Source organism: Diorhabda carinulata, chromosome 12 (assembly GCF_026250575.1).
Source record: "Diorhabda carinulata isolate Delta chromosome 12, icDioCari1.1, whole genome shotgun sequence".
Taxonomy (NCBI): Eukaryota; Metazoa; Arthropoda; class Insecta; order Coleoptera; family Chrysomelidae; genus Diorhabda; species Diorhabda carinulata.
Genome location: NC_079471.1, coordinates 13140835 through 13212923, shown reverse-complemented (window position 1 = coordinate 13212923; position 72089 = coordinate 13140835). Strand labels below are relative to the sequence as shown.

Sequence of the window (72089 nt, the reverse complement as noted above, 5' to 3'; positions counted from 1 at the left end):
AACCCAATTTTTATATTTCTATTTTCCAGCAATTTGTTCGCGTCTGCTTTGTTTATAGTAAACGTGATGGCTTGAGTATTATTTGCCATCGGCCTAAGCTCGCTCAGCTTATACATCTTATTTTCCATATCTTCAACATAATCTTTTAGGCTTTTTATTACATCTTCTTTTTTTATTAAGGAATCCAAGCCTTTTATGTGTAGAGTTTCTGTATTTGAGCTTTCGGTCAATTTCCACGATTTATTAAATGCCGGATTTGTTGGGTCTCTAAGAGCTTTTTGGATTTCGTTTACTGTTTTTTCATTTTTCTCTGTTGTAATTAAGAGCTTTCCATCTTTTGTGCTCCTGATTTCCCTTATGCCTTTCCCTGCTTCGTTGTTTCTTAGTCGTTCCTTAACATCTTTCAGCAGCTCGTTGTATCCCTTTTCTCCGTGTTCCACGATGATAGCATAAGTCCTTTTTTCACGGTCTTTTTTGGCTTTATTATAATTTGTGTTGTATATAGTTACTTGGGTTCTTTCTTCATGGAATACTCCTTCGATTAATTTCCTAAGTTTCTCGGTCCCCAGTTCATCAATATTATGTATTGCCACCAATTTGTCATTTGAAGTTTCATTTTTCAATTCTTTCATATTTTCAAATATGTCTTCTTCACTTCCGTTGCGCAATTTTAATTACCTTTCTTGTTATGTCTTGTCTTCCTTTAGCTGTTTTGATTGTGTATGTATTTTCCAACACTCCGAAGGCTTCTTGAATTTCAGATAGTTGTGGATACTTTTCTCTGTATTGGTTTTGGATACCTTTTGTCATGGCAGTATCTTCTGTACTGACAAGTACCACTTTTGTTACATGGTCATTTGTTGTGAGTGGTGTGCCTGTCTTAACCTCTGTGCTAATGTATGTCTCCTCTGCCCATTTGAGATTAGCTTGCTCCTTCCAATCCTGATAGTTATCTGTTTTTTTCAGATTCACTATAACTTCGTTGATTTTTCATGTTTATTGGTTGAGTCTGTTTGTGTTTCCTTTTCGATTAACATTTTGTCTATGTGTTCAAATCTACGAGTTTTTAACCAACCTCTTATTGAGCGCCTATTCAGAACTTCGATCTGTTTCCTTAATTTAATTGATCTTTTCCTAACTTGGATATTACATCCAGTGCCTCCATCAGTACAAAAACTTCGGGGCTTTCCCTCTTTTTATAAGGATCCTCTGCTTTTGCCATGGAAGTATCCGCAGCTTTACTTTTTAGGTTAGGAGTCTCCGAGGTAGATTTGCTTCTTTGCTGTTTAAAAATATTTTTAATTTGGTTTGATGCACTGGGACGTGCTACTTTCTCCTCTTTCCGGGTCTCCTGGGTGTTCATTTCAGTATCTTTGCTTTTGCTCTCTCTTATTTCTTCATCCCATATCAAATCAATTATAGCTGGTGTAGAGCATCTTCTTTCTCTCATTCTTTCTTGGAATTTGGTAGAACATGTAATCGGATTTGTGTCCCCCCCCAGTATCCATGGGACAGCCTGCTGTAGCAGGGAGGGATTCTCCACATAGAGTGGTACTTCTTGGAGTAGTTCGTTTTCAAGGACCGACCTATCCATGATTGTTTTTTTGTGTTTTTGGTTTGTTCGAGTGTCCTTCTCTAGGTAGATTACTTTCACTATAGTTATGTGCTCTATCTACACTTTGGAATGCCGCCTTTAACATAAGGAACCGTCGCGTCCATGCTGGTTTTGGCTTGCCCCGGCTATTTCATTTCGCCGATGCCACCCATATCTGGGAGGCGTTCCCCTATCCACTCCTGGGGAGGCGCCCGGTATGGGACCAGCAACCCACTCGGGTAGCATTTTTACCTAGATGCCCAGTAATGACCCAACCGAAATATGTTTCCTGTAAGAAAAGAGCATTAGGACCTAAAGAAATTTTATAATTACACAGAATACTCCAAAACAAGTCGACACTTATTGACATATCTACTTCCTGCGGCTTAAAAAAAAGGGATCCGCCAGTCTGCACTTCTCTGGAATTTTTCATTGATTAACGTTTATTTGTGACGCAGGTAATGCACCTGTAATCAGAGCGTAATTTTGGCCAGTAATAAGTTTCTAATATGCGATAAAAAGTCTTAGATATACCAAAATGGCTACTGGTGACGTCATCATGACACTGTTTTAGAATTTCTGGACGATTTTTTGCAGGAACAACAATTTTCCAGTTAGATAAGTTAGTTTCTAAAGGTATGTTCGAAAAAATATGTTTATATAAGACGTTGTTTTCGACTTTAAAATTAGGAAATTTTTCGGGAGTTCTAGAAACTTTTTCTAACATTGAACGATACCATTTATCTGGTTTGAAGGTAGAAACATCAATAGTCGAAATCTCATTAACAGAACGAGAAAGAGCGTCACTAACCAACATTGTGGAGCCTTTCCGGTGTTTGATGACAAAATCAAATTGAGCTAGTCTGAGAGCTAGGCGGGCAAGTTTTCCACTAGGGTTGGATAACTTATGAAGATATTGTAAGGATGAATGATCCGTTTCCAAAGTAAAGACTGTTCCTTCCACATAGCATCTAAATTTTTCAATTCCGAAGATAACCCCAAGAAGTTCTTTTTCCGTTGTAGAAATTTTCCTTTCGGTTTTAGTGAGAGCACGACTGGCATAAGCAATGGGATGATCTAGTCCGTCACATTCTTGATATAATATTGCACCCAGTCCTGTGTCGCTAGCGTCTGTTTGAATGATAAACGGTTTAGAATAATCGGGACTAGCCAAAATTGGAGTGGAAGTTAAAAGAGATTTAATTTCGGAGAAAGCCTTATCTGCTTCAGCTGTCCAGACGATCGGATGACCTTTCTTTCTTCCTTGCAACAGATCTGTAATAGGGGAGCAAATAGACGAGGCATTTTTAAGGAATCTTCTATACCATCCAATCAAACCTATGAGTCTCTTAATTTCTGTGGTATTTTTAGGGGCGGGATAGTTAAGGATAGCTTCAATTTTATCTGGTGAGGTACGCAATCCATTTTTATCCAAAGTGAAACCAAGGTAATTGAGTGATTCTCTGCAAAACTCGCATTTTTTCATGTTGATCGTTAATCCAGCTTCTTTCAACCTGTGATACAATTTTTCTAAGATTTCTAGATGGAGCTCGAACGTTGGGGTAGCAACAACTATGTCGTCCAGATAACAAAAGCAATACGGTAGTATAGAGGGGTCGATAATTCTATCCATTAATCTTGCCATTGTTCTGGGAGCATTTTTTAAACCAAAACACATTCGTGTATATTCGAAGGAACCTAGTCCAAAAATTGAAAAGGCAGTTTTAGGTTTAGAGGAGTCTGTTAAGGGAACTTGGAGAAACGCTTTGCGCAGGTCAATGGAGGTGAGATATTTTGCATCCCGAAGCTTATTTAAAATAGAGTCAACCAAATGACAAGGGTAAGAATCGCTCTTGGTGACAGAGTTCAGTTTCCTGCCATCAAAACATACTCTGTATTGTCCATCCTTTTTTGGAACTAACCACAGGGGTGAACACCAGGGTGAATTCGAGGGTTGAACAATCTTCAACTTCAACAGTTCATCAATTTCTTTTTTAAGGTGGGACTGCATTGTTGGACTCAATGGATATTGTCTCTGACAGATCGGCTTTGCATCTCCAGTATCTATATCATGAGAAATCAAATGGGTTAATCCTAGTGAATCGTTAGGTGCTATGTCTGAAAATAATTCGATAACTCTGTCCAAGTCCGATGCTTGGTGTGAAGTTAATGATTTTTTTTTTCTGAAAGTGTATTTATCGTACAAAGTGACGATAACATAGAGTAAGAAAAATTATGAAAACTTACATCAACTTTAAAAAGTTTCAAAAAATCCATACCCACAATCAGTGCATGTTTTATTCTAGGTATAATTAAAATTTTTAAGTCATGTGAAATATTATTCAAAGATACTGATACATTTATATACCCTAGAACTTGTTGACTTGTGCCATCAGCGGTAGTTACATTCAGTGATTCGTCATATTCCATGGGTAGATTGAGAGAATGCAGAAAGTTTAAACCTTGACTACCCAAAATAGAAGCTGTACTACCACTATCCACCATGGCTAAAATATCTTTGTTATTAATTTTAATGTTAAGATACGGTCTATTGTCATTAAATTTTTTTACAAATACTGGACATACTTTGGCATTAGATTTTAAGTTATTTTCCGTTAAAGTATTAAAAGAAAAAGGAGACATTTCTAGTATTGACTGATCTCTAGATACAGAATTTATTACAACCGGTTTCTCGGCAGATATAGAAAGTTTTTGAGAGATATTTTTATTTTTAAAGGAACTGAAAAAATCGTGTACAAAAGTAAGATAATGTTGCCATTCGTCGAATGAAGTTTTATAATTTAATGTTTCTCTTTCTTTAGGTTTTGCTTTGTATTCGCATGTTTTGTACTTGTCTCTGACGATACAGAGGTTTTGATTGGTAAGCAGTCGAATAGGCGTTTTTTTGTGCGCAAAAATTACATTTAGTTTTCACTACATTTTTCATACCGCAACCATAACAAAATATTCTTTTAATATCACGGCATTGACTATACTTATGCCCGTTTCTATCACAATTATAACAAACTACTTGAGCTAGAGTTGAGACATTTTGAGAAATTTTGTTTTCCTTGAACTGTACTTTATTGGATGTTTTTGCATTGTGTTCTCTGAATGATTGACTACATGATCCGCGAGGGTTGTCGCTTTGGAGCATTCTATATCTTTCTGACCAGGTTTGTGAATCTTCAATTTGCTTGCATAAATTCGAAAGTTCATCAATAGTGTTTGTGTCGTGTAAAGCTAATTGGGAAACAAATAAAGGTAATAAATTTCTACGTATCTTTAAAACACGAGTGGTTTCTTCAGGAATTATCTCTAACCGTTTAAATAAACTCTCCATTTCAGCAATATATAATGTAGCACTTTCCTGAGGGCCTTGTGTCCTGTTCGCAATTTGTATTTCTAAATCAAATTGATAGTTACTCGGTAAAAAATCTTTTTTTAATTTAGCAACTAAACTAGCCCATGAGGTAATCTTAGATTTGTTTGTAAGGAACCATGTTAAGGCAGCGTCTTTGAATAATTCACAACTTTTAATAAATAATTCTTCTTCAGAAAGTCCACGAGATGCACGTAACATTTCGATTTGTTCTAAAAATTCCATTAATGAACCTTTTCCGTTGAAAAAAAACGTTCCATTTGTGTACATAAGCATTTTTGTAAACCACATTAGATAAGCCTAAATTCTGTGTTTGAGTGAAATTTTGTGATTGTGAAATACTGTGTGATTGTAAACTCGAATTTTTTGCATCAAAATCAGCTTCCAAAATCAAAATTTTAATCTTTAGTTCATCACTACATTTCATTTCATCTTCGTCAGTAACTAATAAGTTGAGATTCTATTTGATATATGATGTAATCGCGCAACGATTTTATTTTGCTCATTGCTATTCCCCGTAAATGAAGAAATTAATTTTGTCAAGTCTTCAACAGTAGCGTTTATTCCAACCATATCATCGGCAAAAGGAATTTTATTTACTTTATTTGAAAAATTACGACCAGCTTTTTCTTGTGCTAATAAACCAGCTAATGTTTTCTTTTTAATTTCTGCTGAACCCGACGGAGAAATACCTCTTAAAAGTAATTCATAATTAACCTGTTCAATAATTAAAAATGACGGATTCATTTTGCAATAAATAAGCACTGTCACACGTGGAACCTTTTTTGAAAATTTACGTAATCACCCGGTATAAATAAAATGTCAATTTCCCATATTATGTCCGACACTCAAAGCAAAAACCAGAAAACTCAAAATCCATTATTTATCAAAACGTTTTAAGCCTAAGATACTGTACTATAAAATTTCCAACCTTTAGTTTTTGTGTATCAGAAAAAATGTAACCATAAAATATAAAAACAACTCTACTAACCTTCGCAATAAATCAATATATATAATATAACTGTAAACCGAAAAGTAAGAAAAACAACACCACTAAGCCATGTTGAAAAGGCGCCAATTTGTACCTACCTTTATGTCGCGAATTTATGCAGAGTTAATTCTAATAATCGATAATGAGACAATCTCAGGGAAGTGAGTAATCGCCTTAATAGTGTGTGCGTTGTTGTTCCTTCCTTTTGGGTTTTAGTTATGATAGGGCGCCAGTAAAGATTATTGTACGATAATATACGTTGATCGCTCACGTACTAAAAAATGTTCTGGGTTTCATTAACATAAAAAAAATATACATTAAATATTTTACGAATTTACTGATTAAAATTTGTGAAAGCATAAATGTATATAGTCCTGTTTTATCCAAAATAAAAGTAATATTCATGGAGTTAGTTATTTAGTTTTCTATGAAATACAACTACTATATTGACGAAGCAAAAACCATTAGTTCAGTGTTCCAAAGGTATAATTAAAACATATAGGCACATCACTTAGATCTTGTGTCAGATATTGAGGAGATATTTAAAAAAATTACAAACTATCGTGAGTTGTCGACATATATGTATGTGGTTGGCTTGAATGCTAACCACGTGCTTTTCACATGTCTAGCTTAAGATATTCTCTTCGAGCATGCCAATCCGAATTCATATTCGCTAAACGTTGGTCTGTCAGTGTGACAAATAAGCGAATTCAGGAATTAGCTAGCCATTAGTAAATTAGCAGGCTATGGTGTTTAATTACCAGACCATATTCCTTCAATTAAGAAAAAACTATTTGTGAAAAACGTTGAAACTGAATAATTACATTGGGAGAAATTTTAGCTTTAAATTATACAATATTTAATCTAAATAAATCGATTATTATGAGAAAAACTAGATCTGAATTAGTTATAAACTGTATTTCGAAAATATTCCTACCTTGCGTTTGCCGGTAATCGATGCACATTCGCTCAGCACGGCGACACACAAGAAAATGAATCTTTTGTGTTAGCAACATATGCTTATGGATATTTGGCGCTCGCCGGAAGGCGCAATGCCATAACTGGCGGCAATATTTGAACTTTATATAAATGAGATTCTTTTCGGAATAACACACTATTGGTCTTAATATTTCTAATTATTATTTCTGCTAGCATAACGGTATTATATACCGTTACAAAATAAAGAGTCACTCAAGGATACATTCCTGGATCTACATCTACATCCGTGTGATTCATGGAGAAAAAGTAAGGTAACATTTGTCTAGTAGTTAGCAAATGTAATTCATAATTACTATTTCTATCAGCCATAACTGAATTTAACAAAATTTCTACCATTCCGCAATAGTTGTTTGAATATTTGATTTTCAGTGCTTATGGTGTGCAAAAAATTTGAAAAATTCATTAGAAAATCTGTAATTATTCGTTTGTATTGATCATATTTTTCGACTAGGCCAGAATGGTTTTTGTCTACTGTACTTTCTCTTATCTCTTGATGTGCTCTAATGCCTATGTTATAAGGAGTACTTTTCAAAATTGATGCCAAAGTATTCACACCATAAATATCAGCTTCAATAAGAATACCGTCTAGTCCACTCCCTTCTATATATTGGCCCAAGCATCGCAAAATTTTTTTTTGTGAATGAAACGATCCAATTCTCAATATCAAATTGTCAAATTCTTAACTTGTTAGTTGAATGTTTTTAGCGATAAGATATATGGCCATGTCACACGAGAGTACAGCTATTTTTTTACTGAGTGCAAGACTTACGTTGACATAATTTTTCATAGCGGTATACACAACGTTTTTGAAGTCGGTGGCTGAGGTATTATCGGACTAAATCCAACAGTAGAAACAGGTGAGGTTTCAGACGATAGTATTTTTTGAAATGGAGTCCATCCTGGTTTCGAGTTTGTAGATGATCGGCAGAAATTATTTCCTGTTAGACTGTATTGCAGTCTGCACAAGACCCAGAGCAAATTATCAAATTGTAAATTGTTTTGACTATTATTTAATAAGCAGCTACTGTCCTTATAATCCGGTATTGAAGGCTGCATATTTTCTTGGAAATGAAGAATTTCTTGACAGTTTAAAAATGTTAAATCCAACTCGTTCAACTCTACTGTAGGCTTCATTTTAATAAAATTGAATTCATTGTCAGTGGGTTTTGTTCTCGATATATCACCATAGCTGTAACATGGGTCGAGTCTTTCCCATTTAATGTTTCTTCGTTGAAATCATTGTTATCTATAGCTCCATGAAGAAATAACGATGAATCTCGAACTATATTTTTAGAAATAAGCAATTTTTTGTCTATATCTTCACACACAATTGACGTTGTGGCTTCGTTATCGAGGTTTTTTAATGCTTTGTAATTGATGCAGTGCCCACATTTATTCGATATAACGATTAATTGTTTCGATCGAGTCAAATGATGTACAGATAGAGCTAAAGCTATATGCTTTGGAGTCTGTTTTTCAGTAATCGTGTAATACACATCATAAAACACTGATAACGCTCGTCGATTATAATTCTCACTCAATTTATTATTCTTTGCACTGAACAATGCTTGCATAAACATTTGCCAAGTATTCGGTAATTGACCTTTTTGTAAAAATTGTTCAATTAAAATTTCATCACATAAATATCCATCTGGTATTAATTTAGTATTATTTTTTATTTCGGTTTAACGTGCCTCGACAGCGCTGGTCATTGGCACACAAAAACAATCATAAGTTAAATACATTCGAATTAAATAAAAATAAAATTAAAGTTAAATACAAATTATATTTTCTTGTACAGCTTGGTGGCTTTAAGGAACTGCACGATTTTCCTTATTTCCTTCGGGCAGTTAAGTGTCTCCTGGAGGTTGGTTTTCATATCAAACTGTTGATATGCGATGGAATATTCTCTGCAGTCGGTGAGGATGTGCTTAACAGTCACAGGAACCAAGATTTTTTAGTGAGGTGTTTGAAAGTAATCTTCAGATCATTGTCCAGCTGTACTGGGATTTCAAGATGATTTTGGCATGGCGATCGGCACATTCGTTTCCAGCAATTTCAGTGTGCGATGGAAGCCAGATGAGAGCGACTGTTATATCAAGAGCAATGAGAGTTTGGTAGATGTCATGAATGTTTTGGACTATTGGGTGGTCGGTATAGTACTGTACTGTATAGTTCACCAGTGTAAATACTACACGTCGAGAGTAAACGGAAAGAACTTATGAGTTCGTGGTTTGTAGTGACTGCGCAACCCACACCGGATGCAGCTTTGGAGGCATCCGTATAGAGAATTAGGTCGAAGGAATTTTTATGCATAATTTCCAAGAATGCTTTCTCTACAAGAACGCTAGGGGATTCGTGTTTATTGTAGATCGTTAGTGATGTATCTACTATGGGAATATTTTTTATCCACGGGGGAGAAGAAGGCAAAGAAAGCGGAAAGGTCAACGAGAGGTTGGTATTTTGGAGTAGAGGTGTGAGCAATTGAGGGATTGAATTTACAGTTATTCGTGAGTTGTTGGGTACGGAAGTGGTGGTAAATAGCGAATGGACAGAATTAGAAGGATTGGAAGATACTTTAGCAGCATATGACAGGAGAAGAGATTGTCGTCTTAGGAATAGTGGTGGCTCATTAGCTTCAACATTGACACTAGCGGCGGGGCTTGAGCGAAAGGCACCAAGACAAAGGCGAAGATCGGTATTGTGTACAGAGTTCAACAAGTCAGTTTTAGACTTGGAAGCGGACATATAGATAACACAACCATAGTCAAGCTTTGAGCGTATGAGAGCTCTGTAAACTCTTAGCAGTATAGTTTCATTGGAGCCCCATTGAAGGTGGCTAAGGGTTTTAATTATGTTCAGCCTCTTTAGGCAAATACCTTTTACATCATGAATATGGTGGTTCCAGTTGAGTCGAGAATCAAAAGTCATACCAAGGATTTTGCATTGATTCACAATAGGTAGAGGGGAGTTATCAAGGAAAATTTGGGATGAGTGAATAGATGTTCTTCGAGAGAATTTTATCAGCATGGATTTGTTTCCGGAAAATGATAATCCTAGGTAGGGGGATCTCTCTTGAAGTAGATTTATTGCGTTTTGGAGCAGTTGGCATATAGAGGGGACGTATTTACCGTGGCAATAAATGATTAGGTCATCAGCGTATTGGACATATTTTACGGGAGATGGGAAGTTGTCACATAGCTCATTTATTGTGAGGATAAATAAAGTAGAACCTAATACTGAACCTTGAGGGATGCCAGTATTTTGTGGATGAGGAAGGGAGAGCTTACCGTTTGCCGAAACTCTGAAAATTCTAACAGTTTGGAAATTATGAATGAATGATAATATGTTACCATGTAGATTGTATTGAGTGAGTTTATTCATTATTGCACTTCTGGATATAGAGTCAAAAGCGCCTTCAATGTCGAGAATAGTTGCAATGACGTCCTGAAGGCTATTTAATGCAGAGGAGATATCTGTTTGCAAGAGAACAAGGTTGTCGTATGTCGATCGATTACGATCGATTGTGCGTCGGGAATAAGTTTGTATTTTTCAAGGAACCATAGGAGTCTTCTATTGATTATTTTTTCAAGGAGTTTACAAGTAGTGCAAGTAAGTGAGATTGGACGGAAAGACTTAGGGGATGATGTGGATTTACCTGCTTTTTTAATTGGAATGATTATAGAGTTGCGCCATGTATCAGGGAATTGGTGAGTATTCCAAATAATGTTATAGATGTCAAGGACCTTGGAGAGGGACGAGTCGGATAGTTTTTTGAGAAATATATACAGGACATCATCAGGACCGGCAGCAGAATTTTTTCAGGACGATAGCGCGAATTTTAGTTCATTTAAACTAATAGGGGCATTGACAGACGCAATATCGAGAGGATTTAACTGTAATGTGGAGGAGGACTGAATATATGAGTTATAAAAATCGGATGCCGGATTATGGATGCTGAAATTTTCTTTAAAATGTTGCGCGAGTGTGTCAGATTTTTTGGCTCTCGGTGATAAGCAGATCGTTAGATATTAAAGAAAGAATTTTGATATTAGTTTTTTTGCCTTGAATTTGTACAATTTTTTTTCCAAACTTGACTGGGGTCTGTATTGTGGGTAAGGGATGAAGTATAACTTTGCCAAGCAGATTTTTTACATTGCTTGACAATAAATTTAGCTTTTGCTTTAAGCCTTTTACGTGCATTAAGGTTTTCTTGTGTTTTGTTCTATCTAAACCTATTAAGAGCATGTTTTGATTCACTCAGACCAGTTTGCTTTTTTTATATGCCAGAAGCTTTTGGCAACAGTTTCTTTATTATAGGGATTGGATGTAATAATAGGAAAGTGGTTGTGAAGGTTAGACATATTGCTGTGATCTTGGTTGCCAAAATCACAGTCAATAGTTGAAAAAAAAATAAGAAAAACGGATCGAATATATAAATAAATCTCAACTCGAGAAAAACCAAAAAGTCTGTGTCTCAGTGATTGGCCTACGGATATCCGGATACGTAAATAATTTAGTATATTTACCAAATTCTATGATAAAAACGCTGTTTCGACAATTTGTGGTATCACATTATAATTATAACAAAAAGCGAAGAATTTATTATTGTTAGGAGTTAACTTAACGATCTGAACCTAACGAGGTATACAGAAAGAATGACTTTAGTATTTAATATTTCTTTGTTCGTTGACATACTGACAGTTTTTAATAAATTTACCTTTTCAGGGCACATTTCTTCGGCTACTGTAATTATGCATTCTTTGATCATTTCTCTATCGGTGAATGGTTTTGCACGTTTTGAAATTTAAAGAACCACACCAAAGCTGGCACGAGTTGCAGCCTCTTGTTCAGTTTTGAGTTTTGTAAATGAAGATTGCTGCGATTTCAATCTGCGCTTCATAGCTTCGAATTTTTCTGTCCGCAAACTTTCTGTATATTTTGAGTAATTTTGAAAATGTTTTGTTTCATAATGACGTTTAATGTTATATTCTTTGAGAACAGCTATGCTTTCATTGCAAATCAAACATAGCGCTTTGTTACTGGACTCAATTACGAAATACTGAATGTTCCACTGATCTTTGAATTTTCTGTATCAATTTATCGCTTCTTTTCCATACTACTAAATCACACACAAAAGCAACAATTCAAATCAAAATACTGTTACAAAGATATCTTAAACTTAAACACGCACAAACACGTTTTAACCCATTAAATTTTTATTCTTTTTTTTTCCAAAAAATATCAAATTTCATAATTTTGGGACTAAAAAAATATCAACATTAACATTGCCTCTCTAGAAGTAATTGTACAAAAGGCCGTACCCATATGGGACCGCTAGGCGCTTTCCGTGAATTTTTATGTTAAATTCAAAATTCTTTAGGAAAAGTTCAACTCTTATTTATTCATTTATTTACATGAAAATTTCTAAAACACTCTAATATAGCCCCGCATCACGTTTCCTGCACATTGTTCTTCCTTTGCTCGAACAACCAGTACTGGCACACCTTCTTTTGCCTCCAGAAACATGTTGGATATAATGGTGTTAGCCATCATATCTCATGTCGCTTCTTTTGCCTCCAGGAACATGTTGGATATAATGGTGTGAGCCATCATATCTCACGTCGCTACCAACTCTCGAGTCGCTTGCAACTGCCGTGGCTACATTTCGAATGGATTTAAGTGGTTTCTTATATTTTGTAAGATATGTCTATAAAAATCAAATTTTATTATATTTTCTAAAAGACTAAGACAGATCTACCTGCACTATACTTCTTCTAAACTCGAGTTGGCTGATGTTTCTCCCAGTTTTTCTGTACAGCGTCCATACGTTCTGTATTGTAACATCCACCATATAAGTAAGGATGGGCCAGTACCACTTCTTTCCACGGACGCCGATGCGCTAACTGAAATTAGTATGAAGTCGATTCTAAGTGTTTAGACAGTTTATATGTATCGTACCAAGATACGTTGTTATCCATCTAATCGGTTCCACCCATATTTTTGTTATATTGTAGAACAAGGTCTGGTCTAGACACAGATATGTTTTTTTGATCTTTCCTAGAAAATCTTTCGACAGGTTTTATTGGTGCCACACCGAAATTAGTGCTCACCAATGTCACAACGCTGTTGTTCATCCACCTTATGTAGGAAATCCCGCATGTTCTTCCTAAAGCCGAGCTAATAGTGCCTCTAGCTCTTTTTGCAAATGTCTTCTTATCTTCAATTAGACAATCTCGCGGAATTCTATTGTCCCTAATTGTTCCCGTTCCACTATAGCCGTTGTTATTCAAAGTATTCAAAATATTGGTACCAGAAAAGAGATTGTCGAAAAAAACGACGAAATTTTTTCTCGCCTAATTCGTCAATAATTTGAAAAAGTGGTGCTGCAGCTTTGCCAAAGAGTTCTTCGTATTTTTTAATCGCTTTTGGATTTTTTCCTTGATAAATTTCGAAATTTATCAGGTAACCATTAGGTGTGTTGACGCTCCATGCTCCACTATAACCAAATCGCACAGGTTTTCTTCTTATAAATTGTTTGCACCCGTGCCGGCCGTAGTAATTTATCATTGACTCGTCGGCGTCGTAACAAAGATTTTTTTCTGGTACAAAATGTTGAATAAATTTGTCTGTCAATAAACGTGACTTATAAATTTTGTCGGATATGTCTATAGTGTTATTATTTGTGAAATGTATAAAACGGCAAATTTGCAAAAATCTGTCCCTACACATAGCGTCGCAAACAAGCTCGTTCCTCATATCTTTGGCTGTTTCACCTGGTAAAAATTCTTCTGAAGAAGGTGTCAAATCTCCAATAGTAAATTCAAAATTTGTTGGGGGCTGGGTCAGAGCAATATTATCAGGAAAATCGGGACTTGAGCTAGTGCTGGGCTGTTGAAAATCGGTTGCTTCTGCTGCAAGAAAGTTCTCCTTAGTATTATCCAATTATTCTCTTATTCTTATTCTCTTCTCTTATTCTCCAACTCTCGTATTATCGGCAAGAACAATTTCTGCACCAGCATTTAGTTGTATCCTACAAGATTGTCAACAACAACACCTTCATCTTCATCTTCTGAATCTTCATCAGATAATACATTGGATTCGGGAGGTACTTTGTGAACTGCCGAAACTACTTCGCTATCAGACTCATCATAAGCAATGTCTAATGCCTCTTTCAATGTAATTCCACTAAAAGAGGAAGAAAATATTTTTTGAATCATTTTGTCTTGCGAAACGCCTCGTGGTCCTACATGGGACCACTCATATTAACAACTAATTTAAAAAAAAATGGAAAATAAATTTACTAAATAACGATATCAGATACATAGAGTCACACTTTTACTTATTACATAAATCTCAGTAACATTTATCACTTGAAAAATATGACTGAAATAATACTTTCACGAATGGGATGTCCTTTTTTTTCACTAAACAGAAAATCACTCGAGCTTAACACAACTGTACAGAACTACTACTAATTCCAAGTAAAATGCATTCAGGTATACGAAGGGTTACGAGTGCCAGCTATGAATAGCTCACAATCCCCTTTTCAAAAAATTGTTCTCAAGGCCATATAAGGGTGATGAAAAGCTAAGTGGTTGCTGGGACAGTATGGTGGCGCTAGGCGACACATTGTCATAGGAACTGACTTGTGGTTGCGCCACTAGCCTTCTGATATATTCCAATTACTGCCATCTAGAAGTGAGTGGAAGACACCAGAACTTTCTCAAACCATCGAGATTATTCTGTACGTGCTATTAGCGCCATCTGTTAGCGTTAGAAGGTACTACCTATTTCCGCTTGTGTCCACCAGGTGTCGTGTCACATTACTCGTCATGGCTCGTACTCTACGACTAATCCAGAAATTACAGATAATGACAGGAAAATTAATAATATGCAGTGTTAACGTTTTGCGGACTTTAGTCCGATTTGCAACCTTTTTTAAACGTTGCGTACTTGTTCGAACTTTCTTTTTCATCAGTGAACTATTTCACTTTTTACCACCGGCAACAATGATAATATGGTTTTAGTCCTCGGAACTTACTGGAGTAATCAGTATGGCCCTAAGGCTGAAAAGTTTGGAGATCCCTGATATAAAGGATTGTCTGTGAATAATTGCCTGATCACAGGTACTTTTAGATGTGCTTGAAGAAGACATAAACCAAAAAAAAATTCTAAACTATCTTTCTGAAATCGGTTTGAACTTACAAAACCTACTATGACGAGTTTTGGGACGATTTCTGTGGTACAGACATTTTCCATAATTATTAGTGCTTGTCAGCATAAAATTCATAATATTATGGTCCCATATCTGTTCAAAAACATTGATTGACGACATATGTTCTATATCATCAATTTTTACACCAGATTGAGTTACATTAAATTGAAAATTGGAGATATTAGAAGTTACCTCTTCCCAATTATCATTCTCGTTCATGTCTTGTTCTGATATTTGATTTTCCTCTAAAGCTAATTCCTCATCGTTTTCGGACCGTTCTGCTTCGATGGTTTCATCTGGCAATAAATTATATCTTTCGTCACTATCGTTGCTAGATGACGCAGAAGGTACATAGCATCATCGCCAAACTCTATTACACTAAGGTTATATAAATCAGTTTTCTTATTGAATCTTCCCCATTAGCATTGCAAATGGGAACCCTGATTTGCAAAGCAATTAATGCAGCATATTAGAAATCCAAAGAGATATCAAGTCGCCTATTTTAAAAATCTTAGACGTGATGACAACAATCAAAATGAAGGATATCTACTAGTCACCTCTGGAATCATTTTGAAATTCGTTATTTTGAAAATGTATTCTGCCGTTCTTCAAAGGAGAAAACATCTACTAACCTGGTTAATGCCTCCACAAATATTGAATCACAACTCCTCTGAGGAGGAGGAGCAATGGCTGGCAATTGCAATGAGAGGTTGTAATTACTGACTAATTTGGACATCATGGTTTTACTAAAAAATTTTAGTCGTGTTACATGTATTCCTGGTAATTTTTGTTAGGAGAATGGTACAAATTTAGAAAATTCCCTTCTTGATAAGTGTAGAAGTGTTCGAATAGATTCTTATATTTTCAACTTTACTTTGGAAATAATTAGTTATAAGAAGCGACCGTGATATGAAAGAGACTTTTTTGTTAATTGTGCAATTTAATATTTCATAATACCGTTCAGAAATATTGAATAAAGCGCTGATTAACAAAACTTCCAATGAATCTATCTCTTTGAATCTACAACTTTAGCGACTGGGTTGATAATGACATAACTTAAAAATTACCAACCAAGTTGACTATGAACTGTATTACTAACAATAATTTCCAGCATCATCATTAATTCTTCGGTTAATTGATTTTTTATTCTGGCGTACAAAGAATTTTTTCAAGTTATGAAAAGAAGATACTTATTGAAGGATACATCTCCATTGTCGTTTTGTACTTATTGTCATATTAAGACAATTGTATATTAAATAGTTTAAAATAAAAGAAAAAGTTATACAACAAACGTATCCAAACTATAAGATAATTTTCAGATTAAATTATCTATATAACTTTTTTAAAAACCAAAATATTCGTCTCTGAAAAGACGTTCCAAATATTTGAATCATGTTATAATAATGTTATCCATTTGTTGCTAATTCTCTCCAATAAGATCATAAAATTTATGTTTGACCTTATAAAACCATATTTTATATTATTTTCCGTTCAAGAAGACCTGCCATAAATCCATAATTTTATCGAATTATTTTTTATAGGTTTCCCTACCTTTTGAAATTTACGGGAAAACTTGAAATTTTTTTCACGTTTCAACCACACAGGGTTATTAGCGAGTAAAATTGATGTTTGATACATTTGATCGTTAAAAATACATTTTACTACTTAGTTTGCAGTCTTCCAAGTAGTTGGTAAGTTTCTTTGGGTCTTCTTGAAATAGCTTTTCCGGTGAATATATCTGTACCTTGAAACAAAAAGGGCCAATGTCTATTTTCGTCAAATGACAGGAAACCCAATTTAAATTTGAGGAATTTTAAGAATCCTACTACAATTTTTGTACTATTATTTTTCAAAGTTGTAGCTTTTAATTCAGTAATGTTTTTCTCACTACAATCTAATGTTAGATTGATTTTTTCACTTTTTTATATTTTTCCCACATTTTCATGGACATTGGCCTTTTTAGCCATACAAATCTGAAGAAAAGTAACGGTTTTAATGAAAAAATCGAATCGAATTTCAGCTCCTTGATATTAGCCCAGTGCACTGTCTCTAAATCCTTATTGGTGGTTTTTCTATTGACCAGCCTAGAACGAATCAAAGAACGGAAATCCAGAAATTCACATTGAGTCACTTCAATTACATTCAATGTTGGTGTTCGCGGTATTAATTTAATAAAGTTGCACCAGTCGTGGGGTACTTCAATATCAGCATTGGTCCTTTTCTTGGCTGTCAATATGGAAGCATGAATTGTGTCAGCTTCCATGTGAGTGTGCCCTGGTTCCATGAAATGATGAAAAATGAACTTTAATCGACTTTTATTTTCGTTTTTGATTTGTATCATTAAATGGCACAGCATCACGACCATATATATATTTTTATTTTGGCCAAAACACGAATCGCTGTACAAGTGGAGTTCTATCTCTGGAGAAATGGATTTTATAAATTTTCGAATGCAAGAGGCATTTCTTGGCCTCCACGATTTGCGATACTTTCATTCCATAGGTAACAAGATCCTTGACTTCCCAATACAGTCGTGTGATAGACTGTGAGGTTATACGTCCACAGTTGTCTCTTGTAGAAGGAGACACCATTTCTCAAATAAGGCGTAGGCAAACACTTCTCAAGGTCAAAAGAAGCAGTAGCATAATTTGTACTGGATTTACTCTTTTCTTTATCCTCCTTTTTCCTTTTATAAGCATATTCTGCTAACTTAAGATGAGTTTGCTTCTTTTTTTCTAGAGCCAACTTTTCTTCATCGTCATCATTTGATTGACATTACATAATTGTCACATTTAGCACATGTGTCGTTCTTCGGTGGATGGAATGCAAAGTTGTACTCCTCGTTAAATATTTTACGATAATAGCTCAATTCTGCTGCCTTTTTGTTGTCTTGTTTGCACCTATTCTCATATAACCTGAACATTCTTGAAACCGATAAGTCGGGGCTCAAATAATTTTTTAAAGACCTTTCTCTAGAATAGTGACTCCTGTATGTTGGAAAACTTGATATATGTATTCTTATACCTTGAATTATTTCTTTGTCTAATTTCACGTGATTATTATGCCTACCTCTAAAGTCCGGAGGGCAGATTTTGCCTGGCGTCAGTCTTTTTTTTTCCACAATAACCCTAACCTTTTTTAGAGTCAGAGCGAATGTATTGATGTACATTTTTTGGCACACCTCAAACCTTCCACATGCCAAGTCAAAGAAATATTTCCTTTAAAATTTTCTTCTGCTAACAGTATTTTCAGAGATGTGAGTGCATTCTCTGATTTTTCTTGTCTCCTCGACCGTGTTAGCAATAAATTGATTTTGACCATCAGATGTAAGTCTATAAAATCCCTCGTGTAATGCTTGCCTTTGATCGTTCGTAATTTTCTGGAAGCATCTCCTTCTACATGTGCAAGGTTCACTCATTATCTTTGCTTTCTTTAACACTCCTTTTGTTGGAACATACGCTTGGCCTTTGGTCTTTTTATCCTTACGTATATTTCGCTCCCACTTTTTTTCATTTCTAATACGTTTTCGTGTTTCTGGTGCATCAGATTTTTTTCTACCTCCTCTTTTTCTCTTTAAAAGTGGTTCATCATTTTGTAAAGAGTCATCTGATGTTGAGTGAAGATCGTCAATAATATAATCGGAGTCTTTATCAGAATCATCTTGATCATTTAGTAGAAAATTCATATCCTCGGTATTAATTGATGGCACAGGGCTTTTGCCTAAAAGTAAGAATATGCAGTAATAATAATGAACTTTCCTAATGAAATAAAAAATAAAAATAATAAAACGAAATGAAACTATACATACCTTCTGAATTGAGATCATCAATAACAGAATTGTTTGCAGCAATGCCAGATCCAGAGGCAACATTATCTAGACACAACAGAAATTTAGCTGAGAAAAGATAACACAAAATCTTACTACAATTGCTAAGCAGTAACAATGATTATTTACTATTTAAATTACTATTTTTATTAGTATTTTTGGGTGAAAAAAATTTTTTTGAGAGAATGATTGAACGAAAAAAGCCACTTTTTCAATTCAATCCAAGTAAATAGATTTAATCAGGAAATAATTTCCAACTAGATAGAATAGAATAAATTATTAAAACAATGCATTGATTGTTGTTACTGTTTTTTGAATTTAGTAAAATATGTTTCACATTGGATAGATTCAACAAAATATTAAGATTACAAAATTTAATGATTATTAATTTCTTACCTGTGTTTTCTTGTTGATTTGATTTTTCCATCGATTCCAGCACCATGTTCACTAATCTTTTGCCTCTTGAAATCATTTTGCTTTAATAATCACAACACCACTTCAAAATACAAATAAAACTAATGGTATAGTACGAATCAACTAAGAAAAGGCCAGACGCGTCATAACTGACAAAGTCCGCAATAATTTCCTTCTCTCTTAGGCCCATCCCATTTATGTGACAGTGGCGTTTTTTACGATTGTTCGGTATTTTTAATATAGAAATGCAAGTTTCAAATAGACTGGCAACGCGGCATGACTGCCGCATAGTATAAATCAGAATTCGAAGGGAAATCGTCGCGTAACCATGGATCTCTTACCATTGCGATTCCCCTTCGATGTTGCCAAGCCTTTACTTAGGAAGGAAAGTACGGTAATATAAATAATTTGCGCTTATGGATGCGCAGATGCATAACCGACCGAACATCGGACATTCAGCATTTAGTATTGTTTGTTGTTCAGTAGATAGTGTGATTTATTGTGTTTGGTGTTATTTTTAGTCTGTGCCATAGTTTATTCTACAGATAGCGCTGTTTTTGAACATTAGAGGCAAAATCGTTTTATATTATGGCCGCAAAAAAAGTTTGAAAGCAAGGTCTTATTATACGAGACGAGAAATCATAAGCAATATTATTAATTTCATGAAAAAAGAGGCAGATGAAGGAGTTACTATTCCTTTGAAAAATTACAGGTATGTAGCAAGATTTAATTCGAGAAGTAGGTTGAAGAAATGCGGAGTTTACACATTTTTATACAGGCACTTACTTATTGAGTATCATATTTTAAATTAGAATATTAACATATTTTGATATTTCAGGGAAAGAGTACTAGCTGCTACTGGGGTGTCAAGGTCTACTTTTCAGAAGATATCAAAAGAAGCTCAAAAAGTTGAGTGGGGAGGGCCAAGCACATCTTTTCAATCGCCGAAAAAAATACGTAACACTAAAAAAAGAAAGCTGGATCGTATCTCGCCAGATCAGATAAAATCTATAAGGGAAATTATCTACGATTTTTATGTACTGGAGAAGAGACTTCCTACGTTAAAGTGTGAGAAATTGTTTTTACTAGTATTATAAAGTCATGTACCTACTTAGTTTAAGGTTTACTGTTGTTACTATTCAATTTAAAAGAGCAAACGTGCAATGCTAAATTATGATGAAATTACAGGTGTTTTGCAGAAAATTAATGACCGGCAAATCTTGACAGAAGCAATAAATGTAAGCAGCTTGAATCGGCTCCTTAAAAAAATTGGTTTCAGGTAATAATTTTGATTTTAAGTTGTTCATTATTACGATAATTAAAACTTTGATGTCTATCACAGTGATTTTTTTTGTATATAAGTAATATCTTACTGTAATATATGTTTAAATCTTTAAAATATATTTTTTTTTTGTATTTTTTAATCTAATAAATGTTTTGTTGCGAACTGCATTAATTTTATTTAAATAAGAACCTACGCCACTGGTATATCAGTCTGAAGCGACAGAGAGGGAATATTTTAAAGTGAGGCAGACGATAACTAGTCGATGACGCCTGTGGCCTTTTCTTAGTTGATTCGTACTTTAGTATAAATAACATTCAAACACCCACTACATGGAATCAACAGATGGAAGGGATAGTACGGTAAGGTTATGCTAACACACTGGCCTCATAAGGAGGAGGCCCTGTTAAGAAACTTTTCTTTACAAGGGCCAATGTCCAACTAGCAGTGACATTGGCCATTTTTGCATTTCCAGTAAATAACTTTGGCCGTGACAAAATATTTGAGTTTCAATGATCCAATAATAAGAGGACTTTGGTCCTTTTAACAATTACTATATGTCGCATCCTGAATTCAATTGTGCATTTAACTCAAATTTTGAAATTTTGGACATTGGCCCTTTTTGTTCCAAGGTACAGATATTAGTTGATTCATTTTTCGTGCGTTGTCATATTTTAAACAGTTTCACTATTGCACATCTCGCACGTTGGTTTGTGATTTCCCGCTAATAGGTAGTCATGTGTGATACGAGTATGTCCGATTTTTAGACAGGAGAGGGTCACTTGTTCTCTTCTACAGTCGTGATAATTTTCAGGGGTTTCGTAGGGTTCGGATTTGCTTTTCCTTGCCATTTTTCTTGAATTTTCTTCTTAAAAAATGCTTAGAAATTGGTATGTACTATATAAATATTCTTTACTAATGGATCGTTGTTACATTTTTGCTAATTCATCCACTCTTTTTTTTCCCTCTATTCCGGTGTGGGATGAAACCCACATGAAATTAACATTTATATTATTGTTTGGGCAAGTGCGTAGCTCCTTCTTAGTATAAATGAGTATGGTTGGGATATTGCTGGCAGATTTCCGTTAGTGAATTTTGAGAATCTGTTATTATATGGATATTCTTGGATCCAATTTTCTCAACTTCATTAAGTGCTTCTAGAATGACAAACAGCTCAGCAGAGTGGACTGATGTAATAGGAGGGAATAAAAAGTATTTCGACAGGTTTGAGGAGTAGAAGGTAGCTCCAATTTCATCTTGATTTTTCGGAGCATCTGTGTATACCTTATAAAAGTTGTCGTATTTACCTAAGATTCTTGTTTATTACGTTTGTTGGTGTGTCTGATTTATTGAGATGGGCAAGTTCTAGATCTGTAGTAGAGAGGGGCATTGTCCATGGGGGATATCATCTATTGATGATATATCATAGATATTTGGAAATTGCAGATTCATACTGGATAGATATATGTTGATTCTGTGATAGAAAAGAGTAGTTGAATTGGTTGAGAATGTCTTTTTAAAGTGTTCAGATACGACATTACGAATTACAGAATTTCTTGTATATACAGAGGCCGTGCCGCGTACGAGATGCTCAGATATTGTCTTCGGTAAAAAAGTAGTAGGTCCCCAGTTTCTTTAAATAATCTTTGGATGGGACTTATAACTTCCAGTGATAGTAGAATGGTTTTTCCAGCAGAGTTGTAGACGTTCGATCTGTAGTCAAGTTTGGATCTTATCAATGATATGTATATGTTTAGTAAACTTGCGTAGTCTGCACCCCAGTTTTTGAATGCTAGTGGCCTGAGCAGGTTAATTGTAGGTTGGCTTTTTTTCTTCAATTTCAGAATGTGAGTTTTCCGTGTTAATTTTTGATGCAAGTATTATTCCTAGGAAGTTCACTTCTTTCACATATTCTAACTTTTCTCCATATGGATATAAAGTTTTGGGCTGGAGTTAAGTTCTTCTTGAGAAACATATTGTTTTAGATGTATTGATTGCAACCAACTTTTTTTGACCAATGTTCTATTATGGCTCTTGTTAGTTTGATACTCTTATGCGATGTTTTCGTGTGAAATCAATAACTAAGTCATCTGCATATAATCTGCATTTTACTGGTGATTTACAGTTTGCAATAATCGAATTTATCGCTATGAGAAATAATGTATTGAAATTCGACACTTGTGGTATACCATTTTCTAGTGTCTTCAACTGGGGGTATATTACATCTGCTCGCACTTGATACTGTCGATGTTTTAGGAAGTTAGAGATATATTTCAATGTTACCTCGTATTGACCGGTCGTATCGTGTTTTAATTATTGAGTATTTCCAGACTGTATCGTACGCTTTACGAATATCAAAAAATATTCCTATGCATTGTTGTTTTATTGCAAAAGCCTCATGTATGTCTGATTCTAGATCTAGGTTGAGATTGTACGTTTCTAACAGTTTTTTTTCCAAAAGGTGTCTGTTTTGTGAGCCCCAGATTGTGGGCATTAAAATTCTACTATCCTACTATCCTACTATTAACTGAGGATATGTAATTTCCTCTTGTAACTCAGTATGGGAAGGGGGGGCATTTACGGGGACTTTAACGTTTGAAGGGGAGAAACCATTTACCGCCGTTGCCATTGTAGATGCTTGGACAAATGCTTTGTCAAAAATCTCTGCCACTTGCCGGGTAGTTATCACCATATCAGAGTAACTCCGATTCCAGGCAGTGATTTGAAGATCGTAATATGTGCTCAAAGGTTTCATATATGCTACGTCAGCGACTTGAAGTCGATGAGTCGTATGTGGGGGAAACATAATATAATAACCCCATTGGAACGGGCTTCATTGATGAAATCAAGGTTCTGTGTGTGGGTGCTGTGGCGGTCTAATAACAAAAGCACAGGTCGATCATGCTTAACTCCACTAAATTAAATGGATTTCTTGAACCAGCCCAGGAATAACTCAGCTGTCATCCATCCAGAATCGCTGCAAATACCCCACGCTCCAGGAGCAGCATTCAGCATTAGCTGCGGGTCCATTCTCGGATACACCATCATTGGAGGCATGTATTGGCCACTAGCACTGAAACATATTTCAACAGTTATTGTAGTACCTCTTTCCGCAGCTATAATGGATCCCACTTGTTTTCTGCCTTTTCGTGTAATTATTTTCGACCTTGTTTTAGGCACCACTGAAATTTCTGTTTCATCACAGTTATAAATTCTGTCCAGTGAAAGTTTATGTTCGTCCTAAACATTACCAAGGAAGTTAAAAAACTGTTCAACAGCCTGCTTATTAAACCCAGCTGCCCGTGCAGCTGAAGTGCTTTCTGGTTTTCTGATCGATAGTTCTGGATGTCACCTTAAAAATTCCTGAAGACAATCTTTGCCAGCCTCTCCTTTCTCACAGTTAAACATATGTTTCTTCCCATTTTTCACTGCCAAAGTGTACGCCAACACTCTTAAATCTTTTGTTGTAAGTCCGTAAAGACGACTTTCAATATCCAAAATATAATTGCAAAATTAGGTCTCTTCTTCTTCCGAAAATGTTCGACTTTTTGGGTCTAAAGGTACTTTAATGGGCGCAGGAGAAGCAGGAAGTTTTAGGGCTTCACGAGCCACTTTTACTTTTCTTTCCAGGGTAGTTTGTGGCACAGAAAATGTTTTTGATACTACTTTATACCCGATTTGCCCACTAATAATCATAGTTAATGCATTTTTCATACTTTCTTCATTCCAACTTCCTCTGTCCGTCTTTTTTTTATAATACTTCACCATCCTAAAAAGAAAAAAAAGAAATAAGTTATTGAAAATTAATTAAAACATACCCTATATAATTTAAAAGTCAAGACGGGGTACCCATACCCCATCTTGGCTTTCATGCTTTTTTCAATTAAAGAACTTACTATTAAAAAACAACTCAGACTATTGAAACAAACTTATTCTTACCTGCTAGTATAATAATGAATGAACAAAAATAACTTTCAGTGAGCTCTTGATAGTTTATATTGAGATGAAAGACACGTGCCACACAGAACGCGAAAATAACAAGCAATTTGATAAAAACAGGTTTTTGGGCGCTAAGTCACAAACACGTAATCTCAGTAACTAGTGACAGTGCTGACTGAGAAACAAAGCAACGGCGCGTCATTACGAGCTAAAGGGGCTGTGATTGGTCATTCATACGACACGTGAGATCCTCCGTCTCGTCTTGCCCGCTACCCCGTCTTGCCCGCTACCCCGTCTTACCCTCCTTTCCCTAATCTCTTCGGTCGTCGGCTAATTTTTCAAATTATGGATTCTATTTTTAAAATTCGTTTTTGTGGGTTTACATTTTGAAATTATTAGTTGTAGGTTTCCTAGATGGTTAAAGTACCCATTTTTATTCCATTGAATGGAGGTGGTGAATTTTAAAAAAAGGTTAATAGGTTTCAATTGAGGTATGGGCATCCAGTTGGGTTTGGCTTTCGAGATTAATCTGTACTTTAGTGTGACTCAACATTTTTTCTAATGTCTTTTTTGATTTAGTTTTTCCAGACTGTTTATTTTCTTCTCGTTGTTTTTTGGTTTTGTAAAAGTAAGAGGGGAAAACATTGGATAGGATCAATCTTTGACTGTAGTAGTAGCAATCTTTGACTGACGCGCCTGTAGTAGTTCTTGGGTAATTTGGATTTTACCGTGATCGTTTATAAATGTATTCACTTAACTTTCATTTGCCAAATATATACATATTCTATTACTGGATAGCTTTGAGCAAAAGACTATATTGGTATTTTTTGATTTAGAGTCTTACGGTAATCTTCTAACCTAATGTTTTCGATGACGTCAAAAGTTGTTTCTTTTAGTTGGTTGGCTTGTTACTGAGAGTTGTTTTTGATTTATTTTTCATTTGGAGTATAATTATTTTGAAGTAGATTGTTATCAATTTTTAGAATCATTTAAATTTCTTAGTACCGATTTGACAGAATACTTTCTATCAGGTATCAAATCAGGATTTAGTTTTAGTTGAAGTCTTATTTGTCTATTTATTGCTGTTTAATGAAAACTGGAATTCTTACTGTTTGCTTTGGTTCACTTTGTAATTTATACTAATTGGTTTTAACTACTTATTTTATTTATCGTATCAGAAAATACGACTGTACACTGCAACGGTTCGATGCGGAATACCTTGTAACTTTGATATCAAATTACCAGGAATACGTGTAACCTGACTAAAAATTTTTTAGTAAAACCATGACGTCGAAACTAGTCGGTAGTTCCAACCTCCAATTACAATTGCAACATATATATATATATATATATATATATATATATATATATATATATATATATATATATTTCAATCTTAATTGTTCTCTTCCTCATCCTCCTTTCAACCGTTCCACTATCTCGGCTTCTGGACCTTCTTACTCTTGGTGTTTATTTTATTATTTTACCCAAATTTTCTTCTTCCAGCAACTACTTTATTTCATCACTTGTTCTTCTGTATACATTTATATTCTTAGCTTCTTTCATATTCCTCCTCTGTCATACTAATTGTCTCTGCAACATAAGACAATTTGAGCATTATTTTCATTTCATATGTAACAAATGGACTTGAAATTCAATTTTTATTTTCTCCTCAACAGTCAAGGTGCTCTATCTTCCACTTGTATATTTTCTCTAAAACATTCTGTTCTTTGTTCATTATTATTAATTGTGTTAAAAGCCTGCGGTTTTTTAAACAACCGTTTATCCTTTTCCTATTTTACAGGAACTATAGGATGTAATAAAACAAAAAATATCAATTGTTAGCATAAATTATTTATTACTTCAATGACTATCAGTTTTTCCACAACTACCTAAAAAAGTCACTTTTTTTATAGTCTAGGAAAACAAACAAAACATTTTGTATTTTTAAAACAAATATAAAATATGTTTTAATTCCTAAAAATCACTTATTTTGAGACTATTATACATAAATTTAGTTGAATATTGAAGTTTGCAAAACAGTCAGAACATACCATAACACCATGCCCTAATCAAAAATATGGCACAAGCAGCGCAGTTGTACCGCGTTCCTCTATTTTTCTTTGATGCGCAATATCCACATCGGCCAATTTTATTGTTGTTAGATGCAGATTCAGGGCCATCTAATTTGCATATTTCATTGAGTCTTAACCTCAGTCTCCTTGGCAGAGAAATAGTGAAAGCTCGTCACCTGAGGTGAGGATTTAGTAAGTCATAAGACAGTGTATCCAAAAACGTTCTGTTGCTAATCTTCTTTTAGAATTATTCATTAGGTATAAAACAAACGAATTTATTCCTGCGACGTTCATCAAGCTGTAAAATATTACCATAGGCTACCTATTTGTACCTCGAGCGACATTATACGTCACACACATTTTGTCGACCGTGTCAACTCCGCCTTTAATCGCATTATAGTCCATGATGATGTGTGGTTTGCCTGTATCTTCATTAATATTTTGATCTTAGTGAATGCTGGACAAAAGTATAGGTATATACGATAAACGGCTGCATTTGCCACGATGTCCAAACACACTGGATTTTTCAGCTCGACTTCTGTTTAGGTAGCTCTTTTCTATTTTTTCGCACAGTTCCAATCAGGCATCAGCTTATATTCGTGATCGAACTTATCCAGGAGTGGAATGCTTGTGAAAAATATCACTTATGATGTTACGACCAGTGTTTCGAATACATTCACTTAGACGCAAAACTAGTTCTAAAGCCGAGTTATCAATTTTATAGGGACCTTCAGGCTGTTTTTCTCCATACATTTCCATGTTTTATGCATAAAAAATTTTAGCGTCTGTCGAAGCGTAGATTTTAATTCCATATTTGTTTGGCTTCGATAGGGTATATTGCCAAAAGGGCAGCGACCTCTAAAAGCTTCCAACTTTGCGTTGACTGTTACAAACTGTAATATTTTTTGAAAGATTCTACGACCTCTTCAAACAACTCTCTGATGGGAGCAAGCTTATCCACTGCTGCGCGCTCTGCACGAGTTCTTGTCATCACACCGGAGACACCGTAGTAATAAATAGAATCATAGCTAGTCAAAATATTTCCGAGGAAGACCCGTCAGTTTTGAACAAATCTTTGGCATTTAGTCGACTACTTCTTTTTCGGCGGCACAAAGCTCTAATCGAGGGATAGAAATTACTTTCAAAGGAGCAACTCTAGATTTGGAACAAACTAGATTTACATTTACTGTGTCCAATGAATTCTTGGACCTGAAATAAATTGCAGTACCATAAGCGTACTGAGAAGCGTCGGTAAAGAAATGCATTTCTATGGATATGAAATCTGTTATTAGAATATGTCGTGAAATTTTTAATTTTTCAATTAATTTCAAACTATTGTAAAACTGTAGCCACGAAATTAGAACATTGTCGGGTACTGGATCATCCCAACCTATTTTTAAACCCCACAATTTTTGCATAAATAATTTCGCGCGCGTAATAACGGGACCTATAAGTCCTAGAATATCAAAGATTTGACTGATAATGGATAAAATTCGTCTTTTTGTGAAGATCTTGTAGTGATCTGGACCAGATTCGGGATTTGTAACATATTTTAAAATATCCTCTGAAGAGTTCCAGACCGTACCTAAAGTTTTACTGCAACTTTGTTCGTCCTTAATAATATAATCTGTTTTAGTAGAGGGATCTAATTGTGAAACAAAATTCAAAATTTGCTCATTATTTGAAGACCATTGGCGTAAACGGAATTCGCCCGACAGTAAAATGTTATATACATCTTTTATTAAAAAACATGCAGATTTAATATCCTTTACGGAGACTAAGTAGTCGTCCATGTAAAAATCCTTTAAAATAGATTGAGCAGCCTCAGGATGATTGATTTCATTATCAAGAGCTAACTGTTTTAAGCAACGAGTAGCTAAAAAAGAGGCAGGGCTCATCCCATATGTTACCGTGAGTAACTTGTAAATTTTCAAAGGATCTGTAGTATTATTGCGCCAGAGTATTAATTGAAACTTTGTATCGTTTTCATGTATTTTAACGCATCGATACATCTTAGCGATGTCCGCGGAAACTACAATCGGAAATAATCGAAAACGTAATAAGATAAAGAATAACGTATCCTGGATGCAAGGTCCTGTTTTTAATATATCGTTTAAACTTAAACCCGAAGTGGATTTACTGGAGGCGTCAAAAACAACACGAAGTCGCGTGGTCATTGAGGACTCTTTTATTACAGCGTGGGGAGGTAAGAAAAAGCTTGGCTGTAAATTGAAATTAAAATTATTTAATTCAGACATATGTCCTATTCATTTATAAAACTACTATAATTTTCTTTCAATGTAGGATTTTTACCGAGTTTTCTTTCCAAGGATTGAAATCTATTGACTGCGATATCATATGATTCGCCCAACTGCTCTAGATTGTCCCTAAAAGGTAAGCGGACAATAAAGTTACCATAATTATCACGACTATAAGTCTGTTGAAAATGACTCTCTACTTCATTTTCTTCCTCGGTATAGTTATTTTTCAAAGACGGAATTTCTTCTATCAACCAAAATTTCTCTAATCCATTTTCAAGATTGTTCATTGACCTTGACAAGTTACACACAGAAAAATTTCTATTATTTATATTCGGACAACTGATTGTACCTGCTACAATCCAACCGAGTTCTGTATTTTGTAGAATAGGACGACCCTTTCCTAGAGAAATTTGACCGGGTAATAATAAGCGATAAAAAATACCGGCACCCAAAAGTATATCAACTTTACTGGATTCATTAAATTGTGGATCTGCCAAATCAATATTATTAGGAATTTTGAGATGAGACGTATCAAAGTTGGATACCAAAAATTGTAAATTAACATTATAATTGGAGTTTATAGATTTAATTCGTGTTTTAATAACATTATTAATAAAACTTATATTGCCGTTTATTCCTATAACTTTTATATGAACATCTGTCCCTTGAATATTCAATCTTTCAAATAATTCCTGACTCATGAAATTTGACTGAGAACCGGCATCTAAAAGCGCTCGACAAATCATGGATTCGCCGTCTTTATTTTCAATTTTTAAAAGTGCGGTTGTAAGTAAAACAAATGAATCGTTATCGTAAGTTAAAATATTTTGAGCACAAGCAACAACACTTTGTTTACTATCATTTCTTTCGACTCGTTTTTCATCAGACTTGATAGGCAAGTTCTGTGAAGAATTATTAACAGAGGCGTGCGCTTCATTATTGGAAATATTATGTTTATCAGTAATGTCGCAATTTTGATGTGAGTTTTTATTAGTAATAGATAAATGCAGTAAACTATTAAGTTTTTTATCACAAACTCTGCATGAACTTCCTTGACAATTCTAAACTTTATGTCCTAGTCGAAGGCAATTAGTGCAAGCTTTAAGTTTACGTATTGTATTGATACGATCTGAAATAGAAAGTTTTAAAAATTCATTGCAATAATAAATTACGTGATCTCCTTTGCAAAAAATACAAGCTAGAAGCCTTGTAGAAATATTACTCTGTATCTTTGTTGTAGCAGATTTGTGATATGTATTCTGATAATTTGAAGAAGAGGGTTTGTTCAGATATTTATTGTCGATAGATTCGAGTAGTTTACATCTATCGATCAAAAATTGAATGAATGTTTCTGAAGTTGGTGACACTACGTCTTTAGTTTCAATCTCCCACTCTTTCCTAGAATTTGCATCTAATTTAGATAATAATAGATGAATTAAAATTGTACTCCATTGTTCTATTGGCTCTTTTAAATTACGCAAAGCTCGATAGTGCTTTTGTAAATTGTCTACAAAAAATCGTAGAGATTCAAAGGAGTCTCTATTTACATTTGGCAAATCAAAGATTTGTTTTATGTGGTTTTTTATTATAAATTTTTTATTTTGATATCTCTCCTTTAATAACTCCCAAGCCACAGGATAATTCGAATCTGTTACCTCCAGAGAGTCTATAATTTTTATTGCTTCTTTTTTTAACGTTGTTTGGAGATAGTAAAACTTTTGTATGTTACCTAAATTAGGATTATTATGGATGAGAGCCGAAAATGCATCGTAAAATGTTAACCATTTATCATAACTGCCGTCAAATTCGGGCAGAGACAAAGGTGGCAATTTAACATTGAATGTTTCTATGTGAGAAGATTGAATATTAAAATTTGAGTTATTTTGTTGAGGTATAAAAAACGAATTTTGAGACTGATTGCCAAATTGACCGTCGAATTCTTTTGCCTTTGCTACCGTTTCATAATAATCATCTTCAAAGGTGACTCGCTCGGAGAAATTTTGTTCGGATTCATCATATTGCTCAATTTCGGTTTGAACCTTGTTAAATTCATCAAAGATGAGTTCCATTCTTTGCATACGAGTGGAAATTTCTGTGATTTTTGAATTATTGTTTGAATCAGCAACAAATTTTTTAAACCGCGTTAGTTGACCTTTTAATTGGCCGCGGCGAGAAACTAAACGAGAAATCATTAATTGAAATTCTTGTTCTTGGTCATTTCGACCGGCCTCGTTAGCCATTTTTAACAATTAATTAAAATTAAATGAAAGTAAATGTGAAATTAATAATATAATCGGTACGCCACTGAATGGTCGACCCTTTTTTGCGTCGAAAGCAACGCCGGCAAATATCCAAATGAGGATAGGAATGTTATGTTTTTTTTGTCTTATTACCTACAACTGTAGGTGATTATATATGAAATATAAAATATTTTTGTTAACTTTGTTAACCTACAAAGGTAGGTGATTACATATTTTATTTGAATTATGAAAAATGTTTATCTACACGATAGATAGACGAATGTATGTTAAAACGAACAATATTATTGTTCAACCAATACGATCTTAACGTTGAAATCGGGAATAGTAGAAAAGAGCGGTACAGTTTTTTCTGATGTAATCGATTGTAAAGAAAAACACATAAAAATTAATTTGTATGATATTAATGAAATGAAATAGAATATTAATTTCACTAGAAATTACGAGAAATTCTACTTTTACAAACTCAAAAGGAATGAAAGTAAATGAAACTGACTCACTCATTTATCTCCCCTCTTCCTGTCTTGAAAGGCCAAACTGTTGATCACACACACATCCGGCTCGAAGGACCAAATTTATGTGTATTACGATGCTCGCAGCTTTATTGAGCTTCTCGTTTCTAGGAGTTTACACTAGTTCATTCAGGATGCGAATGCAACATATACAACTTGACCAACTTTCACATTTATTTATGAAGAAACACTATTCTATGAAATATTACAATAATTGTAAATAATAAACTTTGTAAAGGCAGAGTAACGATATATTTGATTAAATTAAACTTAAACCTGTGGTTCTTTCTGTGTCTGTCTCTGTTCTCTCTCCTAAGCAGTAAGCACACCTTTTAGTTTTTAGCTGCTGTTCGGAAAAGCAACGTTGCCGTTAGTACCTTTCTATTATAATATCTAAAGAATATGAGAGCGAACGCAACAATTGTTTTTCCAGCTGTTGATAACCTGAAAATTCAAGATTACCTGATATCACTTGGAGAACTAATCGGTCCAAAAAATATACTATTCACATCGAGGCTATCAAACAATAGAATATGCATGTACCTCGCAAATGAAGATACTGTAGACCGCTTCATGACCTCTCATAAAGGGCTGATCATTATCAACAACACTTCGATCCAAGCCCGAAAGCTTATAACACCTTCCGAAAGATTGATACTCTCAAATGTACGCCCCACCATACCACACTCAGCTCTAATCGATGAACTTAACAAAATAGGTCTCAATACACTCTCACCAATGTCTTTCCTCAAAATTAGCTCCACACTTCCGGAATATAACCACATCTACAGCTTCAGAAGACAAATCTTTATTTCACCATCCACAATCCAAATACCCGACTGTCTAATGATTACACACGAGAACACTAGCTACAGAATTTACCTATCCCAAGACCGTCTACTATGTTTTACATGTAAAAAACCAGGTCATACTGCAGCAAACTGTAAAAACTCCCAATTACAAACTTATGAACAACCCCAAATAGCTGAACTACCACAAAACCCCACCCAACCTTCCCAGCAGCCCCAAAATACCGAAGCCAATACTCCACAAGCACACACCAAGATCCCATCAGAAACCTCTATAACACCTCACTCCCAGAATTTACCCCCCATAAACATAAAAGAAATTCCGCAAAACAGCACCAAACGCAACTACGAGCAAATAATTACGCCTCCCCCTCAAACAGAAGAAATTAAACCAGAGAACCCTAAGAAACCGTCTTTCCCCAAACCAAATAGGCCAAGTAAAAAGCCTAAAAATAAACCAGACATCTCTACAGAAATTCTCATGGAACCAATTAGCAAAGTCATTTCAGAACAGAATCCTCCTTTCATATTGGACCACAACCAGATATCTGACCTTTTTGAAAATGTCTACGGCTCATCTGATCCAATTAGTATAATAAAGAACTACACAAATGATTTTACTGGATTAATAGACATGCTAACAAAAATTTACCCTTTCTTTGAGCACAGATCTATCAAAAGCAGATGCACTAAACTCAAGAAGAAACTGTTTTCTCACCTACAATTGAACATACCAGAAACGGACCTCTCAGAAACAGAAAGTGAATCATCTCAAACAAATAATAACTAACTGAACCAATAATTTACTTTAATATTTTTCTCTCCGTATTCTTATGGACTTTCCATCTATACTACAATGGAATATCAATGGCTTTTATAACAACTTAACATTGTTTCAAACCATCCTATCCAAACAGAAATGCGAAGTTATTTGTCTTCAAGAAACCAATTTCAAATACAATAACAACGAACCGCTCAGGCAATTTAACAGCTTCTACAAGAACCGAATAAATGCTGAAATAGCTAGCGGAGGAGTAGCAATATTTGTGGAAAAATCTCTCCACGCTACAGAAATCACGATCCTTACAAACCTTGAAGCCGTAGCTATCGAACTACACACTAATCCAAAAGTAAATATATGCAATGTATACATCCGTCCAGCATATCAAGTAGATGCTAAAGAATTAAATGAATTATTGAAACAAATTCCTCAACCTAGAATAATAGTCGGAGACTTCAATGCCCATAACATCTTGTGGGGATCAACATCAATAAACCACAGAGGTCGCTTACTAGGAGATACTCTTGAAAACGCAAATCTCTCCATCTTAAATGATGGGAAGCCAACTAGATTTAACATACAATCAGGACAGGGTTCATGTATTGACCTCGCTATCTGTGACCCAACTTTGACTCCAGCTCTTTCCTGGGATCGGCTGGACTATACCTACAACATTATCCACCACTATCCAATCGTCATTCATAACAATAGAAAACCAAATCACAATCATGACTTATATCCAAAATGGAACGTGAAAAAAGCAGACTGGGCTCTTTTCAAAACAATTATCTCAGAAAATTTGACAATTTACACAATTATAACAGATATAGACGAAGCTTTAGAAAACCTTATTAGTATTTATCAGCAAGCAGCAAACATATCAATCGGAAGAACTACACGTCTGAAACGACGGAATCCTGTGCCGTGGTGGAATAGTGACTGCGAATCAGCAATAAAGAGCAACAAAAAAGCTTTTAATAGATATAAAAGACACAATACATCAGCAAGCAAAATCGAATTTTTGAAAACCCGAGCCGAAGCTAGACGTACAATAAAAACTGCTAAGAGCAAATCCTGGTCAGAATACGTCTCTACAATAAATTCTGAAACACCCATGACGGAGGTATGGGAAAGAGTGAGAAAAATATCAGGACTTTACAAGCACCATAATATACACATGCTAGAGAAAGACGGACGCACAACCACAGATAACGCCAAAATAGTCTCAATACTAGCTACCACTTACAATAACCGCTCCATCATACGCAATTCCGATGATACTGTTATTACCCATGAGAGAGAAGAAAAGGATGAGGTAATGATACAATTCGATGAAAACGAACCCATCAATTTACCTATCACCACCCAAGAATATGATGAAGCTCTTTCAAGCGAATACATCCTTAACCTGTTCAATACCATCTGGCTGCAGCATAACTTTTCTGAAAAATGGTGTGAATCCATAATAATTCCTATACCGAAACCACAAACCATTAGAACCCATCCTGAATCCTATAGTCCTATATCACTCACATGTGCTATGTGCAAACTAATGGAAAAAATAATAAACAACAGACTGCTCTGGACTCTAGAAAAAAGAAACCTTATTATACCGGAACAAAGCGGATTTAGACAACAAAGATCAGCCCTGGATAACATAATAGACTTGGAAAGTGAAATCAACGAAGTATTTGCCCTAAAAAGCAGCTGTCTAGCTATTTTCTTTGACATTAACCGAGCTTTTGACACTGCAAGGCATGATTACATCATAAAAAAATTATACGAATTCAACATACATGGTCACTGCCTGGATTTTATGAAAAACTTCCTGAGAAATCGAACATTCAAAGTTAAAACCAACGGCACCACCTCCGAAAAAACATATTTTAATAATGGTGTACCCCAAGGATCAATCATAAGTCCCACACTCTTTATCATCGCAATCAACGACATCCTGAAAAACTTAAAGTTACCAGTAGAAGCTCGACTATACGCAGATGACTTAGTTGTTTACTGTAAAGGAAAAAATATTAAAAACCTCTTCTCACAAAGTCAAGCTTTTATCCATAACTTAGAACTGTGCTCAGAAAAAACTGGTTTTAATTTTTCAACTACAAAGACTCGCTATATTCTTTTCTCAAGACAAAAGAACATACCAAACATACCGGTACTGAAACTTTATAATGAAAACATAAAAATGGAAAAAGCAATAAAATTTCTCGGAATACTATTCGATCACACACTAAGCTGGAACTACCATATTAGAAACCTTCTCCTAGCTTGCAACAAACGACTGAAAACGCTAACGAACAAAGAATGGGGTGCAGATCGACAAACATTACTAATATTGTACCGAACACTTATTCGATCAAAACTGGATTATGGATCAATTGTATATTCAACAGCAAACAAATCGCTACTGAAAAAACTCGACAGCTTTCACAACTCAGCCTTACGTTTGATAACAGGTGCATTCAAAACAACACCAGTGGAATCTTTTTTCAAATAAACCCAGAACCCCCAAACCTTTCTATGCTAGAATTCGATCATATCTAAGCGAATTAAATTTCTTTATTCCTGAATGCCTTTCTATCGAATCTTCTCAAACTCCACCATGGACAATATATATATATATATGGTGGCTAAACACCCCAGATGGGGTAACGCCGCTCTTACTCTTTTTTTTTCTTTGTTTCGGGGTAGATCAGTCCCCATTCTCTTCTGTTTATATCTTGTGGCACATATCCTGCCAGGCTCGTCTATCTTTCGTTTTTTCTTGCCAGTTCCACATCCCAATTCTCTTAAGGTCGTCTTTTACCTCTTGCCACCATGTAGACCTTGGTCTTCCTCTTCTTCTAGCACTTCCAGGGCTCCAATCTAATATTGAGTACGCTACTGTTTCCTCTCCTGCTCTCCATACATGTCCCAGCCATCTTGCTCTTTGTTGTTTAATTTTTCTTACTATGTCCTCTTTAATTTCTTGTGCTATTTCATGATTCATTCTTCTTCGGTACTCATTTTCTGTTAGTTTTACTGGTCCTAATATTGTTCTTAATATTTTTCTCTCAACAATTCTTAAGTCTTCTTCTTGCTTTTTTGTCATAGTCATAGTTTCTGCAGCATACATCATGACCGGTCTAATAACTGTTTTATATATTCTCATTTTTGTACTTTTTCCTAGTATTTTGTTTTGCAGTAGTTTTTTGTTAGCGTAATATGCCCTGTTAGCTGCTGTTATTTTTTCTTTGACTTCTGCCTCTTTATTTCCGTCACTACTTAAGGTTGTTCCTAAGTACTTGAATGTATCTACTTCCTCAAAATCAAAATTTCCAATTTTTATTTTCTGTTTACCTCCTATAATACGTTTATCTAGCCTCATTATTTTTGTTTTCTTTTCATTTATTTTGAGACCCATTTTACTTTATAGTTTTCATTATACCAGCCTTTATTTGTTGTTTTTTCTTTTATTCCGACATGTTCAGCTGCTGCTTCTTTTATACAGTCTTTGATTTGTACCCACTCCGTTTGTATATCATTTGACTTTGTCTGTTCTCTTAATTTTTTTGTTAAAGTATCTCTGTATTTTTTTCTTGCATTTGTGTGGTTCAATTTTTCAATGTTCCATTTCTTTTTTTTAGCATCTCTTCTACATCTTTTAACCTTCTGCTTTATAGTTGCTGTAACTAGAAAGTGGTCCGTATCTGCGCAAGCTCCCCTAAATGTTCGGACATCCTTTACAGAGCTTTGTTTCCTTCTTGTTATTAATATATGGTCTATTTGCGTGAATGTTTTGTTGTCCGGGGCACTCCAAGTCACTTTGTGGTGGTACGGATGCTGGAATTTGGTGCTGCTTATGACCATATTCGTACTTATAGCTAAATTGCACAATCTTGTTCCATTATCATTTGTTACATTGTGTACTGTATGTTTTCCTGCAACTTGTTTTATGTAATCTTCTTGACCTATCTGTGCGTTAAAATCCCCCAGTACTATAGTTGTATCTTCCTTGGGTATTCCTTCGATTTCCTTCTCCAGATTCTCATATAGTTTTTCTTTTTCTTCTTCTTCAGCATTTTCTGTTGGTGCATACACGTTTAAGACTGATAGGTTAAAGGGGGTTGCTTTTATTCGTAAATCCGCTATTCTCCCGTTTACCGCCCTAAAGTCTATTATATTGTCTTTTATTTTTTTTCTTACTATAAAACCTGTCCCACCTTGCCCTTGTTTCTCGTTTCCTGAGTATAAGAGGGTGTACTCTTTTTTGTTTATAATTCCCTGTTCTTTCCATCTAATTTCTTGTATGGCTGCTACATCCACCTCATATTTTCTTAGTTCAGCTGCTACTTCTTCCATTTTTCCTGGAGCCAGCATAGTTCTAACATTCCATGCACTAATTTTAATTTCCTTTTTTTTGTTCACTTTTTTATTTATTACTAGCTGACCCGACAGACTTCGTCCTGTCAAAAAGATTTGTAATGTGGCAGTTTTTGTGCCTACGTATTTTAAAAAATTCTCCTGAACAGAACCGTCACCCTGGTGATAGGGCGTTGTGAATAAAAAATAATTAAATAAAACATATATAAGGATTTAAAAGTAAGTAATCGCTTTATTGTTAATCATGTGAATCATAAATAATTATTATTATTATCATTGTAGTGCTTTGTGGTATACGATGTTTTTTGTTTGATTACCTGGCGCATAGATAAACAAATCTGATGGTTTTCCAACACGGGAACAGGCAACATACAATTGACCATGTGAGAAACATGGGTTTTCTAGATTAATACCACAAACACTTAATGATTGCCCCTGGGACTTGTTTATAGTCATAGCAAAAGCAAGCCGCACTGGAAACTGTAGTCGTTTAAACTCAAATGGCACATCAGTCGGAATCATTGGGATGCGCGGTATGAGAACATCTTCTCCTTTATACTTTCCTTTGAGTATAGTTGCTTCTATCACATTGTTTAGTAATTTTTTTATCGCTAACCGTGTACCGTTGCAAAGACGCGGTTGGTTGATATTTCGCAACATTATAACCACCGATCCGACCTTTAATTGAAGATTGTGAGGTGGCAATCCTGGCAAATCCAGCGAGTTTAAAAATTCCGGTGGATAGTTGACTACATCATCTTGATTAGTAGCCGAATCAACTGATTTATATATCCTCAATTCGCCTGTAATTTGTTCTTGAATTTTGAAATTTAATTCATTTACATCTATGTTTTTTGCAGCCAGTATAGCTCGTTCGCTCAACCAATCATGGTTTCTGTAATTTTGAGAAACATCTGGAAACACCTTCTGAATAAGTTCATCTTTTGATTGAGTTAACTGACAAAAACTTTGAGGAAAGTTAATGCAGCCAGTCAACATGTCTATAGGTAATTTGCCATTACCAATGTCAATGAGTTGTTTAGAGAATATGTTTCCAGATTGGTCATTTTGCAACTCGACACGCATATTCTTGCTTAAATGAAGTACTTTGACATGTTTCCAAAAATTGGAGGACTTTAGACATGCATTGAGTTCATCAGCTGGCGTTGATCGTGGAATCACTGGCAATGTTTGACGAAAATCTCCTGCTAATAAAATCATTGCACCACCAAATCGGTTATTATTGCTCCGTAGATCTTTTAAGGTTCTGTCTAAAGCCTCCAAAGATTTTTTATGTACCATCGTGCATTCATCCCAAACAATCAATTTACATTGCTGCAAAACCTTTGCCATTGCAGAGTTCTTCGAAACGTTACAGGTTGGAGTTTTATTGCTTTGCATATTTAATGGCAATTTTAGTGCTGAATGGGCTGTTCGACCACCTTCAAGCAAAGTTGCTGCGATTCCCGACGAAGCGAGTGCAAGTGCAATTTTATTTTGTGAGCGAATTGTTGCTAATATTAATGAAATCAAAAAAGTTTTTCCTGTACCACCAGGTGCATCTAAGAAGTAAATCCCTCCAGTTTCATCATTTGTTACTTTCATAAGAGTTTCAAATACATACTTCTGTTGTTCATTTAACAGTGGAAGATTTGTTTGAATTAATTCTTTCAAAGCGTTGAGATCATACAGTCTTTCTCGATGCAACTCTTGGTTAAAAGCGTCATGCATTGGACGATTGGGCGCGGTCAGGCCTAATTGAATTAATAGTTTGTTTGACATTATCAAGCACATGTCCTCAATTGAAATCAATGCTTCATTGTAAATTTCTTCACTGATTTGTATATTTGGATTTCCCATTCTATTCCGTATTTGATACAAAATATCATCACACATATAATCTTTGTACTTGATCCACAAATCAATTGGGTTTGATGGGAAGCATGTAGATATGATTATAGAAAACAATGTTCGTATTTGATGAGCGTGTGATGATATTACAGCATCATTGAGAGTTTGATCCCAATGAGCGTCATTTTCAAGTAATTGCAAACGTTGACAGGCTTCTCTGTAGGATCCACACAATTCACCATCAACAGTTCGTAACTGTTGGAATGATGTTGCGCCACGTACATTGACTAATAGCAGTCGTAAATAAAAGCATTCATCATTGCTTGGATGTACTGAATAAATCCGGCCAATCGCATCGGTGGAATATACATCTGTATATCCTGGAACTGGTTTTCCTTGTTTCCGTCGTACAAATCTCCTTGAGGATTGATTCCAGGTATAATATTTTGGCATTTCAGAATATAGCAATGTTTGTGCGAAATCATCGTTTTGGCATGTCTCAAAAAAACTGGTTAATGTAGTAGATGATGGCTGAGCAGCTCTTTGTACTGCGATCTGTGTTGTAAAATACACTCTTTGTCCATTTTCTAAATGCACAGCTAAGTGAACAACAGAAGGGTGTCTCTCATGAATAGGAAAAGAAAATATTCGCCAAACTGCTTCATTACTACTGACATAGCGGCCCATTTGGTATTGGGTAACTTCATCATTGGAATTCTCTGCACCAATTCCAATCACAGCCATATCACTCCCTTTGGTTACATATTTGCAAATGTATTTAATTGATTTCACTGAATGGCAAGATTCAACGTTGATGTGTGCTTTGAATGTCTTTGATAAAATGGGTGAATATGGAACAATTCAACGATTATCTATTTCAATATCTTGTTGATTTAATTTGACAATTGTTGATTTTCCATTGTCTGCTGTCGATCTGCGACGATACAATGGATAACCATTACCAGTAATTGTTTCCGATATTAATGTCCGTGGATATCGTTTTGAACATTTACCATCCATCATACACGGTGAATTTTGATTAAGAGTTCCACAGGGACCATGTATCATGTGTTTGATAACTACCTCATGTAATCCAGGATCTACTTGTACATCAGGGATTTCAGCTGATATCACTGCATCAACTTCATTTGGCCTTATCTTTTCAACCAACCAAATCAAAATGTGTGCATGTGGCAATCCTCGTTTCTGCCACTCCACAGAATACATCCAGCAGCGTGTCTCACCAAACACATTATGTTTTACGATGAAATCCATTAATGATTTCAACTTTTGTCTAAAGACTCTGGCTGTAATATCATGACGATCAATGGGTGATTGCCCAGAGAATAACTCCTGCTTGATTTCTATCCATTGCGGATTGCATGTAAATGTGATGAACAAATCTGCTGTACCATAATGACGAACATACGACATGGCATCTTGAGCATATTCGTGCATATGCCGAGGGCTTCCGATGTATGTTGCTGGAAGAATAGTCATCCGACCGACATTCTGTGCATTTCCATCAGTATTAATCGCATCTCGAAGGTGAATATACTCTTCAGATCGGAGTTTGGTTTGATTCAACCTGATGAATGTTAATCTCTCCGTTTCAATTTTAACATACATGTCAACAACATATTTGTGATATAATCGCCGACATTTCAATATGTGATTATTTTCATTTTCCCGAATCATTAGGCGGTATGAATAATAGTTCATTGAACTGACTTTTTTGTTGGTTTCAGAACCTGTAAATAGATTTTGTTTTAATAACATTCAAATATAAAATTAAAATACATAATATAATGACTGAAATATTATCGCCATAGCAAAACTAATATTTTAGTTACCTGTAATGGGATTTATTATTTTTGTTGAGAAATCGTAGCCATCTTCACCTTGCCAAAATATAATGGGATATTGCAGTGCATCATATGAGCGGTGTGTTTCCTTTATACGTTGTAATTGATCATTCCGACGATGTAAAACAATATCACGGGATTCCAAGTTTTCTCCAACTACAACGATAGCAACTTCATCAATAGTTGGTGCATTAAAACGTCTTGTATGTTGACCTGCAGGTGTTTTATCAGCTCTGATTCCAATTTTGTGATTATCGGATGGCATCAGATCCAGGGCAGTTTTAAACAATATAATCAATTGATTGTGTTGATGAAATAAAGTTTGTAATTGTTCTATAATAGACCTCTTTACTAAATTGTTATGTGCACAACGCAGATCAATTTCTTGTGGTGAATTGCCCATAAAATAAATTTGCAGGAATTTGTTGTCGTTATCTGACACTGGTAACAGTGAACCTGCTCTGTGATATATTTGCCCTTGTATCTGTAAATAAGAAAAATATTATGGTGTGGTATAAATTAATGGATTGTCAGTGACCAAACTTAAATAATATTTGATCTTAAAAAGTATATATTTAGTTTTAACTAATATCTATCAAATATATAAAATATAATAAAAGTGTCACTGAAACTGAATCACCATATAATATGATGACTAAGTGATATATTTCGTAATGATTAAGAATTTGAAGATAAGTGACACATCTTAACTTTCGTGACAGAAAATTTTGTTCGCTAAAATAATTATGAGTAACTGCTATAATATAATACATTTGTTGCCCCAAATGAAGTCATTTGAAAGCAATTGTTATATTGTTGGATATGTGTCAAAAAGTGTATAGAATCTGTTCCTATTCCTGAAACCAATGAGTACAATGGTTCTGGTGGTGGATCCAATGGTATCAATTTCACTTTACCATTTGCGCAACACAATCCATTGGCTTCGTTTTTGTATTTTAATGCCTTACAGTGTGAGCAAACCGAGTTCATAGAACCAATAACAACACATTGGTAGTTACTGTAGTCAATTGACACATCGTAACTGAAAGCAGCTCGATTCAAACTTGCGCGATTATTAGTTGAATGTCGCGCTCGCGCTTCACGCGTTTGTGATATCCGAATTCTTTCACGTTCATTTCCGTCGTCACGCTCTTGTGCAGTACGATTAGATCGGTAATTAGCTTGGTTTGTAGCATTTCTGGTTCTTCTACCTAAATTGCTTCGTCTTATAGGAGGCATATCAAATATACATTATTTTTTCACTAATCACGAACTAATCAAACACTAACTAATTAAACACTCTGCAAAAAACACGATATACGAATTTGTTTCGTGTATCAGTTGACAAAAGCAAACTCAGTAGATTAGGTAACAGACAACTTTTTTTTTTTTAATTTGATATGATAAGTCAAAAAAATAATAAAACACTGTTGCTAACGCGATTTTTGTTTGACTGATGTAATGACGTGGAAACTGCTGCATTTTATCTCGCGTGCCGAAACTAATACAAAAGAAACGCGAGTTTCGGAACGCGACATTAAACTCCTCCAACTATGTATTCTGTGCTCCAACGCACACACACACATTGTTTTGATAGATATGATCTTTGACGTTAGGAACACACCTTACAAAAGAAACGCGAGTTTCGGAACGCGACATTAAACTCCTCCAACTATGTATTCTGTGCTCCAACGCACACACACACATTGTTTTGATAGATATGATCTTTGACGTTAGGAACACACCTACATTGCTTAGACAACAGTGAGTGCTCAAATTGACTACGTTTTAGTTACAAATCATTTGTATGGGAAAAAGAAAAGAGCTATTTTTAGGGTTTTTCCAGCAATAATTCTAATTTTTCTCGCCGTAAAAACCATCCTTGAACTTGAACGAACATTTTAAAAAAAGATTTGGCCAAATTGGTCCAGGCGTTGTTGAGTTATGCGCTTACCAACACATTTTGCGATTCATTTTTATATTATAGATTTTATTTTTTTTATTTTTAGTTCTATTTCCCATTTTATTCTTGTTTTTTGCTATTTTCGGTATTGTTTCATTATCCTTTAGCACGTCCTTGATCTTGCCATTGTTTTCATTGTATATTTCCATATTACCATGGTTCATTAGTTTTTTTGTCTCTTGAGATTTTATTTAAGTGCGCTGTCTCCATTCCAGGTGATCGTTCACTTGTCGTTCTTTTCCCACTGTTTTTTGGTAGGTTCCTTTCCATGTCCATCTGATCTTTTTGGAAACTATACATATCATAAACATTTCCTTCCACGTGCAGCTTATCGTATTTGATATGCGCTCTTTTTCCTTCTTGCCTCGCCTTCTTAAGGTAGGGTATTAGTACTTTCCTACTTTGTTGTACATTCTTGGTATAGTCCTCGTTGATCCATATATTCGTACCCTTAAGTTTTTTTGCGCTTTGTAATATTTCCATTTTCCTTTCTCCTCTATTCATTTTTACAAGTACAGGTCTATTCTTATTTCCAGCAAAGTTTCCTATTTTTCTTATTTCACTTGCCTCTACGTTTAAGCTTACATTTATGCCGGTTTTATTTAGAGCACGTTCGACTTTTCTTTTAACCTCTTCCAATTTCTCGTTTTCATTATCTTCAATGCCATGGATTATAATATTGTTTCTCTTTATTTCGCGCTAAATCATTTCCATTCTCGCTTCCTGTTTCTGTATCGTTTGTCTTAACTGTTCGTTTTCTGTTCTTATTTTTGCCATTTCTTGATTATTCTGATCTAATTTGTTGTCAATAGCCATTATTTTTTCATTTAAAGCTATAAACATTGCTTTTATTTCCTCCATGTCTTCATTCCTTTTTTCCATTTTTTGTCCGCTAACCACAGTTTAACAAATCAAGCGTACCGGAGGCGCTATTAGTCAAAAGCCTACTCGGTTCAACTTTCAACACGCCAGCGATCTGACCCAGTTTGCCAAACCGTCGTTAAATTCTTAATCCGCCTCTGTATTTTTATTTCTATTGGAATAGTAGATGCGATAGCAGCTGGTTTTCGCTTATCTTTTGCTTCTTTTTTTCTGATGTTAACAATTATTACTTGCTGAATTTTAATGGATTATAAATTTACTTTACTTTTATTATTTTATCGGTCAATCCACTGATAAATAACTAATTAAAACTGACTTACTGTTATGATATATCAATCCTCAAAGGTTGTACACTATTTTTATAATTTATTTTTCACTTTTCACTAGTTTTTCTTGGGTTTTATGTAGACCGATCTAACACACTTCTGTTCACTAGCTAGCCAGGGCAGGCTGATTCAATGGACATGGACAATAAGAAGCACGAAACTCATTACTCATCTCACATCTTTCGACAAACACCACACCAACCATAAGCCAATCGAAGGACACTTAAATAACATACTCAATGAGTACAAAAACTTTGTACATATTTACACAGACGCATCAATATCTCAAGACGGTACGAGGATCGCAATCATTACACCAACCTACAAATATATGATAAAAGCTCCTCAAACCCTATCCACTTTCACTGCTGAATTATACGCAATATATCGAGCTACCCACTGGCGTAGGCCATACGCGACTGACGCACAGCTACTTATTTGATGCGAAACCCGAACCAAAATGTAGCAACTGCAATTGCAAATTAACTATAAAACACATAATCGCAGAATGTCCATCTCGTAACTCAGAAAGATCATCATCAAATCTACCACTCGGAACAATACGTGAAATTTTAGGACCAAAATACAACATCACTTACCTTAAACAGATCTCTATCATAAAAACCTAGCCAATAATCACACTCACGCTACCAAGGTCAAAAGGAAAGTGTTACACTTCTTTTACTGTTTATCTTACGGCCGACTAGACAAAAAAAAGGTCTAAAAATAGAAATCACATTACAGCTTGTTGTCACGGTAACAAAATTCAGTATATGCAGCGAACAGATTAATAACACGAAAGAAATATACATATATATGAGGTGCGTTCACAACAACCCGCGTCGGTGTCAGAGACCGATCAAGCCGTAGTAGGCCTACACGACTGCGTGCCACGTACTAACCTAATAGGGAGCCCCAAAATCATGCAGCTAGCAGAACGACGAAAAACTGTTTCGTCGATCTCACAGACATGTGCGCAAGTATAGGAAGGTTAAAAGAGACATGATAAATGGAGATAGATATTCACAACTTTTTTTAGGTCATATAGTATTAGAATCTATTCGTTTACTTTCCAATCGTGTTAATCATTTATCAGTTATCAGAAGAAATTTCGATTCAGCACGAATGTGCTCTATCTCATTATGCGACTATGGTTGGACACTACTTGATTACTGTATTTACTTAGATATAGTTAGATCAAAGAGGTTATATTGAGTGGTCAGTGAAATTATTGGAATTATCTCCACTGAATTTTTTTCTTTGTTCTGTTTGAACTCTATAGTTAGATGGATTTATCTTGGAAAATATGAAAACTAAGAAATCGAATCACAGCCATAGCGAAGATGCGATTTGAACAAGCAGAGGATAATTTTTTGCCAAGTTTTCTATATGTACAGATCATTGAAGGGCGCCGTCAATATGTAGTTTAGAAAAGAATTTTTTTCTTGATTTAATTTTTAATTGTTCAAAATCGATTTTTGAAATTGTTTGAATAATTAGTTTAGAAATAATTTTGTTTTTGAAAATTTTAATTTACACTTTTAATAGTTTGGTAAAAATTTTTTTCTAATAATTATTCAATTGCTTATTAATTCAACAATTTTTATAAACAAATATCGACCAACGTTTCAATTTGTATCTGAAACAGAAAAAAATTATAAAAATAGGATATTTTTTCATTTATTATAATATAATATTAGAAAGTATTATAATAAATAAGAAAAAAATTTCAACGTTAATTTAAAATTATAAATTATAAAATTGAAGTTTCTAGAGTTAATTCCGAATCGATTGAGTTATCGCTCATATTTCTATGACCTTCATCTCTATTTTCCACTTTTTTGAACTCGTTTACTAGGGTTGAATTCATTAACACACAAAACTATTGAATCACAATATGCGAAAAGCAATAAATACTAAAGAAAATCTTAATGTCGACTATAATGGTTATTCCATTAGCAATGGGCTCATATGAGATTATAAGTGTACACATAAATGTATCGTTTTGATGTACAAAGTGAGCCATGACTGGCGATGATGCTACGTGTGTGTTGCATTTAGCTGAAGTATTTGGACATAATGATTCAAACATATTGAACATCTACGTTTTTCACGACATTTACAAAATTGGAAAAAAGTACAGAAACACACTGTTGAGACTACCACTACACCAACACTCTTCAATTATACTATCTGCCGCGCGTTTCGATAATCAGCTAATCATTTTCAGAGACTGAGGGTGCTCTTGTTATTCACAAGAGGTCTCAATAGTGGAACGCCGTAATGCATAGAAATCTTCGTAATCCAAAACCAGTTAATGAGTCTGAATAACTCTTTTCGACTGCATAGTTAAAAGCTTAAATGATGAATTTGAAAAAAAATCTCGTTATTCATCACAACATTTGGAAAGAAAGAGGGCTCAAAAATTCTTGAATATAGAGCAGAAGAACTTATTCATACACCGAAAGAAAAAAATACTCATAATGTCACTTTTTTCATATATTTGCTTCACTCATATTGCTCATAAAAAAGTTTTTTTGGAGTTACACAGTTTCCTGGAAGAATGAATTTTAATTTATTATTTACATCTATCTATCTAATTTTTATGATCTTCTTACCAGATAGTCCCAATTTCTATCTTTTTTCTTCTTACTTACCGTTATGCCTCCGACCATGCGATTCCAATTTTACTGGTTCTGAATAAAAGACTAAGTCAAGAATATCAACTGGTTTATTCGACGTACAGAGAAGGAATTATTACAACGTGGTACAATTGCCTACTAGCGCGTACCGGAGGTAGAAATAAATTAAATTGATGACTTATATTAATAATAAAACTGATGCTGGATATTTAAAAATTATTATTTCCATACTATACCATTCTTACATAAGATAATATTAGTTTTCTATTTTCTTCATAGGAATCAACTATTCTCACACAACTGAATTTTTTCTTCTTTATGTTCCCTTATTTTTCATCACCATAGATTTCTGGTGTCTGTGTGATATCCAAATACAACACATCTCCTTCCGTCATCCTTTCAGATTTCCTTTCTGCAGCTGCATTATTATTGAGGCTCTTGTAATCTCTACTAATCTGACTTTATTTGATTTGTATATTTTCAATACCTTGGACACAAAGTGCATTCTCCAAATTTATCATGGCATCGTCTGCATCAGTGGATTGTGGTTCAGAGGTTCAAGGCTTCTATTAATAAATTCCCTTATTTTTCATCACAATTTTTAATTGACTGTAGATATAGCCTTTAAAACATTATTTGAGATCATAGTAATGATCTTAGTTTATAAGGAAGGCAATTCTGGAGTAAAAATGAAGCTGTCTGTTTTTCAAAGATTCTAATTGTAATAAGTGTATAATTCAAAATTAGATATTTATAACTGAGAAAAGGTGTTTGTTGTAATTAAGTGGTTTGTCAATTGAAAAATATCACAATGTCGAAAAAATATTCAAATCGATGAATTATTTTCCACTCAGTGTGGTAGTTAAAACAATTTGCAATATTTTATTGACTTATATTTTTTCATCACAATTACATATTTATTAAAGATGTATCTTTAGAAACAAGTTTGTTTGTTACTCTGTTTATTTATCGATGTGCAGGGGAATTTGATACGAAGCTCGTGAAATCATGTGTTCAAGAAGCTTTGCAAATAGCCACAAACTATTACGTCAAGATAATATACTATTTACAAGTTGTATAATACAATACATGTCCACTAACTTTTTGATCAACTATTTATTACAGCAGGTAGTACTACGATGGCACCGCGAATTGCACAATCTTTCATTCATAAAACAAGCACATATGTTTGACGAACATTTAGTTTGACAATTACACTTCTAAATACCCTGACCCGTTCCTGAACTTTGAGCCGTAGCTACTGAATATACAGAAGTTTCTGTGACCGGAACTTCTTCAACACGAATTAACTTTTCTTGACAAACATTGAATTGCGAACGAGAAAATAAATGTTCAATTCTGTCTTTTCTTGTACTTATCCGATAAAAATGATCAGACGTTTTCTCTAAAACAATTGTCAATAAATTTCGAGTATCAGCTTTATCTCTATCATCATCTGGCACTGGTATTCTTACTGTAGTACCTACAGACATTTCGTTATTTCTACAATCAGAATAAAATTTCATCTTCTTTGTTTGCTTGTCTAAGTTTGTAAAGGTATCTTCGCGCTCCCTATCAATAGTCAATTTGCAAAAACATAATGTGCACAATACGTTTTTACCATTATATTTTTTCGAACATAAATTATGCAATGGCAGTGCTACAATACTATCCTCGAAGTATACCTTGTTGCAGTCAATACAATGAGTGTTTGTATCAGCGACGTTGTCAGCTTGAGAGTTTTCAACTTCTGTCGATCTGCTTTCATTTTCATCTTCACCCAAAGCTTTTGCTAAGCTTTCTTCATCTTCTAGAGTTTTATAAATTTCAGGAGCAATGTTGATAGAGGTCTTAAGATGGACATCCAAACATTGCCTCATACGAACTTCTCTTAACTCTTGAATTCCCATGTCCAAGTTAATGAAAAAATATATTCCCTTTTTATATAAAATAGCTTAGTTACATTTGAATAAAATAAAAAAATATATAAAAAATAAGTAAACCACCCCCATTTTTTTTAATGGGGGGGTCACCTGCAGGTGACACTGGGCATTGTAGCAAAGTTAAGACTCTGAAGGACACACGGGTTTTTTACAGGTCTTAGTTAGGAAAAAAGATACAGTTTTATAATAATATCTATTTTATTACATATCTATATGAAAAAATATAACAATTATTTATTGTGAAAGCTGTACCAACATTTTAGATGCAAACCGATATTGCATTTGGTACACATTTTTCTAGTGCGTTGGTGACAATATCCGCATCTTCGTTGAGAGCAGTTGACTTCCGAGTGATCGTCCGCACTTCCTGCGGTCCTTACCGCGGCAGGTACTCTTATCTGAACAGGAACGCCACAAGAAGAATTACGGGACGCGGGCTTGCCATATTTTTGTAGGTAAACAGTTACTACATTTCGCCGGAAATCGCAATAGGTCCAGTTGTTTTCTGACTGTCTTTTGATCAGCCATGCATTTTGACAAGCTGCATCCAGGCCAAAAGCAAACAAAGGGAACCACCACTTTTTGCCGCGGAGTCAACGTTTTCGTCAAAGCGGTCTACCCCACCCATGTACTTATTGTACATCTTGATGACGGCTGGGCAATCAACTTGAATTTTAGCTCGTTTTTTATCCACAAATCCAATCCGATCCACTTTTGTGATAGGATCCAATCCGTGGCAGTTGGATGCAATGGTGACGATGCTATTGTCATGCCACTTAGCTGCAATAATTTCCTTAGAAGCTTTATGACATAGCTTACCTCTTGGCTCTTTTTTCATGTCCTTTGAGTATGGCAAATTACAATTCTCTAACCGGTTTTCCCGAACAGTACCCGTGCCCCCAACATTTTGCTCTCGCAAATATTTGAGAAGAGGCAAACCAGTGAAAAAATTATCAAAGTATAAGTTGTACGGTCCTAACTCTTCTGGTAATCTTGAATGGAGTTCTAAAATAACAGCAGCTCCTAGGTCCAAGTCGGACTGCATCTTGAGGCCAGGGCCGGAAGCGCCCTGATATGGCTCACAATTTACTAAATATCCATGGCGCGTAGCAGCTGACTAGAGCTTGTAACCGAACCTTATCGGTTTTCCGTGGATATGTTGTTTGGTACCGTGCTTTCCAAAGTATGGTACTATAGTTTCATCTATGGAAATGTGTGAAGAACCTGCTTTTTTGAAATGAGCAGTGAAATTTACATTCAGTTTTGTAAAATATTCTCGAACTTTAGCAAATTTGTCGTTAGGCGGCAAGGAAGTACTGTCAGAAAGATGAAGATATTGCTGAATTTCAAAAAATCTATTCCGCCTTATGCTAGATGCTACTAGGTCATTATGCGTGTCACTTTTTACTTCCCATAACATTCTCATATACTTTGGAGTCAAATATCCTGTAAGTAGCAGTATTGCAATGTACACTCTAATTTCATCACAAGTTACATTCAGAGTGTGATTTCTCTGTAAAGCATACAAATTGCTCATATCAACTATGAATTTTATTATGTCGTCATTATAGAGCAATTCGAAACACTCGACGGCACTCATCACTTCCTGAGAGTTAGTAAAAACTTCTTCATCATGGTCTCCTTTGCCGCAACTAGTAAAAAAAGTGTCGTTGCTATACCATTTTTTTATAGTATTGCCTTTTTTCTTTTTTTTTCTTCGGTGCAGGCACGTCGATTTCTTCTTCTTCCAGGTCATTCATGCGATTTTCTCCAGAAGTGGAGGGTCTATTTTGTAGCTCTACTTGAGATCGAAGCATACGACTCGGAAGATGAAGAATATTAGCTTCGTTTTCATCTCCACTGTCTTCGTCAGTCACCACGCCATCATCAGGAGGAAATAAAATAATATCACCTGGGTCTTCCTCAGCCAGCAACTCCTCGGCAATCTCATCTAACGTCAACCTGTAATACGTAAACAAGCACTAAAATATCATGAGCACAAAGCGATAAGACTAAATGTTAACAAAAATCTTGTTATTACTAAGAATGAATTCAGAGTAGTAGAATTATTATATTGCCCAGTGTCACCCAAGGGTGACACTACATGTTTCCAACGTTGTAACAAGGATGCTGATAAGTTATTCTTATTGTAAAATACATTTGTGTAATAGCTTATATATTCATTTATTAGATGTGATAAGAAAAAAAAATAATACTTACGGTTTAGGCATTTTTATTTCACTTTATATCGCAAGAAATCACACAAACTCAAACTGCTCTAGACCGCGTGAAACAAATGAATGAATTTGACAAATGACATAATGGTCAGTGTTGCCAAAAAAAAACGAATAGTGTTACTAATTAACTTTGCTGTAAAAATGGTAGGATTTAAAAATAAAGTTTAAGTGTGGGAGAAAAAAATGTTTTACTTTCTGTCACCTACAAGTGACACTGGGAATTCAAGAGTTAATTCCACTATGAAACGCTCGATTTTTCATACATTGTACGAATTTGAGACCTACACTCCAATTAATGCAATTATTATCTTTCATGCAGCCCATCAGCATATTTTGTATGTCTTGATTTGCGCGTTCGACGCTACCTTGACATTAACTATGCCTAGGAGTACCATGAACAATTTTCAACCCAGGCCATAAATCTTGCAAAGACAATATGAAAAATATAAAATGTAAACTAATAAACAAAATAAAATTTAGTCCACACCTGCATCTCTAAAAATTTAATATCCGTATAACGGTTAGGTTTGGGTATAGGAAAGTGTACATGAATTTGCCTTATTTTTTACCCCTGAATGCTTAAAAATAGAAAAAACCGGGTGGTTCTATTGAAAAAAATAAAGAAATTTAATAATTATGAAGTTAAACTTTGAACAATCGAATAAAAACCATTTTCATATCTTTAAGGGTATCCTCGTAAAAAAATAATTCATAAGGGTCTGCAACGGTCAAATTTTTTACGAAAAAAGTATACATAAGCATTTATCCAATATTCTTATTCCAATATTCATGATGAAGGTGGTCTCTTGATTAATATAAATACGCCAATTGTTAATGTCAATATTGTCTTTTGATAAAAACTTGAGGAAAAGTCGAAACGTCAATTCTCATCTTTCCTTTGAAAAATGTTTTTTCCCGACTTTTTTATAGTAAGATCTTTATTGTAACCTTTGTTGTGTTGTAGTAAAATCTATTTAAGTACTATAAAGTTTGTAATAAGTGTATTTTAAAAAAAAAATCATTTTTCAAAAAGTGACAAGAAGAAGCCACCCGTTTCCTAGTAAATTTCAATTGTTTGACGAGAATTCACCGAACCTGGGAACAGAGGGAAGAGCATGCTGAGGAAATAATCAGTGATCATCCTTTTGTAAGTGATCTAACATCATAATCTCTCCGGAAGTTGCAACATATTTTAACAAATCTCATATTTATCATAGAAGAAAATATGGTAAACGTAGAATATGTTAGCGATAGAATCCTGAAAATAACAATATCGTTCGACCGTCCTATCAGCATACGCACCTGATATAAGCAAACCAGAAGAAGCGGCGGTAGATTTTTATGAAAGTCTTCAATCACAACTAGATAAAATATAACATAACGAGTTGCGAATTAATAACACATTTTCCCCCACAAAGAACAGCAGAAATATACTTTCTACGATAACTGAAACAACAAATCCATAATCGATTACATTATCACTAACCGAATGTTTCTACCCCAAGAAATCATAGATGTAAGAGTTTTAACATCAGCTAACATCGGGACAGACCACAAGCTTGTCCTATGGAAACTGAAGATGACAACTCAATAAAAAAAGAAAACACTATCTGTAAAAACTGAAAAATTAACGTTGAATCACTCAACAATGAGAGCACAAAGCAACTCAAACCGTTGTTAATCCAATAATCCAATAATGCAGCAAGAAACCCTCAATATAGCATGGCTCAAACTGAAAGAAAACATATATAAGGGTACTACAGAGGCTTTGGGAACCTGCACGGTATCACAGAATGGTAAATCTAACAATAAACCCTGGTTTACCACTGAAGTCAAAAACATTACAAAGGAGAAAAAACAAATATATCTAAAGTATAAGAACCATCCGACACCAGAGAACCGAAACACATACATAGAAATAAGAAATAGGGTGAATAACAGAGTTCAGAAAATTAAAGAATTATACTGGCAGAGATTTAGTGTTGAAATGGAAGCGGATATATACGGAGCGCAAAATTGGAAATGGAAATTATTAAGGGGTATGAAAAAGGGCACTAATGAAACTATGCAACTGAAAACAATCACGAACGAAACATGGGAAAAATACTTCAAAAATCTTTACACCGAAGTTGAAAATGAAGAAGAACCCCCAGAAGAACAATTAGAAAACATTGTAAACGAACCGGTAACAATAACGAATGAGCAAGTAGCTGTGGCAATAAGTAAACTTAAAAATAGAAAAGCTCCAAATGAAGGTAAGATAATAAATGAGATGATCAAATACGGCGGAGAAGCCATGAAAGAAGAGACACAAAACTGTTTAACATCATAATTCAATACGGAAAAATACCAGAAGAATGGAAAAGAAGGGTAACAGTGCCTATATTTAAAAAAGGAGACAAAACTAATCCTGCCAACTATCGCGGGATAACCTTATTAAGCACCTCTTTGAAACTGCTTACAAAGATTCTTGCCGAGGACATAACGTCAATAATGCCAATCAGCGAAGAACAACAAGGCTGTTGTAAATCTCTATGTAAACAACTATCTCTAATTTCATTAATAAATGCAAAATTTGCTTAAAAAATAAATACGAAAGACACCCATATAAGCTTTCTAACATTCTACATATAGATTTGTTCCACTGTAAAAGACACCTACATTTGATAATTCTAGAGTCATTCTCAAAGTATGGACAATGCTTTAAAATACCTGATAAAACATCAATATCAATATTAAGCAAACTAAGACACTATTTTTTACATCATAACTACCCCAAGGAAAATGCTATATTGATTTACAATCAATCAATCCATTCTGCCAAAAATTACCCTTTTCAATATTATATCCATACGCTGAAGAAATAGAAAAAAGAGAACAAAATTTTGAATGAACAAAAAAAACTCCGAAAGTATACCAGAGATAAACCTTTCTGAAACCTTGTATGTATCTAAGAAAAAAGACCGTGCAAAATTACTATCTCCTAATACAACTATACACCCAAAGAAACAAGAAAAAACCAAAATCATTGGAAAAACCGGAAACCAAAAATACAAACCTGAAGTTTGTTAAAAAAATACGACAATTGACTGACAAAAAGATACATGTCACAACTTCTTTGCAGGATAATCCTATTTCTGGGACATCCTCTCAAGATCCGGAATATTCCGAATAATGTATATTATGTCGAAGAATTAGGAAAATCTAAAGAAATTTCACATTACCATAGACACGTATTACATATAGATTTAAATTTATTAGCCGAAACTTTAATTATTGATCCAGTTAATTTCTTTAAAACTCCTATCCTCTCATTCCTATATGCACAATATAATCATCTATCGTCATTGAAGTTCTAACATCACGGAAGTCAAAAATAGCAACTTTTCAGGAGAGAGAAAAAAATATAATTTTGTATAGATACTTTAATAATATGAATTTACTGTTCGTGTATACTTAATTACAGTTCTATTTAATGTAGAATCATTAATTTTTTATAAAAAACAGCAATTAACCCCAACGTAATGACATAGGTTGTGTTGTTAATTTAATATCAAAATTTAAATTATAATAATTAAGGAATTAAGAAACAAAAAATGTATTTTATGAATTTATTTTAGTACAATGCAATCAGTCTTTTTATTATTAAATATTATATCTATCAATTAGGTTTATTTAAACATTTACCCTTAACAAATATTTTAAGTTTAATTACACTTTTATTATTATTATTATTCATAAATTTACTTTGTATATGGGGACATCGATACTGATCGACCAAATCACATAAAGTCTTACATAGATAACTATACTGTAATAATAATTATAATGTAACAGTATTTGTTAAATATTTAATATATTAATAATAAACAAAATAAAATTCGAAATTTTCTTATAAACATAAAAAGTCTCAAAGACATTTTAAATATTCGCAAAAAAACAAAACTTACTTATGTGGCAAACCGTCGTAAAAGCTATGACAATCACTAGGTATGACACGTTTTAATTCTTGTAAATGGGTCCATTTTATCTGAGAAATTGGTATTCTACTTTGGTACAACTTTGGTTTTGGCAGAGAGTTTCTAGGCTTAGGACTTTTGGGTAATAATACGTAGTCATCATCATATCTTAGCTTATATTTTATAAGCCCTTCAGGTTCATAAAGTAATGCTCTGAAGTCCGTAACTACTGGGTCATTAGCTACTCTACCTGGTCGAATCGAATCATATACGAGAGATTTTGAAAAGTAAGAGAAAAATTCATAATTTAGAAAATGTACATTGTAGGGCTACTTAAGACGAGCTTCCTTTGAAATAGACGCGTACTGCGAAGGCAAGTAGATGTCTCTGTGTTTAATTTGACACTCTATTGCACTGTGACAAGAATCTATCTCCATCTGGTTATGACCGTTTTCTAGAATTTTTTGTTCGATCTGGATGTTATAGTCCATTGCTAACTCCAGCAGTGCATTGGATAAAACGATATTGCGATTTTGTGCTGTGCAACCATCGGAATATAGAATTATAGGCAGCAGTTTCTTAGACAAGATTTTTTTCAAACAGTCTATAATGTAGGAAGTATACACATAAGCCACCAGCCCTGCAGTACATTCATCGAACCAATAACAGTCTACGTCTTTGTTTTCAAGATTATAGATGGTGAAGTTATGGACACATAATTTTGTCTTATAATGTATTGCACTGACTTCAAGTTTGGGACACAGCTGTACCGATTGTAAGTCATGTGTAAATATATGCACTTCTTTATTGGTAGCTCTTAATTCATCTTGAGTTTTTTCGTGTCTAGCTCTATCCTTCTTTAATATATGCTCACGATATTTAGCTTCGTTGATGTTTCCTACATTATGAGAACAACACAAATCGCATTAGTCTTTCTTAGGCGAAAATTGGCTTAAATTCTTTTCATTGAATATTTGATCGAATAACCATCGAGAGATGGGCTTTTCCTGCTGTTCGTTACATTTCTCATAGTATAACTTATAGAGTCTCAATTTTCTCTGAACAACCGGTTCTAAATAAATAAAGCTTTGTAAATGATGCCCGACAATAGTGAAATGGCATTTTAGGTAACTCATGAAAAAACTTATTTAGAAAGGTCACAGTCTTTTGTTTCTCTCCGTAGCTGGTCGTGTCACTACTTGTTTCCTTGCCACGCCTTTCTCTGAATGTTCAATCCAATATTCTGTAATACCTTGAACATGACCTTGAGACTCACTGTTTAAAAAATATTGCTTACTAACATTTCGTCTTGAGTCGGAATCTGTCTTCTTTATTTGTTTTCTACTTCCACATTCAACATTAGCAACAACATACTGTTGCCTCTGAGACCAGTCCATTTGTTTCCAAAAAATAGAAAAAATATCTAGTCTTACTATGGTATTACATCCACGAAGTTTGGACTTCGCACAGAATTCAGAAGAGCAGCGAGGTCCTATTTCACGCGCAGGCCTCATAACGTCATGTAAAACTTTTCTTGTTTGCTATCTCGTCGATATTCGCTCTTCATCTAATCTATTTTTGGTCCACTCTCTTCTGGTATCTGACTTTACCTGACATTTTCTCTCACGTTTAGAATTAAGATCTCCACAATATTCGTCGTTAATTTTTTTTTCGTTTTCATTAGTTTCTACGACGATAATAATCGTGATTGGGTTTCACGCAATTCTCCTGACTCTTGTATCATACATGATTCTATAACTTCTTCTGTTATTATCAATGAAGACTATCTACCTTCCCTCGATGTAATAATTACATTTTCAGTAATTATATTTAAATGATCATCTGTTAAAATTTGTAGTGAAGTAACTAAATCAGAAACAGTTGTATTTTAATTTTTATGTAATATTAGAATAGGTAAATTATTTAGATCCAAATTTTCAAGGTTTGAAATCGGGTATATAGCATTCTGGGTAATTGATTTTTGTTTTACGTTTTTGGGGATATTTTAATTTTTAATTCTTTACAAAGTTCAAGTATAGTTTCTTCCTCATCACTGTTCATTTTGATTCTTTTTTTCTGAAAATTATTTATTACCGAATAAATGGATAACCTACTTGCACTAATTACAATTATTGTATTTCAAATTTTATGTTAATTAATTATTAACTATTTAACTTAAAATTTAGAATGATCGTTTGGCCAACCAGAAAACCGTTACAATACAACACCACGTAACTCCCGGGCCTTAGAGCAACACCACTTAAGTCATATATGATAACAATATAAAAATATCAAAGTTAATGAGTAACAATATCTAAAATAATGAAAAATACAAAGTTTTAATAATATAATAACATTTTCCTACCTTTTTCCATTAATTGTTGGGAGCTACCGGGCAGTACGTCGAACACTATGGAACTAAAGTGACTGTTTCCAAATATACCGCCGATTGATGAATCCCGTGTTGATGCATTTTTTAAAATTCACGAGTTTCTATTGGCCGATACGTGTTTCTGATTGACTGAAACGATGTGTCTTCTGTTTCTCTAGCGAATGGCATCAAAATGTCAAAATAGCCGAAAAGTGACTTAGGTGGTGTTAGAACTTCAACGACGATATGCAAACAAGCAACTGATGACCTTCATAAGATAACGTGAAAGCAAAGCAAAGCACTTTTCAATTTTTTTGGTACAACTATGAAATACATCACAGGAAATCCGGATGACTCAGATTTAACTTTATTAAAAACTAGCTGACCCGGCGAACTTTGTTCCGCCTTAATGGCAATAAATAAGCAGTTTTTTTAATTGGAGAAAATACAAAAAAAATTAAATACCTACATTAATCATTCATAATTATTTCTGTATTTTAGTACATAGGTTGCTCTTCATTTAAGTACCTTGTGATACACGACATTTTTTGTTTTATTATCAGGCGCAAAAACAAACAACGCAGATGGTCTTCCGACCCGTGAACATGCCACGTATAATTGACCATGGGAAAAACATGAATGTTCTAGATTTAAACCACAAACTTTTAAGGATTGGCCTTGTGATTTGTTGATGGTCATGGCAAATGCAAGACGTATCGGAAATTGAAGTCTTTTAAATTCAAACGGCATATTGGTTTGGATCATCGGTATCCTCGGAATGAGAACTTCCTCACATTTGAATTTTCCTATCATTATCGTAGCGTAAATTACATTGTTCATCAATTTTCTAACCACCAAACGCGTACCGTTGCACAGTTTTGGTTGGTTTATGTTTCGAAGCATGATTATTACGGAGCCAACCTTTAGGCGTAAATTGTGCAGTGGTAAGCCAAGCACGTCCAAAGAGTTTAAAAATTCAATTGGATAGTTGGTGGCTTCATCTTCATTTGTGACGCAGTCAATATTTGAATGAATGCATTGTTCCAATGATCTTATTTTGAATTATGTAGTTTAGGTCATCTACATCTTTATTCTTAGCCGCTAAAATTGCTCGCACCCAACCATTCATTATTTTTGTAGTTAGAAATAATTTCTGGAAATACATTGTTGATAAGTTCGTCTTTTGATGAGATAAAATTACAGAAATTATTTGGAAATGATATTAATCCGCTCGATTCATCGACAGGTACTTGACCATTACCGATAGTCAGCAATTGCTCCGAGAAATCTTCAGCAGATGTATCATTAAGCAATGTAACTCTCATGTTTGTTGTCAGTTGCAGTTTCTTCACATAGCGCCATAGATTTGACGATTTGAGGCAAGCGTTTATTTCGTCGGCAGCCGTAGATCTTGAAATTACTGGCAGTATTTGGCGGAAATCGCCAGACAGTAAAATCATTGCTCCTCCAAAACATCTCGAGTCATTGCGTAAATCTTTTAATGTTCGGTTAATTTGAATGCTGAATGAGCCGTACGGTATCCTTCTAATAATGTGGCTGCTATTCCAGAAGAAGCAACTGCAACCGCTATGTTAGATCTCGCCCGAACAGTTGCTAAAACTAATGACATGAGGAATGTATTGCCAGTTCCACCAGGGTCATCTAGGAAATATAAACCACCATTTTTATCATCGATTGCCTTCATTAAAGTATCATAAACTTCCTTTTGTTGGTAATTCAGCAGGGGTACATTCGTTTGAACTACTAAATCTAATTCCTGGTGATCATATTCACGTTCCCGTTCCAATTCTCGATTAAATGCGTCATTCATTTCACGATATGGTGCTGGCATTCCTAATCTGATTAATAAATTACCGCACATGAGGTAACACATATCTTCGATCAAGAGTAAAGCACGATTATGTATCTCCTCATTCATCTCAATATCGTGATTTCTGCAACTGACACGAATTTGATGTAAAATATCTTCTGAAATATTATCCTTGTATTTGTGCCACAGGTTACATGGGTTTGATGGAAAACATGTCGAAATTATGATAGCGAATAATGTGCGTATCTGACTTGGAGATGCAGAGATAATGGCTTCAGTTTTCTAATAACTTCAATTCTTCACATGCAGCACGATATGTTGGGAACATTACACCATTAACAGTTCGTAGTGACTCAAATGACGTTGGCCCACGCACATTTCCCAGCAACAACCGCAAATAGAAACATTTATTATTCTTTGGATGAACTGTATACATACGACCAAGAGCATCAGTAGAACGCACATCTGGATAACCAGGAACCGCATCGCCTTGCTTCCGTCTTTGAAAATTCTTCGATGAAGCATTCCAAGTATAATAACGTGGCATCTCCAAGTAAAGCAAAGTTCGTGCAAAGTGATCGCTTTGGCAGATTGCAAAAAAACAGGTCAATGTAGTTGCTGGAGGTATTTCATCACGTTGCGTAGCATTCGAAGCCGTGAAATATACTCGTTGACCATTCTCCAGACGCACAGCCAAATGCGTAACAGTAGGATGACGTTCGTGAATGGGAAATGCGAATATACGCCAAATCGCTTCATTACAGTTCACATAACGACCAACTTGATAGCGTGAAATTTCATCGTTGGTATTCGAGGATTGTAATCCAAAAACCGCTATATCACTGCTTTTCGTGACATATTTGCAAATATATTTTATGGACTTAACTGAATTGCAGTATTCAACGTTGCAATGTGTCTTGAACGATTTAGAAATAAGTGGCGAATATGGAACAATCCAACTGTTGTCGACAACGAAATCCATTCTTTTCACTTTCGTTGTGACAGTTCAACCGTTGTCATCTGGTGATCGACGCCGATACAGCGGATAACCATCATTGCCAGTGACAGTCTCCGCCGTTAATTTCCGTGGATATCGTTTAGAGCATTTTCCATCGACCATGCAAGGTGATTGGGGATTGATGGCACCACACGGTCCATGAATCATATTAGTAGTAACAACATCATGTAGGTCTGGATCGACTTCATAATCAAGAATCTCGGCACATATGATATCATCTATTTGGTCAGGCTGAATTCTTTCCACTAACCAAATAAGAATGTGTGCGTGCGGCAGGCCTCGCTTTTGCCATTCGATTGAATACATCCAGCATCGAGTATCTCCAAAGACGCGTTTTTTAACAATAAAGTTCATCAGGGACCGAATTTTTTGCTTGAATATAAGTGCTGTGATGTCGTGTCTATTACTTGATGTTTGTCCGGGATGTAGCAATTGAGTAATTTCTATCCATTTTGGATTACAGGTAAAAGTAATAAAGAGATCGGGCCGACCGTAATGACGAACATATGTCATTGCATCTTGTGCATATTCATGCATATGACGTGGACTACCAATGTATGTCGCCGGCAGAATAGTTAATCGACCAATATTAGCTGCATTTCCTTCAGTACTAACTGCATCACGTAAATGGATGTACTCCTCAGAACGCAGTTTGGCTTGATTCAACCTAATGAATGTTAAACGTTCCGTTTCTATTTTTAGCAATACTGCTGAAACAATCGACGAAACCGCAGCAAATAGTTGTCAGCATTTTGACGAATCATCAAACGATATGCGTAATAATTCATTGAGCTAACTTTCTTTGTAGTTTCTCCACCTGAAATTAAAAATTTGATAATTAACCATTTCAAAGGCAAATTTTAAAGACAAACAATACAGACATTAACCATTTTTTTAATAAGCATTATTTTAAATCAGTGTCTTTCACAAATAAATGAAATAAATTATGATACTGATACTCACCATTCAATGGATTTTTCATTTTAATATTAAAATAATATCCATCTTCTCCTTGCCAAAACATCAGCGGGTATTGCAATGTGTCATATGATCGATGAGTTTCAGATATTTGTTGCAGTTGACCATTATCGCGACGTCAAGCACAATATCGCGTTTTTCCAATTGTTCACCAACAATCAGGATGGCAACTTCGTCTACTGTTGGAGCATTAAATGTTCTTTCGTGCATTCCAGATGGTCGTTTATCTGCTTTGATGACAACTTTATAGTCATCACTTGGCATGCGCTCTAAAGCACTCTTAAACAACCTGATCATGAAGCAGACACTGCAAGTCTTGAAGAATTGCTCGCTTCATTCCTGCATTGATCTCTAGGCGTCGATCAAATTGTTCTTCCATGTTGCCCATGAAATATATTTGTAAAAATTTATTCTGTGTATCTTCGAAAGGTAGTAATGATCCAATTCGATGATGAATCTGTCCTTATATCTACAAAATAAAAACCAGACAGTATTAACTGTGTTATAAACACTTTTTTCGGTCGGAGAGTAGAGTTCAGAATATGCAAATATACTACATAGGTACCAATAGATAAAGTAAGTTACTCTTTAACTACATCTATATGAGTACAAAAATAAATACCTTAAATGTCGGATTAAATCCTCGTTCTTCGATAATATCTGCCCCAAATGACGTCATCTGGAAACAACCATTGTATTTTTGTGTATTTGCACGAAAGTGGCGTGATTCTTGTGTTTCGCCACAAAGCAATGAATACAATGGCTCAGGTGGCGGAGTCAACAATGGCAATTTCACTTTACCATTAAGGCAGCATAATCCAGGGGTTTCTCCGGAAAACTTTAATGCACCACAATACTCGCAAACTGCGTCCATTTGCCCAATGCAAACGCTAGGATGCAAGCTGTAATCATTGCTGCAATCGTATTGAAACGCTGCTCGATTCAAATCAGCACTTGATAAATATCTTGTTCTGCGTCGCAAATTATCTATTTGTTGACCTCTGTTGTTCGCTCGACGATTCTGCATTGCCAACCGAGCTGCTTCACGGGCTGCTCTCGTGATTGAGAAGCACGATGTCGAGCCATACTATCGCGGCGCTGTTCACGTGCAATTTCTTGTTCTTCTTCAGTCCTTTCATTTGCAGTATTTCGTATTCTTCTTGCATCACGGCTTTGTCGGGAAAGATTCGATCGTCTTGGTCGCGGCATTATTAATTAAACTTCACTTCACCTAAAAACTCAAATTTTAAACCATACTGAGTTTTATAGTTCACTTCACTTTTTACGAATGGGCAATGGCACTATCATTACATTATAATTGTTAATTATTTATTTAATAGAAATAGTTTTATTATTGATTTCTTACAAATATCAAATTGTCATCCATACGTCATTACATATCTGTCATTATACGTCAATTACATAGCTGTCATTTGCGTTTTGTTATTCCAAGTCTGATTCTTTTTTGTTATACCACGTTTTATAGTGACTGACGTTTCATGTCAAGTCACACGGGAATGCTGTCGAACGGGATAAAAAGCCTATGTCCTTTTCCTGGCTCTAAACTACCTCCCTGCAAATTTTCAGCTAAATCGGTTCAGCTGTTCTTGAGTTATAAGTGGAGTAACTAACACGACTTTCTTTTATATATATAGATTAATAATAGTATTGCACTTGTATCTGCACTTACGAAATTATCTGCTGATTTAGACGGTTATATTGCTCTTCACAATTAAATAATTAATCTTCAGAACGTAAACAAATTCATCATTAAACTAAATAGAACAATCACTCTCTCCCACTTAAATATACAAATATTGAATTTTGCACTTTAAAATCTTTGGAAAACGAACTTATTCAAATTCACTTCAGAAATGCCCTTCTTAATTCTTTAATTTAATTCTTAATCTTTCAAATCTTTTATTTGCGTAACCTCCAATACAATGCTCATAATAATCAAGATCACATTATATATATTATATACAGTATGGTGCAAAAGAAAGGAATAAATTCGTTATTTCGTCAGCCGGCGACTTTAAGGAAAAATCCCGAACCCGCCGATTTTTATTTTTAAACAGGCTATTCTTATTTTTGACGTCATCTATAAGAGCGTGATGACGTCATCACTAAAATTTTTAAATAGAAATTTGGGTGTTGTAATACATTCTTTGAAAGGTCTTGGGTTGTAATACATTCTTTGAAAGGTCTATACTATTCAATACCTATTCAGTAATTGATTTGCGTATTGTCACAAATATTAAGTATTGGTATGATGTATTTATTGACACACAAAATTTTGTAAAGACCGCCACTAGTAATGAAATGTCTTGTCTACTTACTTTTTACCTTTTTTAAAAATCTAGTTATCTTAACAACATCAACATTAACATTTGGTCATAATTATTATTACTTATTGGACGTATTAGATGAATTCAAAAAGTCTTTGTATCCATCAACATGAAGCTGACTGAAACGCTAAGAATTGAAACTCTAATAATGATTGGTTGTGGAGATAAAGCACGTACGCAGAAAGAAGTATGTACGTTATTTGATAATAAATACTCCAACCGAGAACCATTTTTACAATCCACTATAAGCAAAATTGAGAAAAAATGCAGAGGAATGGGTAATGTCAAAGACCTTCCTAAAGGTAGTAGAAAACCAATATCATAGAAGAAACAACTAGATGTTAGCCTTTCAAGATAATCCCCATACCAGTTCACGGCAAGTAGCATTAGATAATGACATGGACCATTCAACAGTTCTTAGAAAGCAAAAGAAGGAAAGTAGCATTCCTACAAAGTAAGTTTAGTACCTACAAGAGCTTATGGAAGATAATTTTGATAGACGAATTGAGTTTTGTGCAATTTTGTTGGAACAAAATAACAAAGATGCGATGTTTTTAAAAAAGGTTCTTTTCTCGGATGAAGGTACTTTTCTACTTAACGGTCATGTCAATCGTCAAACTTATCGGTACCGGGCTACAGAAAATCCATACTGGATGCGAGAGTACCGAGAAAGTTAATGTTTGGGCGGGAATAATAGATAATAGGATTATTGGGCCATATTTTTTCGAAGGAACCTTAACAGGTCATCGATATTTAGAATTTCTTCAAAACTTGTTGCTACATGAATTGAACCGGCTGCTTCCAAACTATTTGACCAACGTCTTTCCAAATCGGTGGATAGGTCGAAGAGGAACAATAGAATGACCGCCTAGATCACCTGATTTGACTTCTTTTGATTTCTTTCTATGGGGATTCTTGAAAAGTAAAGTGTACCAAAATAGACCACAAAATATCAATGAACTCGGCGAATTGCCCTAAATACTATGGAAAAGTTTGCATTGCCACAGAATATCATTTCAAGCAACAATCTTATTGATGAAGTATTCGGTAACTACTTAGCCAAAGGACGAAAGAGAGAAAGAAAGGACGAAAGACAGAGCAATACTCGCATCTCTTATCAAAGATATTGAGAACATTAATAATGATATAAGCTGCCAAAATTTCCGAGAGTACTAAGCCACTATAGCCATTACTCAGTAAAAGATCTACTTGCAGTACAGAAAGAGAAATCTGTAACAGTTGAATGTTATCTATAAACAACTCCAATCACATGCCTACAATATTCAGCTGATGAGCAATGATGATACAGATGCTGTTGTTAAATTAGCGTCGATGAAAGCTATTTTAACAATAATCTATTCAGCAATGAGGCACTCAAATTTCTTACTCTTAGGGAAGATTAGCAACCAGTTTATATTCTCAAATAAGTCAGTGATTCAATAAAGAATAGAGTTTTTAGTGGGTACAAGATTAGTTTATGTTTGTAAAAAGCACAAAATTCCTTTAATTATTTGTTCATCGTAAAAAAGTGTATGTTTCTCTGAGTTGAAAAAATTGAAAGAGCTAAATTATTATCTGTATACCTGGTAAGAACTGGTACACCCAAAATCAAGTAAGCACTTTTGCATGAAAATTTGTCTTTGAGATATTTATTCTGCTAGATGAAAATGAATGTATGTTGCCTAAAGAACTTGAAATTTATATGTTGATTGATAAAATCAAATTCAACTTATAATTAACAAAATCACCAGGTCTGGAGTGAAAATTACACATTAGGCCACGCCACACGCCAATAAAAACAGAATTTCAATTGAAGTAATAAACTAAATTATGTTTTCAATTTCATTTTCTAATATTAAGGAAAGTGCCATTTTCAGTGTTTTTCTCAAGTACTTGTAACACCATAAATAGTGTAGGTCTGAGTTTGTGCAGATTAAAACATGAAATCTCATCATGTTATGACTCCAGAGGGTAAGGCATGTCAACATTTTCGTCACCCTCACCATTTTCACTTCCAAGAGATCGTACTAGTTTTATGTGGAACTCACAATGCGAAGATGTTTGATTCTCGCCTTATGACCAAACCAGAGTTCAAAAGACGACTTGTTGGCAACGAGCGATTTTCCCGCTCGATTGAGCTTATAGCTAGCGGTAGTTACTAGTTCCATCCACATAGCGGCGGGAAATTTTGCGTCAGGATTTGCATACTTGAAGGTTCGTGTCATTTTTACGATAGTTCTATTTTCACGCTTTACCATGTCATTGTGTTCCGGCGTATGGGGTGCCGTCAAACGTTGTGTAATACCATATTATTTCAGAATTTCTCAAGGTTCAAAGTTGTCAAGTTCACCATCATTATAATTTATAAACTCCTTAACATGATGGTCAAGTGTAAGAGCTTTTGCTACTACTTCACGTAACGCCTCTTTGACGGCAGATTTTTCCCTTGCAATAAAGTGATAACGATATTTTGAAAAATGATCACGATCAAGTAGCGACGGTCACTGAAATTTGGATCGAATGGTCCGCATATATCACACGACAACAGCTTACCTGGGGCGGACGTTTTACTCGGATTCGCACAATTCGTGGTCAGTTACAACTAGTGGTCCGTTTAAGTCTTTGTCAGTAAGCTTTTATTCATTTCATCTCACAACATTCACTCTCACATAGATAAATCAACCTCTCCAAATACTGAAACAAAACTAACATAAATAACTTAAAAAGAGAGAAATGAGAGTAGATCACATTGTAAAGACTAGACTACTACTGACTGAGCGCTGAACTCATGGGACTCATAGCATGGCTGACAGGCAAGTCTATTTGTCAATAATGGAGGGGAGAGAGGTAGAGAATTAGGCTGGACTGGCGAGTCCACCTCACACTAAGAGAAGATTGGGGCATGTATAACGCCCGCAGAAAGGTATAGAAGTTACGTCAGACACTCTTTAAGAAGTGCAGGCACTTCGATTTAGAATCTAACCACACTAATATTGTTTATTTATAATTGAGTGCATAACTCGTGTGATAATATATCAAATTAAAATATAAAGACATTTACCGCGAACGTAGTTTTTTTCGTGCTGGTTTTGTGAAGCTTTTAAATCGAGCCTTATATATGTACATATTCTTCTAAATTTTTAGGTCTCTTCTGTTTTGAAATTAATATATATATATATATATATATATATATATATATATATATATATATATAATTAATTCCAAACAAATGTAGAAAGCGTTGATTCCCTTTTTGCTATGCTATTCTATTTACTCCTGAGTTTTCTCAGGATTTCCTCAATTACTATTAACCATAATAATAGGGATATTACACCACCCTGTGGTGCGCCTTTGGTAGTCCTCTTTTTGGTTGTGATTTCTCTCATTTCTGAACTGTTCTGTTAGAGCTTTCCTGATTAATTCCGCTTTGACGTTGTTGAATGTCCATGAATGCACCTATATTGTATTCTTTTCTTTCAAGGGATTTTTCAACTGTTCTTACTACTTCATGCAGACTCCTTTCAGGTATGCGTGTTGAGATATGCACAGCTTTTCTATTTTTGTATCTTCTTTGACACTTAATCCAGTAGTCTTTCTAGTGTCTTTTGCAGGAACGATGATAGGCTTATGCGTCTGTAGTCCTTTGGTTTGGTGTTGCTTGGTTTACCCGATTTGGGTATGAAGATAACCTTTACTTCCCTCCACCTTCTCGGAAGATGTCCGAGCCGTAGGCAATCTGAGAAGATCTCAATAAGCAATTCCATTATCTAACCCAAAGCCTTCTGCAACATGATCGGCAGGATCTCGTCTGGTCCTCCAGACTTATATGGGCCGAACGAGCCCACTGCCCACGCTATTTGGGTTCATGTCAAGAAACTTATCATTTATATGATCATTGCTAATTTACATAAATTTGTATCAGAACAATTCTATTCTCGCCGCCAATACTGAATATCATAACGTGTAACAATAGTTGCATACAAGTACTTCTCTTAGATAATAATCTATAATACAGCTGATTGTCAAGTAACAGGAAAAAATAATAAAAAAACTTCTACACGTTCTTTTTTTTGTTATTTATCAACGAACTGAACGATCATTCAAAACTTAGAAATTACTAATAAAACATATTATAGATTATCTGAGAGAACTACTTGTATGTAACCATTAATTCACGTTATGATATTCTACTTTCAGCAGTAGCGGCGAGAATAGAATTGTTCTGTTACAAAGTACTTGTCTAACTTTGTTCCATGAAATGTTTCAAAATACTTGGCAGAAAGTCGACAAGCGCTAGATTTCTCATAAGCGAGAAGCGGAGCTCATTTTTTATGGTGAACTAGAAATATGACATACTTTGCGGCTTTTTTATTAAAATAAAGATTCCAGTATAGCACGACTTACATATAGATTTAAAATCCTGGAAACTTTTATGCATGACCCTGTATTTCACCTATAGAAGTTTTATTATTTCATAATCAAGCGGTTGATCTAACAATATATTAGTTAAAGCACTCTGAGTAAAGGAAACAATTCCAGTGAAAAATCAGTCTATAAGCTATTATTTAGAAGATTATTGATATTTAAATTGTATTAGTATGATAGTATAAGATAAAATACAAGAAAATAATAGTGGAATGACATTTCTATTTAGATGAATGAAGCGCGAGTCGCAAGTCTTCTAAAAACACGGAAAGATCTTGTAATGATTCCTTTCTAGATATTTCTTCAACTTCGATCCGCAAAATGTAGCAATTCTTGATAATATTCAATCCTGCTCTCTCGATATTGTCCCCTGCAATCGCTAACATGACGCACATAGCCTAGAAGAAGTTTGATGTGAAAAAGCACTGAATAACTTGTGTATAAAAATCTGAATAAAAAATATAACTGTTTATAGAGAATTGTTCGTTGATCGCTACTTGCAATCAATTTTTAATTTCAACAAATACTCTTTTCAAAAATTTTCTTTGGTTTGTATCAAACCTGTGTCTTTAAATAAAATCCGTAGTAAAAATTCAGTTTATATTGTTAGTGGTATTTATATTATAGTCGATAATGTGAAAGAATTCTTTATACATTATTTTCTTCAAATATGACAGGTAAATGAATCAAATATGCCTTTCACATCATTATAAAATTTATTGATGAGTTTGTATAGTTAAACAAAATAATTGTGATCACTGTTACCAACTCAATCATAAAATTTGTCGTATGGGCCGGTTATTTTAATGTTTTGTGCTCTATTTACATTATGAGTCTGTAACTGTTTCTATAGAATTTTTAGAAATGCTTTCCATATATAGATCCTACCTTCACTTTCAGCCAAATTTTGATTGTCCACGAAACAAAAACGTTTGGAAATCAAGTTTTTCTATCAAAAAAGAACTAACATTTCCAGTAACATATTCACATAGGATTATCATTGATAAGAGATGTTGACCCACTGCGTTCTTTATTATGGACAATTTGATAACCATTAGAAAAATCCTTATACCAGCAACGTACCAATTGATAATATTAGGCTCATAGACCCGACAAAGCTGACGATTGTCAAAATTCTCTGTGCGTTTAAGAACTTTATCGCCGATTGAACCGGGAGAAGGATCAAGAGCATCAATTTCTGATTCTGACTCTTAACACGCTTCTGGTATGATACGAGATCTATTATCACTATTATAATATATATCATTTAATTTGGAATTTGTACAGAGTCTAGATAAAGTAATTCTCAACCTTTTTTCATCCTGGCGCTCTTTTAATAACATAAAAACTTGGCGCAACAAAGTTAATTAATTGTTATTCCTATTATACGATATGCTTTGTAAAAATAGCAATGATAATTTTTAAAAGAATATAAAGTAAAATAGCATTACAAAGTTAAGAAATTTTGATATGAAGTGGTGTTTTCTGATAACTTCATTCATATTTAGGCATAAAAACGATAAGGCTACTCTCATTTCATGATCTAAATTTTAAAGTCTGGATCTTTTTTCGTTTACATATTTGTCAAAGTAAGAAAATCCGAACTAGCACAAATAACATGTAGAAAATTGTAGAAACCTTTTTGAGATATTGTCAAGTAATTCAAGCTAAAATTAATCCAGAGCAAATTAATTGATTATTTTGAATGTTTTGGAATTAAATCTCGGTTATTACACACCAAAACTAGTTCTTCCCCTTCTTTCAATATACCATGTCACTTATAATAAATAGATTTCGAACCCAATTATTTTTTTTCCTAAATTCAGAAAATATTGAATAATCCATTGCTTCAGTATTCTTGAATGATCAACATTTGGACTAATTCAAACTTTTCTAAACTACCTTCTTGTGCTTTATTCTTTCATAAAGTAATTTTTTTGAAATCATAATAATTTGTACATAGTGGCAGAAATATTCTCTTTTGGTCTTTGCATACTTATATTTATGTTATCAAAAATAACATATTAGTGAGGAATAACAAATTAGTGAGCTAGCTTGGTAAACCATATTTTGTCATTTAACAGATCAGCGATCTCATTATTATTTTAAAATACTCTTCCAGCATTTTTTTGGATTCTAATGTTAATTATTCTTTAATAAATGATTCCCGATGCAAAAACCGATGAGTAACATATATATTTGTATTATGTTCTCCTCTATTTGCCGCAAATCCTTTCATAGCTCCGGTCATAGCAGGAGCATCATCTGTGCAAATGTCAATGCCCGTAATTTCATTTCTTTTAACCCTAGAATACTATTCGTTCGCGAAACTTACCGTGGTTGGTCATATTTAATAATTTTAGGTCCTATCGACGAACTAGCCGTTCCGAAGTTCTCAGTACCTTCCTGGCCAGTTCTGATCTATACGTGAACGTAGGTGAAGGTATATAATTATTCTCGAGAATTGGGGATTTTGAAAAAGTCGTCAATTTTACGACGGAATAGTGTTAACGTGTATACGTGGGGAACAATAGTTCCAGACATATTCCACGCTGTTAACAGTAGGTAGTAGATTTATTTGTAAAAATGTATCACTTCTTATCATCACTTTGTCCGAACTTCAGTGGCAAAGAAAAGTTATTAATGAGGGAGAAAATATTTTAAAACCAGATGGTAATAGCGGAGGTGATTGGGATAAATGGTCGGCTGAGTTACCTTCAAGTAATAACAGAATAACTATTAGAAAGATCAATCATTTTTTGAGAGGCAGTAAAGAAGTCAGAAGCCATATAAACTTACTATCTTAGGAACAGTAAGAAAAAAAAAGAGAGAGATACTTCCAGAGTTATTACAAATGAAAGGCAGAAATACTAAATCTTGAATGTTTTGTTTTGAACAAAATAAAACATTGGTCTTGTACAAGGTGGAAAAATGAAGGTGGCCATTGAGCTAACTAAATGATCAGCACGTGATGACCAAGTCCGCAATCGTTTCTGGAACTATGACTTTATTATGACCAGTTAAGATATGATTACGCCGCCATAGAACTTATATCAGGTGCGTATTCATTTCAGTTATCGAAGTCCTTCAAATTTAGATCTTTATCCTAAGCTTTACTTTCCATATTTGTGTTTTATCAAATTTTATTATTTTCATCCGTAAAATTAGGCGGTTTTTCATACTTACAAAAACTATGCATAAGTACAGGTAATCCCATCATCTTGATATATTTGTAGGATGTTCTAAATTATAATTTATAACAGCAAGCGTCTCGATAAAATCGTATATTAATATCAACAAAATATGAAATCCAAAAGTGTGATTCAGAGTCTCAACGATAAGGTAAATATATTTGTAAATGCGTTCAATCTTGTTTTTATTTCCAAGAAAGTCATTTCTTTGTCTATAAACAATCTGAGGATTTCCACAACATTCCATCAGTCTATGTGTTACAATTGTTGAACTTATGGAAGCTTTTCCAAAAAAAAGAATATAAGTTCCAAGTCCCATAAGCAGAAACAAAGCCCATAAAAGACTCCTAAATATAATAGTATATCTCGAAATGTAACAACTCCCCAAGTTTCTGTTTAAGCTTGAAAAATGTTGGAAGTATTTCTTCCAATTTTCTATGCTAAGAATTAATAATGAGAATAAACCGATATTCATGAAAGAGTATAAACCTGCGTGAAACCATTCAAAAATCTGATAGTTCTCTGATGTGGTTATATCCAGCAT

General features: G+C 34.5%; 5 protein-coding genes and 1 pseudogene across 5 annotated transcripts; all 6 read right to left on the bottom strand.

Moving 5' to 3' along the window:
- Positions 1 to 4412: 4412 nt before the first annotated feature.
- Positions 4413 to 5252, bottom strand: LOC130899876 (uncharacterized). Its single transcript, XM_057810046.1, has one exon. It carries the CDS (start codon positions 5250 to 5252, stop codon positions 4413 to 4415), a length of 840 nt encoding a protein of 279 aa, XP_057666029.1.
- Positions 5253 to 27802: 22550 nt separating this feature from the next.
- On the bottom strand, positions 27803 to 28732 carry LOC130900295 (uncharacterized). Its single transcript, XM_057810814.1, has one exon. It carries the CDS (start codon positions 28730 to 28732, stop codon positions 27803 to 27805), a length of 930 nt encoding a protein of 309 aa, XP_057666797.1.
- An 8008-nt stretch (positions 28733 to 36740) lies between these two features.
- On the bottom strand, positions 36741 to 37712 carry LOC130900294 (craniofacial development protein 2-like). The gene has a single exon (XM_057810813.1). It carries the CDS (start codon positions 37710 to 37712, stop codon positions 36741 to 36743), a length of 972 nt encoding a protein of 323 aa, XP_057666796.1.
- A 2380-nt stretch (positions 37713 to 40092) lies between these two features.
- Positions 40093 to 41624, bottom strand: LOC130899847 (uncharacterized; annotated as a pseudogene).
- An 8083-nt stretch (positions 41625 to 49707) lies between these two features.
- Positions 49708 to 50232, bottom strand: LOC130900292 (piggyBac transposable element-derived protein 2-like). Its single transcript, XM_057810812.1, has one exon. It carries the CDS (start codon positions 50230 to 50232, stop codon positions 49708 to 49710), a length of 525 nt encoding a protein of 174 aa, XP_057666795.1.
- A 72-nt stretch (positions 50233 to 50304) lies between these two features.
- Positions 50305 to 51418, bottom strand: LOC130900291 (piggyBac transposable element-derived protein 2-like). The gene is made up of 3 exons (XM_057810811.1): positions 51408 to 51418; positions 50886 to 51149; positions 50305 to 50839 (listed from the first exon to the last, which is right to left on the bottom strand). The coding sequence occupies exons 1-3, from the start codon at positions 51416 to 51418 to the stop codon at positions 50305 to 50307; spliced, it is 810 nt and encodes a 269-aa protein (XP_057666794.1).
- Positions 51419 to 72089: the final 20671 nt, after the last annotated feature.

Excerpts from the sequence above, each read along its gene's own strand:
- LOC130899876 (XM_057810046.1), bottom strand. The coding sequence starts at position 5,252 with ATGCTTATGTACACAAATGGAACGTTTTTTTTCAACGGAAAAGGTTCA.
- LOC130900295 (XM_057810814.1), bottom strand. The coding sequence starts at position 28,732 with ATGTATCGATGCGTTAAAATACATGAAAACGATACAAAGTTTCAATTA.
- LOC130900294 (XM_057810813.1), bottom strand. The coding sequence starts at position 37,712 with ATGCTGGCTCCAGGAAAAATGGAAGAAGTAGCAGCTGAACTAAGAAAA.
- LOC130900292 (XM_057810812.1), bottom strand. The coding sequence starts at position 50,232 with ATGCAGTCCGACTTGGACCTAGGAGCTGCTGTTATTTTAGAACTCCAT.
- LOC130900291 (XM_057810811.1), bottom strand. Across the intron at positions 50,840-50,885 it reads AAGAAAAAAAAAGAAAAAAG|TTGCGGCAAAGGAGACCATG; the intron begins GCAATACTATAA and ends TTTTTTTACTAG.